Source organism: Mus caroli, unplaced genomic scaffold, assembly GCF_978045245.1.
Source record: "Mus caroli unplaced genomic scaffold, Mus_caroli_1 scaffold_9, whole genome shotgun sequence".
In the NCBI taxonomy this organism is placed as follows: domain Eukaryota; kingdom Metazoa; phylum Chordata; class Mammalia; order Rodentia; family Muridae; genus Mus; species Mus caroli.
The window spans coordinates 66,988,752-67,060,840 of record NW_028227264.1 but is presented as its reverse complement, the minus strand read 5'-3'; the positions used below and the strand labels follow the sequence as shown (position 1 = coordinate 67,060,840).

The following is a 72,089-nucleotide window of genomic DNA, read 5'->3' as shown; positions in this document are numbered from 1 at the left end:
TGCTCACGCGTGCACGCTCATAATGTACATTAGTGTGCATTTGTGCATATGTGTATGGGTATATGGAGCAGTGTGTGTGTGTGTGCGCGCATGCATGTGGTTGCTGGAGGTCAAAATCAGGTGCCTTTCTTGTTCTCTACCTTATATTTTGAGACTCGGTTTTTCACAGAACTTGGAGTTACCCTACCCAGCTAGGCTAACTAACCAATGAGCTCCCAGAATCCACCTGTCTCCACCCCTGGTCCAAGCCTGGGGTTACAGGTGTGTAGGTTTGTTTCCTGCTTTTCTGTGAGGCTGGTAACACAGACTCAGGTCTGTGCTTTCAGGGTACACTTTACTGACTGAGAGTCGCCTTGCTCCTGGGGTTGTCTCTTTTATGGGGTACACTTGGACGCAGTTATGAAAACAGCAGATGAACTTTGCTGGTCAGACCAAAGCCTAGAAAACCTCAAATCAATAGAGAAGAAAATATTTAAAGTTGACTTCACAAAGCTGAAGATTCAGACTCAGTCAGAAGGTTCCATCTCATATAAAACTGTTGTCCAATGTTCAATACATACATACATACATCTCTCTCTCTCTCTCTCTCTCTCTCTCTATATATATATATATATATATATATACACACACACATATATATATACACACACACATATATATACATATATATGTATATATATAACTTGCTTTCAAAAAGATTGTAGAAATAAAGTTAAAAATATGAAATTGTTGTCTAAATCTCACATTGCAGTAGGTAAGACTATTTCAAGGACACAGGATGTGACAGTAAAAACTAAAGGTGCTTAATTTTGTTCTATTCTTCTAAATTGCCTTTGTATAGAGGGCATTTTGATCTTGAATTTGCTCTTCACTGGGTTGTGACTGGGGTGGCTGTCTTTCTGCTACCCTTTTCTCGATTTTCCCAAAAGCTAAGGAAATTCAGTACTGTAGTCTAAGTTCAATACTTTGAGAGACCATGGCTCAATTTTTACCTGGAAAATAGAGTCTGTGATGGTAAATCATTAGCGAGCTGCCCCTGATAGGAAGTCAAAGCAGGATGCTCCAACAAAGAGCCCCTTTGAGGGATCTGAAGAAGAAGAAGAAGAAGAAGAAGAAGAAGAAGAAGAAGAAGAAGAAGAAGAAGAAGAAGAAGAAGAAGAAGAAGAAGAAGAAGAAGAAGTTGTTATCACAGTTGTTTGCGTTGGCTTCTCCAAGAAGTTGGAGACACAAAATTTGTATTCTTTGGAAGACTGGTAGAAAGGAGCTTTTTTAAAATTAACTTTGGGAAGAGCCATGGGGCAAGAGCGATAGCTGCTCAAATATTTCCTGAACATTATCCCTTCGCAGGGACTGGAGCTTTGATGAATGTGGCTGTCACCCAGGAGATGGCACATGCCGTATAATAATAAATGGATCTGCTCCTGAATCCTGCAGTCTTCTATGGAAGTGCAGTGAACACAGAGCCTGCCACCATGTTGCTTTGATGGGTGCTGCTTTATAAGCAGGAATAGGATTTTAAAATCCAGATTACAACTAGGGAATGGGTTGCACATGTTTAGGCTCAGGGTCAGGAGCGCATAAGAACCAGTGATGTATGGGTGCTCCGCCCAGTCCATGTTGAAAACTTGTCAAGATTCGGGGGTGGGGGGTCTGAGAAACACCAACTGTTGCTTTTTCTGCAGTTGACTGCCAGGCAAAACTAACAGCATCCAGTGACTTGTTTCCTCATATCCAAGTGAGCATCATGCAGTTGAAAGTGCTTGCCTAAAGTGTGTGGATGGACAACCTGCTCTTACAATCTCCCTAAAGCTGTGCTTTCCTTTAAGGCTTTCAATCCCACATGTTTCCTTAATATCATTGTAAGTAGTGGGCAAAGTGATTAGAGAGCATTCTGAGAGAAATTGGCATTTTCAAATAAAAGAGTTTTGCTATGATTGAGATTGTTGGAGGGAGGCAGAGGCAGGAGGATTTCTGAGTTCGAGGGCAGCCTGGTCTACAGAGTAAGTTCCAGGACAGCCAGGAATACACAGAGAAACCCTGTTTCAAAAAACCAAAAATAAAATAAAATAAAATAAAAAATAAATCTAGGAATAAACCTAACCAAGGAAGCGAAGGACTTCTACAATATATATATATATGTGTGTGTATGTGTGTGTGTGTGTATACATTTATATCTCTACACATATATAAATTATATATACAATTCATATATATATATGTATATACACACACACGCAATTCAGAGAGAGGTAGAGACTATAAAGTGGAAAAAATATACTATGATCATTGGTAAAAAATATCATGACAATGATCACTTCACTAAAAGTTATTTACAGATTCAATGCCAAACTCCCTCTCATCATCTGCAGAAACAGGATAAACCTACCTTTAAATTTATACGGAACAACAAATACACTGTGAAGGAAATCATGGACATGTTCACTTTTACAATAATCTCAAAGAAATTAAAATATCTAGGAGCCGGTGGTGGTGGTGCACACCTTTAATCCCAGCACTCAGGAGGCAGAGGCAGGTAGATTTCTGAGTTTGAGGCCCGCCTGGTCTAGAGAGTGAGTTCTAGGACAGCCAGGGCTACACAGAGAAACCATGTTTCAACAAACAAACAAACAAACAAACAAACAAACGAAAGCCGAGATTGTTGAATTTGGATGGCTGTGACGTTCTTCCCATAAATGTTCTTACCCCTCTTCTGTGAAAATAGACTTCGCTGCTCGCTCACCTGTAACCCAGTAGTATCTCCTGGCCCGGCAAGCTCCCAGGAGCTCACTGTGGGGTCTTCTGAAAATGTGCATGATGCTTTTAAGTATTGTGCCGTGTTTGCACATGAATGGTCATTTGAGTTTGAGTGTGGAAACATGTCTGAGTTCAGACAGAAGCCTTTGCCAGAGGAGCATACATACCTGTGAAAATCAGACAGTAGATTATTGCCAAAATCATATAAGACTCAAGATGAGATGTCGTAATGTTTGGGGATCTGACCTGGGCCATAGCATAGAAATCAACTGCCATCAACCTACAAAGATATGTTCTCAAAACACAAACAACTCTCATCTCTTTCAAACCAGCTTCCTCAGATCTCCTTTCCTGTGTGCCCGCCCTCTCATGTTTCAAAGGGCACAACAGAAGCAGGGCCTGGAACTTCAGATTCCATACAAAACCTGCTGAGGACCAAAGGAAGTGCTTTCCGGGAATGAGGGTGGGCAGCTCCAAGCAAAGCTTATGGGGTTAGAGTGGCTGTTTTTAAATAGCCATGGCAATGTGTGACTTACTTATGCATTCCTTGCATGATGGTCAATGGTTCAAACAATCTATCTTCAAAGATTTCTGTTGATGTCATTGATCATTCATAAATGTACACACACACACACACACACACAATATGTATATGTGTATACGGATATTCTCTCTCTCTCTCTCTCTCTCTCTCTGTGTGTGTGTGTGTGTGTGTGTGTGTGTGTGTAACATGACAGTGTGCACAGGGCATAGATCATGAATAAAAGAAAGCTTCAATTCTTCCATTTACCATTTAGGCCCAGCTTCAAAATCACAAAGTTCCAAGGTATTTTCTTTTCTTCCCAATGAGTCTAGGTTGGTCTTCAGAGAAGTAGTAGTAAGGACATAGAGAAGTGAAGTTTTTCAGAATACAAATGTAAGCCATATCCTTCTCCAATGCTTGCACTGTGATGAGATTTTTGTCTTTAACAATAGCAGTATATTATCTCATTTTCATCTTCCCAGCTGTCATTTATCTTTAATAGTTTAATAGTTTAAAGCTGATTACTGACAAACTGCTGATAAATGAACACTACTATAAGGTGGGATCTGAGATCATCTTACCCTCTCCTATACACTTGTACGCATGCCTGACATCATGGCTGTGAGCATGTGACCTACAGAATCTGAGAAAGTAATGCAGCTGTGGTAACTGTAAAACAAAACTTGTTCTTAGAATTCAACAAGTACAGGAAGAAAGTTAACCAAAGAGCAGCTCCCACACTGAGCTGGAGTGACCAGAAGGAGGGAATTGCTGTTGACAAACATTCAGGGAAGGCAAGAAAAGAAATGGATTCAAAAGAGGATTTGAAATCTGTGTGCACGATGAGCTGAGGTAGGTGTGTGTGTGTATGTGTGTGTGTGTGTGTGTGTGTGTGTGTGTGTGTGTAGAAATACAGAAGAGAAGTCTGGGAGAAAGCTGGTGGTGAACATCTTCTCAATGAGCCAGTAAGAGGAGAGACAGGAAAGGAGGGCGTCACCCAGGTCAGTAAAATGGGACCTGTGTATTCTGAGAATGAAGAGGCAACCAGACCTATCAGGGCAGAGCGGATGACAGTGATGCTGAGAAAATAATGTGAGGAGTGGTGGGTGGTGCTTCTCACTGTGGGAAATGTGAGGAATGGTGGGTAGTGCTCCCATCTCACCATGGAAAATGTGGATAGTGCTCCCATTTCACCGTGGGAAATGCAAGGAGGCCACAAAGAAACAGCAGAGACCTGGGGAGGACTTGGGTGGGAAAGCCTGTGCTTTCTCTGATTGCATCTTGTCTAAGTTCATACATGGGAGTAGAGTAGATAGGAATGGAAACCCTTAAGGGGAAAAAACCCAGTTCACAACAGAAAATGCACAAGCAATAATAACACACTAATATATTCACGTGTATAACTGTAAAGTTAAAATTTCATACTATAAAAGAATTATTGTGCACATGAGCACATAAAACATGATGTACTAAAAATGAGTGTGCAGGCCACTACTAATATATCTGTCAATAGACAGAGATGAACACGTCAGATAGTCTTGAATCCCACATTTTTATTGCAGGTAAGCGAGACACTATGAACATATTCAATAAGAAACTTTGACTTGTCAAAATGCTAGGAAGGAAATAAGATAAATGTAGTTATTAAATGAAACCCATGGAAATCCCAGTGGGTGGTAAGGGGTTGCTAATCAGGAGCCTTTAAAATGCCCCCAAGCCAAACAAGGCACTGCCATTGCTTTTGGCTCCCCCCTAGAACTATATGGTACGTAAGTCTCCTTTGCTGAAGTTGCCCCATGTTGCAAAACCTAAAGAAACCAAACTAGAACTTAGTTGGAAACTTTCTCCCTGCTGACTAGACTTCATGGTGTTTGAAGGGGCTAGGTAGGCTGCTGAGAGGGAGCAGTTAACAATGAACTTACCCACATGCAACAATAATAGTAACATGCCAGGGGATATGTGCCCACAGATGCATTAGGGGCACAACTGTTAGGGGTGTAACCAACTACTTTCTGATTAAATTTGAAGCCTGTTTTACAGCAAGGAGATTTTGTCTAGTAGTGTATATGTATATGATGTATATGTAGTATATGTATATGTACATGTACATGTATGTATTATGTCAAAACCCTATGGCTGACGAGGTCATAGGCAGTTTTGTTTAATGGACACAGTGTCAAATTGCCTTCTAAATATTTATGCTTGTACACAAATCAATGCTGCTCTCAGGCTTGGTGAGAGAAGCCTCTGTTTGGAGTGGACAGAGGTTAATGCTGAGGCATTAATGGGTTAATATGATGAGAATAAGTAACTGTTCAGTGCTTAGTCCTAAACAAGATGTCTGTGTCACGCCCCTCCTTGAGGATCAGGAAACACCAAGGGAAAGGGCATGGGAAGAAAGGAAGGGCAGAGCGGGATAGGGAGCAGGGTTGGGGAAGCTGTTTGGGCCATGGAGGCTGCAGCCACGGACTCCCTTCAGCTGTGACTGTCTTCATAAAACTGGGCCTGTCAAGTGTCTCTCATAGGAGGATCCTGAGGCCTCTTCCGTGCCCAAGGGGGGTTGTAGACAGTTAATGATTTCTGGGAAATGGAGGTGAGATTACATTCCTCCGTGGTGTAACCACTAGCCAGTTGTTCTTAACTTTAGTAAATAAATTTCATCCATGGTCATACCATCGGCCTTACTAAACACACAAGTATATATATACACACAGGCATACACATACATATATACGGGTGTGTAAATGCACACACGAAATGGAGGGTTGTTGGGAAGAAGAAAGAGGTCATACAGAGTGAAAGGTCAAATGGTAAGAGAGTAATGGCGAGCTAATGGGATCTATCAATCATCTATCTATCTATCTATCTATCTGTCTGTCTGTCTGTCTGTCTGCCTGTCTGTCAATCTATCTATCTATCATCTATGTATGTATCATCTGTCATCTATCATCTATCTCTAGCAATTTAACATTTATCATCTATCTATCCATCTATGTATCATATATAGATCATCTATTATCTCACTACACACACACACACAAAATTATGGGAGGATAAGGATAAATGTATAAAACAAATGTAAGAGACTACTGGGGAAAGAGAAATGTGTTAGTCTCCCCCAAGGATCATGCATGTAAACTGTAATCAAATGAGAAGCACCTGACTCAGGGTGGGAGAGACTAGGGCAGGAGTGTGCCAAGAAATACAAGAAAGTTAAAAAAAAATTCCCAGTGTATTCTGGGAACAGAACTCTCTGGTTATTATAAGGGAGTATAAAACACAACCTGTGGTCTCAAGAAGCTGCAACCCTGACAGCAGAGACAGAATTGTAATTAACTGTCACAGTACAGATGATGGAGCAGGATAGAGACAAGTCCAGGGAACTGTAAACCTTGGTGAAAGAAGAGAGCCACTCAGCCTGGGAACCAGGACCACGCAGCCTGTGATCTAAGCCTTCTGAAGCTGTTGTGGAGGAGGGTGGTGCCAACTAGCTGGTGAACTGTACGTGGGAAACATCACTGGGAGAGCCAATCAAAATCTTTGTGGGGATCAGGAATCAGTGGGAAGGCAATACCGAGGCAGTCTACATAGAACTCATGGGATTAGTGAACATTGGGTGACATGTCCAGCTTATTCAGACTCAAAAAGAGCAAACTTCCAGAGACCCTGGGCTTGTTGCTTCTAAAACTGTAGCTGAGGTCTATGATAAGTAAGCAGCCACAGTCCTGTGACCACCTGATCTTCCCTGGCATTATTGATCCATTGGAAACTCTAGAAATGAATAGTCAGGAAAGGGTTCTCTGTGCCCAGTCTGGAGGGATGTCTGTCAAGGTCTTTCTTCCCTTGTGTACTTAGGCTACTCACAAAGGACATGATCAGGCCAACCACAATTGAGTTGGCTAGTGAGATTGGAGTTGTAGGAAGTTTTCAACAAAGAAACAAAGCTTTGTGTCCAAACACACAGTGTCGAAGTCAATGACAGATACAGGAAAGTTCTTTATGGTGACTGCACTGTAGGGAATGGAGCTGAATCACTGGATCAAGACTAGCATGTCTTTGGGAATATCTTAGGATGTTAGGTTTGATTTTATTGGTAGTGGGCCTTCTGAGAGTATTTTAAACAAAAGAGATGCATGAATATGAAAACACCTTAGGAAATTATTCTGTGGATTTGAAACCAGGTAGAGAGAAAACTGATTAGAGAAGGAGAGGAATTTTGGAGAGAAGAAAGGTGGAAATGGTAAATTAAACCAAAGTACTTAGTTTAGAGTGCTTAGGTTATAGATGTGTGACTGGATCGACTAAGAAGGATCCCTCTGTGAAGTTACTTCCTGAAAAGATGTGTGCAGAGGGAAGACCTCCCCTTGAGTAAGCAATACCTTTAGGTAGTAGGAGCCCAGATATAAATATATCTGAGCAAAAGGCAGGGCTGTTTTTGCCTGCTAGCCTGCATTCTTTGCTGGTAAGTGCATCTGCTGTGTTGCTGTTAATGCTGGCACCATCCCTGCCACCATACCTCACCAACACTGGAATCCAGCTTTTTCATCCTTCCAACCTAGACTGATGACTATGGATTTTAGCAACACCTTCTGACTGCTCGGACATCCAACTTCATGTTATCCTCCCTGGTGTGCAGATGAGCATGGCTGGACTGTCCAGCCTCCAGCCTGTATTATGTAAACCCATCTAATAAGTACCCTTTGCAATCTATGTTCATCCTCTCTGTTTTGTTCTTCTCTGGAACTCTGGCTTTATCCATGGCAGGATAAAGATGGGAGAGAAACTCAGAAAACAGCAACCAGAACATCTTGCAGAGCCAAGGGTTCTTTAGGAAGAAGCTGCAAGAAAAAAGAATGGGCTTAAAGGATACATCTGAATCTGCCATGGGTGCCTGAACAGGAAAGCCGGTGTGTTATTCTTATAGAGTGTACATGCTGTGTCTGTGATGTGTATAGAAACAACAGGAGAGAGAGAGCAAACCCAGCATCTATAAAAACCTTTGATCTCGATAGACCAGTAGAATGCACAAGTCACCTCAATCAGTTGAAACCAAGAGATCCGATGACATCATTCCAGCTGTTGACCCACCTGTTAACTGTCATGCAGGTCACTTGGAAACCTTTAAATATTAGAGAGCACCAATCTTTGCCAGAAAGAAGGAACCACCCCCCAAGATACCAGGACCACAGCCATCAGTATTTTTCCAGCCACATTATTGGCAGGAGCCAATGTTCTCCACAGAGAAAACATATCTACTTTACAGATCCAGTTTTTCTTGGCCCAGGTTCTTCATTGGACATAAATGATATCTGACATATGGTTGGCTTACAAATTTTTGTTTTGCTCCATGATTTGGTCAGATTTGCATATAACCCATTAGAACGTACACCACAGCCCACTGTACACTTGGTAAATATTTGACTAAATCTAAAACGGCTACATCCTCAAGTTAGATGAGCTGTGGAAATAGACTTGGGAACAAACACATTGATTCTTTCAGACATGTACCACCCCACCCCCAGCCCCTGCCGCCCAAGGCTCCATTCAGTACCTAGTCTCTCTCCAGAAAATAAGCTTGGCTATGTGATTCAAAGCTAAGTTTCTGTATGGTTAGTTTTGTTAGCTCCATAAATCTCCTAGAGTAAGGATTTGTCAGACTGGCGATCATAATGTAATCTTGGTGATGCTTATCAATCAGGACACAGTGAGCCCTTTAGTCAGCTTGGTCTTCTAGGCTATTATAGCTCCACTGACTATTGCCTTTTCCATGTGTTCAGTTCTTCATGAGGCAAACAGAATTTGGCATGGTCTAAGCCTTAGATGTATCAAGTGTTTTGTGGAATTTTTCTTGGTTACAATGGTAAAATCTTTATTTTCTTGGGTTGAAAAGAAATGGTTGCTACCTGCTACGTTTTTGATAAAATGATATCAGAGTTTCTATACAAGAGAACAGATTCGTGGAAAGTTTGCAAGAAAACAAGAGTTCCTTTTAAGTACTGAAAGTAATCTGCCAATTTGTAACTGAACTCTGTGACTGTGTGTGTGTCTCTGTGTGTGTGTGTGTGTGTGTACAAACTCATAAACCCAGGGCTGAAGAGACGGCTGATCTATTAAGAGTCTTACTCTTCTTGCAGAGGACCAGGTTTGGGTCCCAGAGCCCATCTGGAATTTTAATTCCATAGGATCTGACACCCTCTTCTGTCTTCCATAGGTACTACATGCACATTATGCTCATACATACATGCAGGTTAAAAAAATGAAAATCATACACTTAATGAAGATAAACTTTAACAAAGAAATAAAAAGCATTAAAAATGAATTAGAGTCAGAAATAGCCATAAACTTTAAATATAAGCATTGTTTATATTTATTAGCCACTAATAATGGTGCCAATAACACAAAGAGAGGCTAGGTTGTATTCATCCTTAATTTTAACAAATTCCAGAGAGCCAGTGGTTCTCAGCCTTCCTAATGCTGTGGCCCTTTAATACAGTTCCTCATATTGTGCTGACCCATAATCATAAAACTATTTTCAATGCTACTTCCTAACTGTAAATCTGCAACAGAATCATAATGTAAATATCTGATATTTCTGATGGTCTTAGGCAACCCCTCCGAATGGGTTGTTTGACCTCCAAAGGGGTCATGACCACAGTTAGAAGTGCTGCTCTAAGGAATTGTTCCTATCAATGATCTTAGATCAACCAACCTTTCTAAAATTGATAGGCAACCTTGATCCCAGCATTTATTTATTACTCCAGGTACTGTCATACATTCATGCAAAAAAGATGATAATTAAAATTCTTTATATATTAGTTAAAACTGCAAATTAATACGATGCCAATTATTCCTTAACCAATTAGTTCCCCTAAATAATCACACAGGGACCTTTTCATATTTCAAAGCTTGGGCCTTAGCTGGTCAGACTCTCAACTAGCTCATCTAAGTGAACCCTACCACCTAGCCCCATCCAGGTTACCTTTCAGGTCCATAGTCATGTCCATTTCCTCTGATATCTACAGCTGAAAGCCTCTGCCTCTTTCTTTTCCCCAGAGTTCCTTTCTCCTTCCCAGGAAGTCCCGCCTTCCACTTCCTGCCCAGCTAATTGACCATCAGATTTTTATGAAAGCCAATCAGAGAATGCTTTAGGTAGGTAAGGAGGGAAATGAGGGACAGAAAAACAAATTCACAGCATACTCCAACACCTACACTCAGGATGGTTTCTTCCGAGTTGAATTGCTAGGCCAGATGGCAAACGTTCATTTTCATCTCTGAGTTCTATTGCAAAACTCTCTATCAGTGTGTGCCCTCATTACCCATAGACAGTGGTGCCTAACTTCTCTTAGCTTCCTTTTACTGTAACACCTTAAAAAAAATAAGTGGGCTGTTTTCCACACAACGTGTGAGAAGTGATTACTCATAGTTTGACTTATTTTTTTCCTTGTTCATTTATTTTATTACTCGTTGTGATCTATTTTATTATTCTATTCACTCTGTATTGACTCATATGCATACGACTTTTGCTTATGTTTTGAGTTTTCAATGACATTTTGCTTTTTTTTTACAAAAAAACTTAAAATTTTTTTTTTCTTATTTATGGGAGTTGTTGGTTCCTTAGGAAACCTCTTGCTTAGGGATACTTGTTGCAAGCTCATCCACCCGGCTTATTGTTTTATTATTCTATGACCTACTTCACTGTCAGCTCTCTTTGCCTGTGATGTTCTTATGATGTGTAATTTTCCATGAGCTGCTGTGTGAATCCCTTCTGCATCCTTGTTTTATGTCTTATTAAAAAGTCATTCTTGCCATTTCAAGTACAAAAGCAACATTTTCTTTCTTTTTTTTTAAATTTTAATCTTTAATCGCTTGATCCCATCTGGAAACATTTTCAACATATGGATTGAAGTAGAGATCCAATTTAATATTTTACAAAACCTAAGCTATTCATAATATTCTGCTCCTGGCCTGTGATTTATCATGTAGCCAAATCCCTTGGGTAGTTCAGCATATTTATTGACTTTATTCCATTCAAATTTTTGGCTTGCCTATTCAGATGACAGAATCAAATTCTCTTGTCTATTGTAACTGTGTAATGTAGTTAAATATACGAAACGCACTCTCTCATTTGTCTTTTTAAAAAAACATATTCCAGCTATTCTTCTGTGCTTATTTCATTATAAGATATCTTAGAATTAAAAGTAGTCACTAAAACATAAAACTTGTTGTTAAAAATCAGTCCTTGTCACTGGAAGTTAAAGACTTGTGACTGGGACATTGTCCAGTGGGTAAGGCACTGGCCCAATAAGCACAAAGAGCAGAGTTTGAATCTCCAGGATTCCTTTACTTGCTTACCTGCCTGGTGGATCACAGGCAACCCAGGTCCTGTGAAGCAGAGACAGGCAAGCTGGCTGACTAGGCTGGGTGAGCTAATGAGTGCTCGGTTCTCAAAGAGACCCTGGCTTAGCCAGTGATAAGTGGGAAGAAACTGAGAAAGACATAGAACATCTGGGAAGGCTTTCACGTGTGCTCACACAATAGAACACATACATGCATAGCACACACCTATACACATGCAAAACAGTCTTTTTAATAATATATAAGAGATGATGTTATATCTATAGAAGAACACACACACACACACACATACACACACACACACCCCTATGGTAACTTACTCATTTATGACTCTGAGCATCATTTGAAACTTCTCTTATACTTCTGAAGTTTAAATTTACACATTTTGAGGCCTTAATTCATGTTGTAAGGAAATTTTTTTCAAAAATGTGTTGCATGCTATTAAGCTTGTTTACTTTGAAGGTAGATGTTAAATTGTTATATAAGTTTTACTATTTTTAGATGTCCAAACTTTTATGAATAAATATACCTTTGGCTCTTCCTCCCTAATATCTCCCTTTTTTCTGTTTCTTGACTACACTAGCTCTTATATTTTCCTAATGGGTATGTTTCTGACACCTTTTATCATGAATGATAGGCATTCCCATAGAAAAGGCTGCCAGTCAACTGCTTCTGGGTTCCAAGTCTTGTTTCAGAGAGCATTGCCCATCCCCCACGTACTCAAGACACATTCCGTATTTCCATCCAGTATTTATAGTTTTCATTTTACGATGAGATTTAATCCATCTGGAATTTATTTCTATAGATTTCATGAGATAAAAATCCCCACTTTATGTTTTCCAGATGGGTAGCAACATTTTCCCAACATCAGTTATAAAATTGGTCATTCCTTGCTCGCTGGTTGGAAACGTCGCTTTAATCATCTTCTGAATAGATCAGTTTTGCTTATTAAGGCAGAGCTTAAAAACCATGGAGGAAATGAGTTGCAGTAGAGAAGAGAAACGCAAAAAGGAGGCAAAGGGGGAATAAAATAGGCACGGGGAGAAAGCCATATACAAATATTTAATGTCAGCAATAAAACAAAAAGGCCAGTCCCATCAAAATCTAGAAATATTCACAGAAAACACACTCACAAGTTATTTCATTAAGGAAGACCTCAAAGACAAAAAACTGATAAAGTCCAAGTGCTTGGTGGCTCATTCTTCAGTCATTGTTTAGCTGCTCTTATTGTCTTGAAAGTTCAGGTATGTCCAAGGATGGATCAAAAATCCCTTTAAGTAAAAGGCAAAGCTGAGGATGAGAAAACAGGGAAAGAACCCACGGTGTCTTCTCATCTTGATCTGTGAGCCTTTGCCTTCTATTTAAACAAGTCATGGAATGGAGGTCAACAGGCTGAGTCACAACAGTTCTTCCTTTTAACTGGAGAATCTGTGTAACAGTTCCTCGTGGGAAAGGACCAAGATGGTTTAGAGTCCACACTGAACATTGGAACCATGGCAATCCTAACAAATTGACGTCTCTACGGTGTTCTTTCCCACAGCTCTGAAAGGCTCCTGTTGAACCAAGACACAGGGTGGTAGTAGTGGATCCCATCAACACATGGACATAGCTTTATGGCTTCAAGGCCTTGTGGGACACCAGAGCCAGTGGCAGAATTGTCTCACACTTCTCCATGGAAGCTCCCAATGTGGTTGACAAGTTGAGGCCTCCGGATTCTAACACCTCCATTCACAACAGCAACCAAACTTGGTGGAAAAATCGGACAGAGTGGTATGCTCATCTTACGCACAGTACTGTGGCAGTTAAGACTCACTCAGTTTATATAAAGCCTAAGAGGGTCCTGAGGTTGTGTCTGCATAGCATCATGTAAACATGGTCACCGGGCTTTCTCACTAGTGGATGAATATGCTTGCAGAAAGAATAGCTGGTTGAACTTAATCAATCAGCAACAGCTTCAGCAATTGTAAGTGAAGTCCCCTCCTCGGGGGTAGGGGGTGGGGCTTCACATGTACTGTGGCTAGAATGGAGTCTCCGTGATTAAGCTGTCTCACTACAAATAAAATGTAAACAAGTCTCAAGACTCCGACGTAAAGGAGATGACTGATATTCTGTTCCGTTTATGACAAACACTTGGATATCTAAAATGTGCACGAGCCTACAGTAAAAACATACAGTTTTAAGGGGTAAAATAATATTAATAATTATAAACATACAACTGAGTATATTTTTAGCGTTTCATCAGAGATAAAACCTAGACTAAGCAAACAGACATTTTTCCTATGATCAAAGCAGCCAGCGTAAGGAAATGGAAACACTGGCAGTTAAGTTAAATGCTGTCTTTAGCAGATTTTCCTGGAAAAGCCTTGAAGACTGTGTGTCTATTTTTGACCATCCATTAATTACCAAGCTGGTCTTGGGTGCTCTCTGACTTCCTGGCATTCCAAATTAAGCCAGATTTTGGACAGGCCTGAGGAGGAGGGCTGTCCAAATACTTTATTGAAACACAAGAAAGTCTTTCATGAAACCACGCCAAGCCTCAGATTTAAAAGCACTTAAAATTATCCCTCCAACAGTCATACTATGCGATAGTTTATTTTTGGAGGTTCAGTGTTTGTTATTGAGGAAAAATAATCACAAAAAATATACTGTGAGCAATTAGGCAGTAAGGAGTGGCTCAAATATGTCATGAGGACACATGTTTGTTATGGGGCACATACATGTCATTGGGACACATATATGTCATGTATTCAGCACAAAGCATCCAGCACACTTAGTGGAGACTGGGGCAGTTTGAGAAATAGTTTTTTTTTTCTGTTTTTCTTCCCATTGCTGACTTTTTTATTATAAAATATTTTATTATTTTTAATAAATCTGTATATGTGTGTGCATACACACGAATGCAGTCAGTTCTTACAGAGGCTAGACGTAGACCCCTCAAAAGCTGGAGTTACAAGTGGATGTAAGACCTACTGAGTAGATTTTGGGATAAATCCTGATCCTCTGCAAGAGCAATACATGCTCTTAACCATGTTCCCAAGTCTCATTGATAAGAACTTTGAATAACACACCTTTAAAATTTGACCTTAACTTGCATACACTTATTATGAAAAATTACCAATGCATTCCATTCATTTCCTGAACCGTTTACAACCATGACATTGTTAAAAACAAAAAGCTCAATGGATAAAAGAAGGAGAAATTACTAGAAAAACAGTTGTGGCTTTGTATAAAATAGAATTTGTTTATAAACTTGTTATCAAGCATGGTGGATAAATACCATACCAGAAATTCATAGATTTTAAAAAAAATTGTCCCAACTGATTGTCTAATGGTTGCCTCCAATTTAGGAAGTTTCCTGAATAAACATCTTTGGGTTCCTGGGGATTCTAGCATAGCTTGGCTGGTGCTTTGAACTCTAATACTACAGTTTTAGAGCGCTTCCGAAAATTGCCAAGTCACAATTATATTTAAAAGCAAGAGCTACTTTCAAGAGTTTGGAGTCATTTCCACCCAGAATGTACAGAGCTGTGGAAGAGACAGACTATTTCATTCATGGGAAATGAAGCCACCATGATTCCCAGGAGGCATGAGACAGGCATCAACTGCCACCAACTTGTTCCTGAAACCAGGCTGGGGCTGCTGGTGGTATTTCTCAGGATCCAGGCTGATCTCTGTTACAGTTGCTGCTCCTGCAGAGGCTGCTGGCCCCTACCAGAAACCATGGTAACACTAAGGGGCCTCAAATTCCTTCATCACTGCATGCTAGTGCTCTTTGAAACTGATCCCATGATGCACCTTGACAAAGTAGAAAAAGGTAACCAGATATTCAAATGTCAACGGTCCCGTAAATTGCATTAGGTAGAAAGTGTGCCTTGCAGCTGATATCTCCTATATATCTCCTATATCTCACTGATATCTCCTAGCTATGAAGTTGCTAGAACCCAAGTGGCTTGCTGTAAACTTTTTGCTACCCAAGCCCAAAGCCATCACGATGCTCTAAGAACACATGGACTGTCACCTTGGTCTAGGAAAATGGTATTCCTGTAAAGGCCTGTGCAGCTACCTCAGCTATTTTTCTGCACCAAGGAAGCAGGGCAGTACTAGCTCCCAACTTCCAGCAAGTTGATTTTAAAATCATTTCCCTCTCCTTTGTTCAGCGTTCACTGAATATACATTGGTTTTTGTTTTTTGGTTTTTGGTTTTTGGTTTTTGGTTTTTCGAGACAGGGTTTCTCTGTGTAATCCTGGCTGTCCTGGAACTCACTTTGTAGACCAGGCTGGCCTTGAACTCAGAAATCCACCTGCCTCTGCCTCCCGAGTGCTGGGATTAAAGGTGTGCGCCAATGGCGGAGGGACATTGCAGAAAACCTCAGATGTGAGAGTGACGTAGTCCAGCCAGTCAAAAGCTGTAGCACTAGGCACACGGGAGAGCATTGATAGGAAGGGGGTGGTAAATGTCAGCCTTAAATCTTTGGAGGGTGTGTTATGCCATTCTGTCTACAGCCTTTCAAGCAGTTCCATAAAAACCAATCACTTAGAATGGTTCTCGGAGCGGTGTAATGTCCGCTACCAGAGCAGGACGTTGTAGAGACAGCCACTCGACGTCAAAGTTCCTTCCACTCAGATGAAAAAAATAGAGCAGTACCTTGGCTTTGATACAAGATCATCTTTTCGTATTGTTTTCTTTTAAAAAAAATGGTGTATGCAAACATGGGGGCGTAAGAAGAAACGAGTTAAGCCTCGCAGCTTCATGTTGGAAACAATAACTAAGGTGTGGTTGGGTAAGACTCCTCAGAGGTGACAGGTGAGGTTCGCAAAGGCAGAGCCTCCGGGGAAGCATCCTCCCATTCACTGGGACCACTCTCAGAGGGTTGGTCTGGGCCACTGTGCTCCAGTTTGGGGCTTTCTGGATGATCTCGCATGAAGTCCCGCGTGGCCATAATCAAAGCCACAAGTCGGTAGAAGTGTAGAACCATCACTAGGGAATTCTTCACGGCAAAGAACACCAACATGTGGTTGATCACTTTAAAGTAGATCATCAGGACGAGGCGCACAACTAGGAAGGGACCGTCTTGGATGAAGAAGCTGAGACCAATGGCCCATAGATCCGCACTGTACTGGCACAGGAAAACCCTAAGGAAGCCCCTGGCTTTCACTGAGGCGGGGCATACCAGTTTCAACTGGACTGGAGGAAAAATGAAAGAAACAATGGTTAACATTCTGAAATGCAAAATGGAGAGAGGCATGGGACAGCCATTAGGGTGGTCTTGTTGTGAAAGAGGGAGAATGGCCCTCCAGGTTAATGTGGAGGAATAGGGGGCATTTCTTCACCTCAACCCCACCCTGATTCTGGCCACGTGGTTCCATCCACTTTAAAGGCTCAGTATCCATCTTCCAGCCTCTCTGTAGGAGATGATCTATTAAATAGACTATAGAAAAGGAGGTGTAAAGGAAATTGTGTGCACATGCGTGCATCGCTCTCTAGCGCTGAGATCTTGGCCATGTCACATGACCTCCAGGCGCTTTAGTTTCTTCCTTGAAACCTGTGAGACCATGAATCCTAAAACAGGGGTCTCTAGTCATTGGCTTGTTTTCTGGTTAGAATAACACCCTGTCTCCCTTTCTGCTCAGCTTCTTCCTTCATTCTTTCTCTTGGGAGAGGCAGGTGAGGGATTTTCTTGACCCTTAACTGCAGCATATGAACAGCAGAGTTCCCAGCGCAGACCATTCCAGATGTTTTTTCTCAACATTGTCCCTAAGTGCTACTTCTCCCAACCACTGGGCAAACTCTGCTTCGCAAACTCAAGTGCTTAGAATTCAAATTCAAATTTAACTCACGTTTAAACATATTTTTCTAATGTTGGTGATGGTGTGTGTATGTGTGGGAGCCTGAATAAAAGCCATTATTTTATTTGGTCCTAATTCCATCTGCTTTTGTCTCCCAGTTTATGAGAGAACGAGTATAATTGCATAGTTTTTTTTTTTTTTCCCAGTTGAACAAAAGGCGAGTCCATCAACAGATGAAACTTTTGTTTTAATTTCTAAGATGTAAATTTAATTCAGGGTCAAGGGTAGAAAATAATCCTTTTTTTGTAAGAATAAAGCCTCCCATTTGGAGTTTTCCAACAAAGGATGTCTCAATCCAGCAATAGGGTGCGCATATCATGAAGCAGCTTTGGTATGGGTGACTGTAATGCACCGCTTGTTAGAGAATACAATAGCGGTTTAGTCAGAAGCGACATTTGGTCTCTGTTTTTCCAACAGCTGCAGAGAATTGTCACCTCTGTACGTGTACCAAATTTCCTCTTTGAATACAAACTTTCTTAGCAAGTCTGTAAACCACAAAATAGGAGAAGGCGAATGAATGGCCATGAAAGACAAACAGAAGGTCAGTAAGTGCCATTCGTAAGAAGCCATGCCCAAGAAATTCCTCCTGGCAGACCCGCTAAGGGTAGTATTACTCAATATATTTAAAGGATGGAGCCCAGGAGTCTATTAGGATGACAGCTGGCTGGCTTCTGGCTAGGTTACAAGTAGCATATACCCCCTAAAGCACACTTCAGCAAGTTGTTTGCATATATTCATTTTTGATTATTAATCTCTAATTGGATTGTATGGATTGTATTTTCCTTCTTTCCTTTTTTTTTTTTTTTTTTTTTTTTTTTTTTTTTTTTGGCTAGCCTGGAACTCACAAGTAGATGCCTCAATCTCAGAGATCTGCTTGAGACTATTTTCAGAGCTCTGGGATTAAAAGAGGTCATTGCTATGCCCAAATTGTGTTGTGATCATTTGTTTAGTTTTGTTCTTTGTTTTCCTAATTTGAAAAAAACCAGGCAACCCTCCCTATCTCTCCAGGAAACAACTGTATCCAAGAAAGTATATGTTTTAAGACCCCTGAATGTGGCTCAGAAGTTAAGAGCAGTGTCTGCCCTTCCAGAGTTTCCTGAGTTCAATTCCCAGCAACTACATGGTGGCTCACAGCCATCTGTAGTGGGATCCAATGCCCTCTTCTGATGTGTCTGAAGATAGTTACAGTGCACTTACATCAATAAAATAAATCTCTTTTTAAGAAGACCCTGAATAAAAGACCCCTGCATCTATTAACGTGGATCCCAAAATGTACTCATTCTGACTTAGCTTCACCCTGAAGCCATCAGGAAGAGTGTCACAAAGAATAAAATAGACTAAGAAAAAGAATTACAAAAGTCTGGGGTTTCTCCAGAGTAAAGCACCAGGAGGGGAATTCCTGCAACACACGTCTAATGTGTCAAAGAGTTATGGTGGGATTCCAGGCTGACACCGGCCAATAAAACGTTCCATGCTCATAGAATGGTTTTGAATCTTTGCTGTCCACCATGGGAGCCACATGGGGCAAAGGACCAGGTAAAGCAGGGCCAGTGTCACGGAGAGTGTAGGGATGTGATTGGCTGAAAATATGGAGACTACATATTACTAAATCACTTAGCACTTATTGCCTTACTGAGTCATCACTTGAATTGTTGGGTCATCCCATTTCACAGATGGAAAACTTGAGTCACATATATCTCACCTAATTTTGGCAGGATTAGAGATGCTAAGTAATAGAAGGATTAACTGAGTTGAATATAAAGCAGTGTAGTTAACTGTTCAAGTATTTATTATTATTAATTTGGGGGGTCTTTCTGCAAATAGAATTTTACATAGACCAGGCTGGCTTACAACTTTCTATGTCGCCAAGGATGAGTGTGAAGCCCTGCTCCTCCTGTTTCCACCATCAGAGTGCTGGGATTAAAGATACACTTCACCATAACTGGCTACATTCAGGTATCTTAAGTTCACCACACACTGAAGTGAGTCTACACTTGGTTTTCCTGAGTATCAACTTTCTTCCTAAGTTGGAGTAGAGCTAACGCTAGGATATTAAACACAACCTCACTCAACTTCCTCCCTTGTGCTAGTATGATTTATCTTTAGGAGACATAGTTTTCTATTTATTTACACAAATACGCAAAACATTTACCTGCCAGATCAAGGGGGAACTGCAGCATACTCCACGTCCACACCACAAGAATGCCAGAGACCAGAGTAGGGTTGGTTCTAGAAGATAAGAGCATGTTAAATGAGCAGTTTACCATATACCCACACTCAGAGAAGAGACATAATAAATCACAGCTTGTTAGGGACTAAATAAGTATTTTATGAGTTGGCAAAATACATTGTGTCCTAATAAATTGATTTAAAAAACATGCATGGCAGTAGAACCACATGAAAGATTGGGTCTTTGGCTGAGTAGCAAGTTTGAGACCAGCATGGTCTATGTGTGATATATTCTTTTAAAATAATAATAATAACAATCGTAAGCATCAAGTGGAATAGAGCCTATTGATGTCATATTTTTCTCTAATTTGATGACACCTTAGAAAGATTACAGGATAGAAATGCTATCAGAAACAGTTAAATACAGACATAAATGTTCAACCCCTCCCCCCCCCCAGTTTCAATAATGATTTTCCAGAAAAAGCTGATGATAGCCCCATGACTCCAAGACTGTTGAAAACAGACAATTAAAAAGGCAGGAGGGATGACCTAGTGGTTAAGATCACTTGCTGCTTTGCTACTGCAGAGGACCTGGGTTTGGTTTGTAGCATCCAAAGGGCAGCTTAAAACCCTCTATAACCCCAGTCCACAGGGTTCTGACCACTAGTACCAGGCACACGTACTAACCCAGGGGAACACATATACACACAAATTTAAAAATAAATAAAGCAAAGAGACAACTGAAAAGGGCATGCTGGTGCTTATGAACCCAAAATTCAACATAGTGAAGTTAAGCCGTCCTTAGGAGGAAAACTCCAGTGGTAATTTCAGTAACCAACAGCTTGCCACCAGAGTATAGACTAAAAGGCTAAGTGTTTGTTTGTGGTGTGTGTGTATGTGTGTGGTGTGTGTGTGTGTGTGGTGTTTGTGTATGTGTGTATGTGTCTCTGTGTGTGATACATGGATGTGTCGTATGTGTGTGTGTGTGTCTGTGTGTGTAGTATATGTATGTGTGGTATGTGTGTGTGGGTGTGTTCCTCTTTCACTATTGTATCCTCAGTCCCTAGAAATGTACCTGGAAATGATAGGTATTCAATATATTTCCATAGAAAAGTTTAATTGGACGTACAAATCAAAAAGTTTGATTTGGTCTTCAGCCAAAGACCCAATCTTTCATGTGGTTTGTGTTTACAGAAATTCCCAGAAAGGTAGCTCCAGAAAACACATGTTGTCTGGATGCAAAGATGAAGACAAACAAGCAAACAACCCAAGACCATGTGATGTAACAACAGATCCTTTGTTTCCAACTTTTCCCAAGTGGGAGTTTTGCATGGGGAGGGCTAGAGAGGCATCAGGATGTGTGCCGGAGAGAAGACTCAATGAGGTGATTTCAGGGGTGTCCATAAATGCTTCAAGTGTGGAGATCTTGAGAAGTAAGAGCTGAATTTGTGAAGGAAACTTCAAAGCCGTCACCATCTGCCTCAGTAGTTAATTTGGAGAAGAGGTTGGTGACAGAAATTAAAGAGTCTTCACCTTCAAAGTGAAGCAGGATTCTGAAGGGCAGAAGGCACGTTACCATTATCACCTACTTAGGTTATATAAGGGAGTCATCAGAAGGTGCCTGCGAGAGCTCAGAAAAGACAATAATTACCAGAGTCCTGTGGGTTATCCAAGAATAGCTGCTCTCAAATGAGCTTATCTTGTCTTTATTTCAAAACAACAAAAAAAAAATTGACCTGGGTTTGCCAGACTGATAATGCTATAACTTGATAATAGACACTCGGATCTAGATAAGCCTCCCTCAAATATCTCCCATGGTATCTTATTAACAAAATTAAGAGATATTGTGAGCGAGTATGGCTAGGTGGATTTCAGACTGAGCAAATGAGTCCCCAAATGAAATGTTCTAACTGATGGCCACAGGCTCTGTGTTGGACTCTGCTCCCCTGTGTGTTTGATCAATGACCTTGTTGATGATGTCAATGGGAGGCTTCTTGTGTCCATGCAATACATGGAAACAGAGAGCGATTCTCTAGACAAACCCGGTCATGAGCCCAAAACGATGTGACTGAATGACCTAAATTAGGGTAGAGCAGAATAGAAAAGATCCCATTCCCCAGGAGCAGTGAGTGGTTTTTCCCTTGATAACTAATTATGTGCCTGTGGCTCGACATGATTTATGGTTTCTCAGAGTCAAATGCAAGCACAGGTCAGTTCCCATGAAATGTAAAATCGAATTTTAAGTGGAAGTCCCTTGAGAAGGTAGACTAAACAGCTTCTTTACCTGTCAGTGTCTATACAGAGCAAACCTTCCATTTTTAACTAATATTATACATGGTTTCTAGGATTATACTTAGTCCTCTAGCAACTCAACAAAGAAGGCATCTGTGCTTTCATGTCCGATCAAGGAAGAAACTAAGACATAGTAAGGCAGGGAAGTATGTCCAAATAGATTTTCTTGAAAGAAAGAATAAAGTTAGCTGATTTTAGCATCTATCCTCTTAAAGGAGTGGCTGTTCCCTTTTTAATGTGTGTGTGTGTGTGTGTGTGTGTGTGTGTGTGTGTGTGCATATGTATATGTGTATCCATATGTGTATGTGTGTATGTAGATTCCCATGGAAGCCATAGGGAGGCAGCAGAGCCACTGGAGCTCGAGTCCCAGGCAGCTTTGGGCTGCCCAACTTAGGAGCTAGAAACAGACTTTGAGTGCTCACATCTTAAGTGCTGAGCCATCACTCCAGCCCACATCTAGTCTTTCAGCTAATTTTGATAAGTTATTTTTTTTCCTGGTTGTGATGAAACAGATGGCCAAAGCAAATTTGGCAAGAAGGATTTACCTTGCCTCAAGGTTTGAGTGATGCCACCCTAAATGGCAGGACAGGCATTTTGCAGGTAGGAGGCAGATAGAGGTTAACATAGGCACTCTGCTTACCCCACCCCCCATCTTTTCATTCAGCCTGGCCCTCTGGAACCCTGTGTACAAACTAAATAACTCACTAAAGGCTGTACTGTGCCACTCACATTCAGAGTGAGTCTTTCTCAGTCCAATTTGTTCAGAAGTTCCCTTAGAGATATTCCCAGAAGTGTCTCATAGATGATGCTAATGCCCATTATGTTGACAATGCAAAACAGCCATCACACTAGAATCCTGGTACCATTACCAAGAATTGAATGGTAAGTTTTAGTCCTCCTGTATTTTAGAATGTTCAGCACACATCAGAAGCATGAATCATGCTTCATGTTTGAGGAGAGAAATTTATAACTTGCATAAAAGGACAGAGACTATCACTGCCAAGAAAATCAGAGCAGGGTTAGGTAGGGAACAGATCGAGACGCTGATGCTTATTCCCCTTTGTGCTTGAAGGGATCCAGTGAGGGAAATAAAGTAAAACCCTGTCTTGTAAGTTCAGAGTGAAAGCTGAGCCTCAAAGGAGTTTAGATGCATCTATCATTTCTAAAAAAAATTGCCCAAAGATAGACTACATCACTTCCGGGGCAGATAGCCTCTGTTAGGATTAATCCCAAAGAGCTTGCAAGAAAATGGTTGATATTTTAGAGAGGATTTCTGAAATAAATGCCAAAAGTGTTTTTCTAAAATGGTCACTTTTGAAATTTCTTGCAATACCAAACTTTAATAACTCAGCCCCAAACATTTGTCTGTAATACCATGGAGTACAGTGGCAGTACACAGTCTAGTTCCTGGGGATGCAAACACCAACCATACTACCCCCAGAAGAGCAGAATAAAGGCCTTTAATGCTAGACTGTTTATAGGTTACATCATATCCACTTCTCACTTAACATCTGCATAGACTGATACTCATAGGCTACATTGTGTCCACTTCTCACTTAACATCTGCATAGACTGATACTCATAGGCTACATTGTGTCCACTTCTCACTTAACATCTGCATAGACTGATACTCATAGGCTACATTGTGTCCACTTCTAACTCAACAATTGCATGCTTTTGTTTAGTCCTCTGTACCTTGAGGCTAACAATCACAGTAGCTACTGGATCTCATCGGACAGTTTAAGTGTATTATTTTACTGTGAATATATATTTTGATACAGCATCTGATGCAGACTGTGGGGGGGGGGAAGGGAGGCAATGAACATTAGTCACTTTTATTTTATTACACATAGTCCTGAGACTATATTTCTTATGTTTATATTTATATGATGATCATGACAGTGCCTGCCTCAGAATGAATATAGAAAATTAAATAACTTATTAACCTAGAGACCTGAGAACAATTCCAGGTTTGGAATTCTAATATAAATTTTGACAACTAAGCAATAATTAGGTCTGTTATTTATGTTATTTTTATGCTACTTTATGTCTAAAATTCTTCACATTTCAATTTCATGTTCAAATTATATAGAGATAAACTTTAGACTACCCTTAGACCTAAACACGTCCAAGTGTAACCATATGATTTTCTCTATTAGTTACTTGTTCCAGGACTCTGACAAAGGTGACCTGAGGAAGAAAATGAGAGATTCGGGTTCACCATTTAAGGGTGTGGTTCACCGTCTTGGAGAGTCAGAGTCTGGAGCAGGAGATGACTGGTCACTTTGTATCCACAGTCAGGAGGCAGCCTGAGATGAATTCTAGTGCTCCTCTCAATTGTTCAGCCTTTCTTTGTAATTCAGTCCCAGAACCCGACTAGAAAAAGGTGCCATCGCCACTCAGTGAGAGCATTCCCCCCTCTGTTCAACCTCTCTGGAAGGACCCTCGGAGACACACCCAGAGGTGCACCTCTTCCGTGATTTCAAATCCCATCCTGTGGATAGTCAAGATTAAAAACCATCAACAGGGATGGCAAAGTTTTCCATAGACATTGTTATCTGTCCACATGCCAAGTATAGAAGAACTTGAATGCTGATAAATAAATTATCAAAAAAATGACTTTGAAAAGATACATCAGAAAAAAATCTAAAGAAGAATAATGAATTATTAGCTAAGAGAGTGAACCCTAGAAGGGAAATGTTGGAAAGTTAAGATTACTGAAGTTGCAGGCAAGAATCTCCAAGGACTGTAGGGTGGATTTATTCACCACCGTTGTAAACCAGTCAACCTTTAGAAATATTATCAAGGAAGCATGATTTACAATAGGTGCCATATTCACAGTGTCCAGAGTTTATATAATAATATAATATACATTTATATTGTAATATATAATAATTATATATTCCATAACATATAGAACTATAATTATAGATTATATATGAAAATATAATTATATAATATAATCATATAATAATATAATAATCCAGATGATTGAACATGACTCTATCTACAGTCAGGAAGCAGAGACAGATGAATACTCAGCTTGTCATCTCATATTTTCCCCTTTTCTGTACAGTGTCAGATCTCAGCCCAGGGAGTGATACCATCTACATTGAGGATGAGTCTTCTCATCAAAAATGAAAAGATTCAGAAGTAAAATTACTGAACTGAGTTTATGTGGGTTTTTGATTTTGTTTTTGTTTTTGTTTTTTAGTTATTGGGAAGAAAAATTACTACCTTATGATGGATCATCACAACCAACTTAGTAGGTAAAAATTAAAAAAATATGAAGTATCAGGGGCTATTCTGCCATCAAATCCAGAGGACCCAGATTTGATTCCTGGCATCCACATGGAGACTCACAACCATCTGTATTGCTAGTCCCAGGGGATCTGACATTGCCTTCTGGCCAAGTGGATAATACATACACACAAGTGGTGCACAAATATGCATGGAAGCAAAACATCCACGCACATAAAAATAAATTCCAAAAAATATAAAATAAGTCACTCTTTGATTATCTTCTTAACTAATTTTTTTTTAACATGGAGAGTTTTTTACTATAAAAGAGACAGTCCACAAATAGGATTCATGCACATTTAAAAATGTAACAAACACATTGAGAGACAATAAAGAAGAGAAAGAGAAGACAAAGCACAAAGGTTTCAGGGGGAAAAAAAAGAGTTCACTGAGAAAATTGAAAAGAGATTGAGCCCAGGAGAAACTTAGGAAGGGCCTTTTCTGCATTGTCAAATATTCTGAAATATAGTAATGGTGCTGAAACAGACTTTTTCTTTTTAATAAACAATCTGTGTTCAGAAATCATACAGAGGGTGTTCCCAGAGGTGATGAACTATTTCTCCCGAATATGCTCAATTTAGACTCATGAACATTTTGAAAGAGAAGCCACGGCCAATAGAAAGGTCAGCAGATCCCTCTCCCCCTTCACAAATATGGGTTATATTAGACACGCTGTCAAAGATCACCATCCATGCTGTGGAAATTAACCAGCGACAAGCAACAAATCCAGCAACATTGACTCTCCTTAATGTAGCACAGTTTCAGGTAAGAGCAATGTCTAGGGTGTGCGTGCTCCCGGCTCAGCTGCCGCCGGGAGAGGGAGAGAGACATTATGTAGGATAAAGTTAAAGGGGCAAGAAGAATTTCTTCCAGATGATTGCAGTTGGTGGGAAGAATCACTGCAATATGCTGCAACAAAAGATGGGAGAGGTTTTAAACCCTAGGAAAGAAAGCACTGGAGGATCCCCGGGGAGGAGGGGGAGCAGCTGATTGATGAGGGGGTGGGGCAGCTGATTAAAATGGATGGGGATTTCTGTTTATTAATTGAGTCTTAAAGTGAGGCCCGGATGTTCCCACAAACACTGCAAGATGGAGCCTTCATCCTCTATGACGTTGTCCGCTCATTAGGTTCTTTAATACATCTGGAAGACATGGATCTTATGTCTGTAAGAGCTGAGAGGAGAGTACAACTCAACAGGAGCGAGAAATAAAGAACCATTTCAGATTTCCTGTAAGAAATGCTCTGAGAGAGAAAGCTGAGGCTGACTGTAATTTGAATATGAACTGTCCACCTTCCTCTACTTCCCACCCCTGACTCCTGCTGTAGGACCCTGTGTTTGAACACTTGGTCTCTAGTTTGGTCCCCAGCTGGTGGCGCTGTTGGAGAACTTATGGAAAATTTAGGAGGTGGAGCCTAGCTAGAGGAAGTATATCACTGGGAATGGGGTTTGGGGTTTTTTATAGCCCAACTTCTCTTCTATCTCTGTTTCCTGTTTGCCAGGCCAGCTTCCTGCCCCTGCAGCCATGCCTTCCCCAGCATGACGGGCAGAACCTGTAAGCCAAAGAAAACCTTTTGCCCCCAAGTCGTTTTCTGTACCCCAACAAAACACGTTAAGGCCATCTTGATCAATCAGAGATTGGGTTTTGAAAGTGAGAGGTTCCTGGAGGCTGGAAGGAGCTGAATGAGCTTAGAATGCAATTTGAAAATCCCCACCCAGGCTTGGCATGTTGGTACATACTTTTAACCTCAACATTAAAGATGCAGAGGCAGGTGGGTCTCCATGAGTTCAACACCAGCCTAATCTATATAGTGAGTTACAGAATCTCCAAAGCTACACAGAGACCCTGTCTCCAAGAAATAAGAAAGGAAGGGAGGGAGGGAGGGAGGGAGGGAGGAAAGGAGAGAACGTAAAAAAGAAGGAAGGAAGGAAGGAAGGAAGGAAGGAAGGAAGGGAGGGAGGGAGGGAGGGAGGGAGGGAGGGAGGGAGGGAGGGAGGGAGGGAGGGAGGGAGGGAGGGAAAACAAACAAGCTCACATTTAGAATGTAGTCATCCAAGGGGCCTCTCTTCAGTATTGCAAACTTTATATGCCCCAATACAGGGGAATGCCAGGGCCAAGAAGCGGGAGTGGGTGGGTAGGGGAGCAGGGCAGAGGGAGGGTATAGGGAACATTCAGGATAGCATTTGAAATGTATATGAAGAAAATATCTAATAAAAAATAAATTTAAAAAAATGTAGTGGTCCAGAGTCATGATGGATTTGTTTAGAAATGAAAGTGAAAATTTAAAACTAATTTTAAAACTTTTAAACCAATTCATGTGAGTGATAAATAGACTTCCAATCTATTACAGACCTTCTAAAAAGACATGGAAAATTCTCCTGTGCACTCAGCTGACTAAGAAAGTAGAGGCATGAGCAGAGAGGGCCCAACTGGGTCTTGTTTAAATGAGGGTTCTCTGAGCACAGATGTGGATCTGAATGCATTCCATATCTTCAGTGGGTGTGGCTGTAAATGTTTAAAGTTCCATATCCATTTCTGCTCTAGTGACAAAGTGCAAACTACATCACTGTACTGGAACTGTGCAAAATTCAAGGTAAAAGTGACACTGAAAATCAAATAACTAGATACATTTATAAAATAAATAAGACAAGTAATATAAAAATGAGCAACAATAATGCTATTTACAAAGCATTAGTATAAGACAATTGAGTAATAAGATAAATGAATAAATAAAGTCAAACAAATAAATAAATAAGCCAAGGCATCAGCCAGTGCCATCCTGACGTTGATAGATTGCTCCGATTAAGGAAACAAAGGGAGAGGTCTGCCTGGAGAACCGTTTCAGTGGTCAAGAGTGCCAGCTAGTCTTTTAGAGGACCCAGGTTCAGTTCTCAGTGCCTACCTGTAACTCCAGCTCTATAAACCACCTTCTGGTCTCTGCAGGCACTGAACACATGTGGAGCACATAATATGTGCAGGCATACTCATACACATATAAGATAAAAGCATTTTTTAAGGTAATAGATGAAGAAGCTTGTGATGGTGGCAGAGATGTAGGGAGAGTGGCCAATTATCAACAAAGTATGTGATACATCAAAAAGAGAAACAAGGAGCCAGTAACTAAAGATGACACGATTTAGCACAAAGCAAGGGCACCAAAGCAACTAATCTTTTCAAAACTGGAAAACAGTTCTATGCTCACGCTAAAGAAAAATGGGATGTAAAAGACTCAAGGAATCCACAGATGAAGTGAAGACACAGCAACCACGTGGTATGAGTACAGAGACCCTCAGAGTCAACAGGACAGGGACCGATGTGAAAAATCAACTTGGAAGACTCCATGGTCTGACTTCATGTCTAGATTTGAGATAGTATTAGACAGGTGAGTGACCTGGCAGATAGACCCACAGCAAAATGTCTGATCTGAATCTCAGAGAATTCAAATACATTCAAAAGGAATAAACCAAGAACCCCAAACACACAGACACACACGTGCAACAGCAGCCTCAGAAGGGGGATGGGAAAAGGAAGCAGGGACAGCATTTAGAGATGATGGCTGACATGTGTGTCTAGATGTAGCACAGCCACACCGCTGGTAGACAGAGAAAAGGAAACCTTGTGGGCAGCATGCCGACTCCTCATGTGCACGGCAGCTGTGAATAAGCAAGGAGTAAACCTGAAAGGAGATAGTGGTGTTCCGAAAATGCTTGGTTGAGTGAGCAGCCTATACACAATATAGATATTTGTATTGCATTTATGTGTATCATAAATGAAAACTTGTCAACCATGTAGCCTTTGTGAAAACAAAGCTGTATTCTTCAAGCAAAAGGCAAAAAAAATACATTTTTTTGTCTATTTTAGTCCAGTTAAAGAAAGACTTTACTTGAAAGGTGTCTTGCTAGCAGGTTTTTCAAAAACAAAACAAAAACAAACGCCACCATTGCCACCACCACCAACACCAAATGATTTTGCCAAATGGGATGGAGAGGGATCTCACCCTTTTGTTAAATGAAAATATCGTAACGGAGAAAATCCATAGTGCGTAAATATTGTCAAGGACAAAACCATAGTGTGTGCTGTAACATCCCAACACATAATATATGTATTGGCATAATAGCCCTCGGGAGACTGAGATGAAGTTATGGTCCATGAGGCAGATGGAGTCATGATGAAATGGACTACTGCTGTTGTATTTTACCATAGCTGCATCAGGATTAACCTATGATAGAATATAAACAAGAACACATCCTTCTTACACAAGCAAAACACCTTCTAGAGAAAGCTAGATGCTTCATCAAGCAAGCCTCGGGACATTTAAACATATTGAACCAATTTAATTCATAACAAGAGTACAATAGAATTAAAATAAAAATGAAGGAGAAAATTTGAGGAATCTTCATTTACTTGGAAACTAATTTTGAATTATATTAAATCAAGGACCAAGACATCAGAGTCTATAGGAACTTAAGACAGCCATGCTGAGAAATAAATGTGGGACTCTGGATGCTGGAGAAGAAAGACTGGTGATCTAAAGTCTGAGAAAGAAATGAAAATGGAATGATTATCATCAAGTCAATAAAACCCATATGTTTGTCCTTATAAATAAATAAATTAAATAATTAATTAATAGGCTGATAATCCTCCCCAACAAGTAAGCAAGCCCATCCTCTCTGGGGAAAAGGAATGAGAGTGAGTCAACATTTAAACCCAGGGAACAAAACAGAGGGCTCACCTCTGAGTCCACAGAACTTATTAACACATGTATGCTAACAGCAGGAGCACTTCATGGCAAAAGACCACTTATTTACAAGAAAGAGAAAAAGATATCCTTGAGAGAAAAGCACAACCCCAAATAAGAAAAATATAAAATATCTAACTAGTCCTAGAGGAGGAAATGATATTGAATTAGTTATTAGATACGATGAAGAAGGGAGGAGAAAGATGAGGGGGAAGAGGCAGAGGAAGCAAAGAGGAAAAGGAAACCACTTCCCATAAAGGAAAGGCCTGGCCTAGATTGCTTCCTCGGGGAATTCTATAAATTCTTGAAAGAAATAATATCAATTATGCAAAAAATATTTTCAGAAAATAGAAATAAAAAGGATGCTTCCTGGTACGTTTATAAAAGCCAGTGTTGTCTGGATTCAAAAGCTTGAACAAGACACCCTTAGAGATAATACTGGGGAACAATATGCCCCATGGACAAGATGGAAGAAAGGAGAAATGTTGGCAAATCAGACCAAAAACCACATCACAAAGAACTATGGTGCACAACTAAGTTCAATTTATCCTGGCATCAAAGGTGATTTAACATCTGAAGATCAGTTAATATACTACAGTCATTTTTTTTATAATAAAGAACAACCACCAAAATAAAAATCATATCAAAAAAGGCAGACCTCATGCTATTCAATACACATAAGAAAAATTTCTCACTGATGTAGAAATAAAAATACATTTCCTCAGGTTTATAATGATAGCCTGGGCCAGCAGAATGGCAACAGCATCCTTAACAGAGAAAACCAAAATATTTCTCTTGAGACTGAAATGTTCAATTCTACTGTATCTGTCTGATGCAGAGGAGGGCTACAAGATGGTAGAATAAGACAAGAAAAATAAATTCATGGAGCATACTTTGCAACAACCAGAAGTGCCTTCTTTTATAAGGAGGATGATCTAACATACAGTAAAACCTGGAGATAGAAACAAAATAGGCAAGTTTTGTGTGTCATTGCTGGTTACCAAATCATTATGTATATAAATAATGTCTCCACTAAAGCAACTAAAAATGAGAAAAAGAAAGGAAAGGAAAAAAAACCTCCATCAGAAAGAATATAAGACATAGTAATAAAAATAATAAAAGAAATAATAAAAGACTCAAGAGAATCATGTAGAAAGCAGAGAAAGGATGTGAAATGCAAAGGTGAGTTGAAGAGTATCTATCATATATAACATCCCAAGGGCAATTTCTCTTTCCTCCCTGTCTCCACCCCTCACCTCCTTCACCCCTGCCTCCTCCCTCCCCATCCATCCCTCCTCAGTTTCCTTTCATAAACTGCAGGTCTCCTGGGGATATCAAGAAGCAAGGCATATCAAGTTGCAGTAAGATTAGTCACCTCCCCTCATAGTAAGGCTGAACAAGGCAAGCCAGTAAGAGGACAGGGGGTTCCAAAAGGAGGCAAACATGTCAGAAACAAGCTCAGATTTTTCATGTTCACAGATGAGAGGGCTTTATAATTCTGAAGCTTCCCAAATAATCTTTCAGGTTAGTTCACTTCCTACAAGACCACAAGGTTTTCTGTTTGTATGTTTGCTTGTTGTTTGCTTTGGTTTGGTTTGGTTTGGTTTGGTTTGGTTTGGTTTGGTTTGGTTTGGTTTGGTGATTTTACCAGAAGCAATGGTTTTTAGAAATTAGTGCTACAGTGTCTACCAAAACTACCATGTGAGGTTGGTATAAAGGCAAGCACACACATGCCTCATTGGAGCTCCTATACCTGCCATCAACTGATTTTAAATAAACACACCAGTTGAACTCAGAAAGAGTATTTTCAACAGATATTTTTGAGTCAATTAGTCCAAGTTGGTACAACAAATAATTCTGGGTCATTGCCCAAAATACTGAACTTGAAGGTTTATCTCACAGTGCACAAAGTTAAATCAAATGGAAACACACACACAAACACACGGAAACATACATACACGCATACACACACACACACAGAGAGAGAGAGAGAGAGAGAGAGAGAGAGAGAGAGAGAGAGCTAAATAGTCCCATAGGTAGAAAAAGGAAGATGCTTTTGATTTTGGATTTGTTCTTATTTCCTATGTATGGCAGCAAGAAACATGACCCAAAAGAGACAAACCAGTACATTGTATTACAGAGAACTCTGTTATTCATAAGACATCCTTATGAGGTGGAAGATGGCTCAGCAGTTAAGGACCTGTGTTCAATTGCTAGCATCACATTGTGGCTAACAACCAGCTGTTACTACAGTTCCATTGGATCCAGTCTCCTTTTCTGAACAGACAGACAGGCAGGCAGACAGACAGGCACGCGCTCGCGCACACAAACACACACACACACACACACACACACACACACACACACACACACAGAAGACATTTTTGGTGTCGTTTCTTACAGTATATGTGAGACCTGAGACAGGAACTTAGAACTTGGAAGCAAGCTTTGTGAAGAGGAAGTCTAGATGCATTTTGGGAGCTGACCACAGGTTGAGGTGATTTGAGTTACAGAGGTGCAAGGGGACAGGTGGGAAATCAGAAAAGGCCACTGACACAATCCGGAAATACTGAAACAAAATAATTTCAATTTGAGGAAATACAATCGAAAACAACATGTAAAGATATTTAGAAATAGAATCTGTAACAAAAATCCTTTATTATCTATAGGAGGGTGCTTGTAGGACACTCAAGTTCTTAGAAAACATTGTATAAGATTGTCATGTAATCCATGCTGTAGTGCTATAATGAACTTGGAGTCATTTCTAGAACACTTTCTACCCACGAATGAGAAGCCTGCAGATACAGGCCTACTTTAATTTATTCAGCCTCATTAAGCTTTAACTGGCATGAAACACAAGTTCAAAATTTCCAAAATATATACTCAGAAAGTATTCGGATTGAATTGTAAGTAGAAAAAAAAATTGGAGAAATTGATGATGCTTTGAAACATCCAGTCCTCCCTAAATTCTCACTGGACCGAAACTGTCCTGTTCTGGCTGAACTGCGTGATCTTTGGTTCCCCAGGCTCTGCCTAACACGGTACCTGGCACATGTTAAATAACAAATCAGTTCTTAGTCAATTAAGCAGTGCCGAGTGACTTCCAAGGGCGCTTTTTTTATGGGTCAAACAATTAAATCAACTTATTTAATAATCAACGTTTATTGGTAAACACGGGATCCATTACTCTTTGATGATACTTCTGGATGGGACTCGCAGAGCCCATTAAGATAACTGGGTTTGGCATTTCTCTCGTTTTACGACTAGCTCCGTAAAACAAAGCCCTTGACTGTCTTGTGCTGTCTCTGTACTCTGAAGATATTTAGCATGTATGCATTCATTTTATAGATAGATGTCAGGTTTGTAACTATCCATGTTCATAATTTCAGGGGCTCCATCATGGTCCATTGATGTTCCTCTAGTAATGACATTGTACTGCAATGATCTTAAATGTATCTGAAATTACTATACAATGTAAAATGCTGATCAAGCATAAGGCATTGGAACCACTACATGAAAATAAACACAGTGACTACAGCCATCCAACTCATATTTGATACCTCAAAAAATGATGTTGACTTAATAAACTGAAAAAAAATTTAGTATGTACAAAACAATGACTGTTCTTATAAAAAAAATCTCTCACTTATAAATAGTGATTCACGCTGTGATTGAGAAATTAGGCTTATTTAATAAGTCGGTATGTTTGGCTCAGGCTTTATGTTTTGTTGTTTGAGGAGAGTGGGATAAAGTAAACTGTAGCATTAAAAGCCAGCCTCATTCCAATTTATTTTTATAGCATCATACAAAACAACCCAAGCTTAAAGTACATTCAGGCACGGAGACTCAAATCCCTAATGGGAAGAAAGCAGTTCCATAAACAGATGTGATCACGGATTCCGAGTTTGCTTGCTGGTGGCAAAAATAAAAGTACCAACTCAATAAGTTTTAATTTATAGGCATCTCTACCAGAAAGCCTTTGGGCGCTTTGAACACAACTGACTAAAAATAAAATTCTGTACAATAAAACTTCATCGGCTCCATTCTCCTTCTCACCGGGAAATGTAAATTCTATAGCTGGAGAAAGGGACGGTGTCTCTACGGCTCTTGGAGCTAGGTGATCTCGGAGAAAATAATGGCGTGGGCTGTACTGCTGACACTTGGCTGAAGAGGATAGAGATGGTCTCCAGATAACCGTAGTCGCGGTGGTTCCACCATGACCCTCCTGGATTTATGGTGTAACTATGTGGCAGTTTTCTATCCAGGGTGGGTATATCCTTTCTCAGACTGAACCTCCTTCCTGCATTTTCCTTTTTACTATAAAGATTGGTCTATGCGTGTGTGTGTGTGTGTGTGTGTGTGTATAGATATATAGATATAGTACATGTGGTGTATATGTGAATACATGTTCATGCATGTTCTTATGTGTACCTGATGTGTCTGCACATGTGTTTAAGTGCATATGGAGTTCAGAGGTTTGATGTGAGGTGCTTTTATCTATCAGCCCCACCTTACCCTCACTAAACACAGAGTTTAAGAGTTTACCAATTTGGCTTGAACAGCCTTCCAGTGAGCCCTAGAGATTCTCCTGTCTTCACATCTCCAGTGTTGTGATCCTAGACACACATGACACACACACACACCCCACCATGCCTGGTGCTTACATGGCAATTGTGGATCCAAACTCAGTTCCTGAGGCTTGCATAGAAAACAATTCACTAAATAAGTCCTCCCTCAAGCCCTGACATCAAGCTGCCTTTAAATGCCTTACATATGCCACATACAGACAATGGGACAACGAGCCAGGGGCAGGATAAATAACAGAACAGCAAGCCAAGCATGTGGTGCTGACGTTGGATCAGGAACTTACCTGACGTTATTTTCCTTCAGAGTCTCAGTAGTGAACTCCAGTATGTCGGCCGCCGTCCCCACAAACATCAGAAGAAGTTCTGAGAGTTGGTCTCTAGTGATGGTGCCTCCAATGGGGAGAAGCCATCGTCCAATGATTAATATTAGCAGGAGTGTTTGGTGGAGTCCTAAGGTCCAGACCGGTTCACATACCATGGATAAGTTGTCGACAAAGCCTCTGGCCTGTTGAACAGAGACATCAGGTTCAGGAACTGTCAGTGTGTAAATGATTATGAACTTCAACATGGCTTTCAGCTCCTGGTCAACAGTGTGTTTTTGTCAGCATTTTCCAAGAGTCATTCTTTAATAACTAAGGAAAATGAACACGCTACAAAATAAATACAATGGGGCTTTTAAAGCAGGATTTACTCAACATGTGGTTAATTTAAACCTTACACGGCTAATAAGATGCTGCCTTGTGATATTTAAAGAATCAATTTAATAATGTTTTAAAGATCATTGGGTGTTTTACTACAGTCCATAATAAAGTATGGTGCCTAACAAAGTTTGATAAGTTCCATATTAAAATTATAAAAACAATCCAATATTTTCCTTTTATTGATTTAAAAATCGGAATTTATTAACATTGGAATTTTTACAATCTTCCTTTTGTCCACTGCTGCTGTAAAACTTTAATTAGGAAAAATAGTGTCCATCTGTTTACTCAGTGGAAGAGAATAATAATTGTAATAGTCCTATCTTTACTCTGAATAATTAACAATTTACTCAATAATCCATAATAGAGCAAGAAAAAAAATGAGCCTGTCTTTACTCTTAGGTTTGACAAGCTGTTAGATCCCATAGTATATCCCAGAGGGAGGAAATATCCTTCCCTTTTAACTTCTATGTAAATTTTAAAATGTTACTATTGGCTTAGACTGAAATATTTAAAGACTACAAGATCCATGAAGCAAGTAGACAGGATAAGGGCTCCAGGTGATCTATCCAAGCCGCCTAGTTACGATGGGCAAAGCTGACATTTGGGTCAGTTCTCATACCAAATACACAATGACAAAGCAAAAGAAGTGACCTACAACTGGTCAATCCACACAGGAGGATGAAGAATTGTTAATTTTTTGTCACTTTCTTCTTGACATTTCTCCCGTGTGGCTTCACACGCTTTGTTTCACATGTGTGACTTCACATACGACACATTTAACTCCCGGGGACAACACATTATCATGACAAATATGATTGTTTCAGTTAAGATAAAAATCCGAGTGACTCCTCCACAGTGACAAAGGTAAGATCTAACTGAACCTCGGATGATAATGTGTGGATCACTCTATTCTACTCTAGAACTCATTTTAGAAAACACCCTTCGATGGTGGAGAGTTCTCTTAGTCTTGAGTCCCTTCTGTAAACTGTTTTCAAAATGATCATTATCAATTATAAATATAAGACAAGTGAAGAAAAGGAGCCACCCTATCACTCTATTTTGGAAAATATCCTTTTCTATTATATTAATATCATATATCTAGACAATATATATTTTATAGAAAAGGAAAGTTGTACTCATCGGAATAAAAGAAATAAAGCTGCCTTTATTTCTTTCAGACATATTTTTATATGTAGAAAGTCTTGAATTCTTGGTAGGAGGGAAGAAGAAAATTTTTTTCAAACCTAATAAACAAATTGTAGAGTAAAATTTGATATTCAAGGGTCAATCTTCTTCCTATATACTGGTAAAGAAATAGATATTGGGGTTGAAATTCAGTATCACTTACATTGTCACTGTGGAAAATAAAGTACTTGTTTATGAGTCTAACAAAATGTGCACACATGTTACATGTGCACATCTGTTAAAATGCATATATTAGTACATATGTATACACAGACATGCACATATATGTTTACACATATACATATATAAACATATATATATATATATATATATATATATATATATCAAACACACACACATATATGGTAAAAATACTAAATGCTGAGGACTTAAGTCAGTCTCTGCTTTATGGGAATCAAACACAGGGCCTTGCATCTATAAGGCATGTGCTCTAGCTCTTAGCTATGTGCACATTCCTTGAAGACTAAAATCAAAGGGACTAACTGGAGAGAGGTCTCTTGTTCATGGATATAGAGACTCAACATTGTCAACATGCCAGTGGTCCATGACTTGACATGTATTTGATCTCAGTCCAACCATGATGTCATCAAGTTCTTTGGTAGGTGAAGAACTGAGTCTCGTGTTTATAGGGAGAGGTAAAGTATCCAAACTAGCTCACACAGCATTAAAGCAGAACAAAGCTGGAGCCCTGATACTGTGTGCCTTTTAGGACTTACTGCTGCTGTTCCATAGACAGTGCACATTGGGTAAAAGGAGACAAATAGAACCATAGGCCAGAACAGAGAACCCAGAAACAGACCCCACAAACCCACAGGTAATTGTCAATGTATTAGCAAATGTATTTCAGTGGAGATAAGATAATTGTTTTTTTTAAAGGTGCTGGGATAATTAGGCATCCACATGCAGGCAAGTAAATAAATAAATAAATAAATAAATAAATAAATAAATCACATAGCACTATAAAGTTTGCACTCTTCCCAAAATCCAAAGAACTAGACATCAAATGCAAAGCTGTAAAGCTGTCAAGTGCTCAGGTCAGGGAACGTCAGCATGATGGGTGTGGTGGTGGTGGTTTTAGATATGATATCTAAGCAAGGATCTGAGAAAGAATTAGTTAGCTGAGCTTCACTAAAATTAAAATATCCTACTCTGTAAAAGGCAAGAGACCCGAAGAGGAGCCTTTAAGGCAGTTCTTCATGTTGTAGTCAGCCCAAACTGTAAAATTATTGTTGTTGCTATTTTATACTTGTAATTTTGCTACTGTTACTAACCATATTGTAAATATCTGTTCTTTCCAATGGTCTTAGAATCCCCCTGTGAAACAAGTTGAGAACCTCTGAAATAGTGGGAGATGGAGAGAAAGAAGGAGGGAGAGAAGGAAGGAGAATGGGGTTCCCTTATTAAAAATGATTGGGGAGGGTAGAAAACAGAGGTTCATTAACAGGCAAGCACACACTTTGGATACATACTATAGACGATAGATAGATAGATAGATAGATAGATAGATAGATAGATAGATAGATAGATAGATGACAAATAAATGCTAGATAGATGATAGGTAGATAGATGATAGAGAGGTGATAAATAGATGTTCGACAGATAGATGATAGATAGATGGATAGATAGATAGATAGATAGATAGATAGATAGATAGATAGATAGACTACAGTACATGTTCTAAACCCATAGAACACAGAATACCCAAAGTGAACCCTAATGTTAACTATGACATTTAGTGACAATGACATATCCATGTAGGTTCATCAATTTTTGGTTAGAAACATTGGACTGTGGATCTAGCTCAGTTGGTATGGTGCCTAGTATGCATGAGGCCCTGGGTCCGCTCCTCAGCACCCCATACACCTGATGTGGAAGTAGGAAGATGAGAAGTTCAAGGTCATTATCAGCAATATAGTGATATCTTAGCCAACTTGTGTGATACCCGGCTTCAAAATCTATACAGATGTTCGACGAACATATCACCAAGGCACCATATGTGACAAGAGGAGAGGTTTTGTATGAATGAAAGAGTTATGTGTGCTATTATACATAACAATATTTAAAAATATAGACATATAATTGGAGCGTATAAATTTGTATACAGATAGAAGGCTATAATACCTTTTCAGTTTATGTTTCTATGCACATGTTGAGAGCGTGTTCCTTGTGCATAAGTTTATTAATGTAAAGGACATCACCTGATGAGGGTGATATGGGTTTAATCAACATAATAATACATCCTTATTTTGCAATTCTTGTCCCCCAAACTTGGACAACTTTAGGAAGCTTTCTATAAATGGTGGAGAAAGTTCTCACCAGCTCAAGGATATTCCCCATTCCGTTGGTGGCTCTGTGGGATGACAGGGTCTGATTGGCATCTCCTCTTCCGCTGAAGTTCTGTGCCATTCTCTCAGATTGGGTGCTGCAATACTAAGAATCGAGAGCTGGTATGCAAAAACCATCGCAACAAAGTAATAGCAAAGCAGTTTCACTCCATGCAAGAGATTATAAGGGTGGGAGACATCTACAGAGACGCATGCGCAATCATCGCTTGGGACCAGAATCTGAGGTGGAAGACACCCGAGGTGAATGCTCATTGCCTGTCTCTCTATCCTGTTGCATAGGAGGATACAGATTCTGAGCCATCTTAAAAAGCTGTAAAATCTGTTGGTTAGTAACTGGGGTCCCTTTCTTGAACCTTTGTTGGATCAATTGTGCTACAAACTCTTGAGAATACATTCAAGTCTGTCGAAGCATTTATTCTAGGAGTTTGTTTCTTAATAATCTATATCTAAATCTAAATCTATATCTAAAAATAACATTCCAGTTAAATAAATAATCCAATCACTTTTCACCCTTCAGGCCAGACACTGGCACAAACAAAAGGTCAGCATGTCTCGTATCCCAGACACCAGTGTTGCTATAGAAGCCAACTTAAGGTTGTGGGAAATTTGAGAATTGACCTAGAAGATAATTTCTTCCTTTCCTTTCTTCATTTTTGTACGTGAGTGTCTGTGAACAAACCTTTTATAATTTGATCTGGACAGATACCGGGAAACAGATAAGATATAGAAAAATTTATAAGAAAACAAAGAGACAACACTTGACAAAATAACTATTGTGGGAGCATATTTTAGGGAGTGTATGATTTTTTTCTAAGCATCTGGAGTGCTGAAATGTTTTACACACACACACACACAGGAAGAGAAAGAGACAGAGGCAGAGACACATAGAGAAACAGAGAGATAGTAATAAAGACAGACAGAGAGACAGAGAAAGATCACACAGAGAGACAGACAGACAAACAGACAGAGGAAGAGAGCTACTACCACCAATTATCACCACCACCTCCACCACCACCACCACTATTACCATAGCTGTCACCATCACTACCACACTCCATGACTACATATTACTTAAGAGAATCTATTGAGGAACAAAAAGAGCTCAAACCATAAGAAATGATTTTTTCTTGACTATTCTTGATACCATGCCATTTAATATTCTGTAAACCATTTGATAAATAGACAAAAAAAGTCTGCCAAGAGGCCATGATTTTCTGCTCTGAGCCCAAGTGAATCGTGTTTGCACACATCCCAAGTAATTAGGAGCATGCGTACTATATATGTACGTTCCTGTGGGATGGGCGTGAACATACGGATGTGAGTATATGCAAGTGAAAGTGCAAGTCAGTATGTGTATGGATGCACATGTGTGTATGTTCATATGTGTGTGCACAATTGCATGTACATGTACGTTCATGTGTGTAGCATATGTGAGTGCCTATATGTGTGTGTATGTTTATGTGCACATATGTTCATGTGTGTGGATCTGTGTGACTATGCTTATGTGTGTTTGTTGTTTATGCACACATATGTGTACACACATGTATACATTCATGTCACTAAGGTTTCAAGAGGAGGTAATGGTGACAAAACACTTAATCTTTTGTCGAGACCCCAAATCACCATTTACAGTTTACCTTTGTGAGCTTAAGTACGTAATTGTCACTAGAAACAAAATGTGACCACCTTTTTATAGGCATGAAAATATACTGTACATTAAAACTGGAGAGATGATAGGATCTGATCCCTTTATCTCTAAAACTCCACAGACACCTTGCTATTTATGGGAAATGTCACCCCTGAGTGCAGTGCTTTCTAATTTGGCAGCAAAGGACTTTTCATGAACATCGTGGTAACTGAGCTCCTCTGCTCTCCTGCTATTCCATTTTAGACTAACAGAACCTTCCTTTTCAGGCCATTAAGGCCACCACGCATACAGGTTTCAATCCTTAACCCTAACTTGACTTCTGCTTTTGGGCCTGTCGTTTCAGTGATCATCATACAAGGGACTTTATGAAGGTCATTGTAGTACCAGAATGTTACATATTTATGGCTGTGTCATTAAAGCCTAATGTATCCTTTCAGCTCAAACATAACAAGGACATCACAGGCCCTTTCCATCATTTTCAGTGTGCTCTGTCAGAAAAAGTGCTCACATGGGGTTAGAATTGTGATCCTCAGGACGGTTTAGTTAACATTTGTGTAGATTATATCATGTTGGGAATGAAGGTATGAAACTGGTCATCTAGAACAACTGGGATGTAGATGAATGGGGAGTAGTGGAAATTAAGATTTACACTTTATTTTAACTATGCATATGTGTATGTCTCTCTGCATTTTTATGTCACAGGCCTGCCGGTGACTGAAGAGGTCAGAAAAAGTATCAGATTTCCTGGAGCTGGAGTTACAGGAAGGTGTGGGTCCAGTGGGTAGCAGGATTCGAACTCAGGTTTTCTGCAAGGGCAGAGTGTGTTCTTAGTCATGGCTCCATCTTTCTGGTTCCATCAATGGAAAGCAAATGACTCTTTCCATCGTGGAAACATTCAGATGATTCTTATGAAAGCTCCTCAGAAACTTTAGAGAGTGTGTTCTTTCTGGACCAAGTGTTGGTTCTGAATTTAAACCTTCTAAGCCCTAGGGTTTTTCTTCTATAAATCAGAAATGGCTGACCCTGACTTAATGGATGGGGTCCTTAAATCTAGTAAGAAAATCTAATTGAAAACTCTCTGAAATATCAGGTCCTATGGAACAAAAGTGATTATCATGAAAGGACAAAGTGGATTTCTGCATCACCTTCAGTTCTGCAATGCCACTTCTTTCTTTAAAGATAATCCGAATATTCTCATCTCTCTCTTTTTTGACTTCTGTCTCTGCTTGTCCTTCCTGCTTCAATCTCTAGACATTCATTTTAATGTTCAGTGTCAAGTTCCAGCAATAAAGGTTTGACTTCTTTTGTAGTATGAAAATCACAGACATTATGCCTGAGGCTCAAAACTATTATTACTATTACTACTACCATCATCATCATCATCATTATTAAAAAGTGAGGTTTTCATTGCATGCTATTGGTTGTAATGGGATTTGACCTGTGTAGCAATTAGTTGTGCAATACATTTACACTATGAAAACATTTAAGAGAAATGAATTGTTATTGTGGATGATAGCCATGTTGTATGATTGTATCTGTTAGAAAGGAAATTGATTCAAATTGCCATGGCTTATTGTCATAGTCCTTAAAGAAGACTCAAGTGGTCCTCTGTCTCTTTGTGGTCGTTTTATCAAACACATGGTGACTTGAATCAACCAATCTATGGCTACAAACATTCTTTAATGCAGACATGGAGGGTGCCTCAGACTTTAATGAGTTTCAGCAAGAGATCTGAGGAGGAGGAGAAATGTTTCCTTCGTGGCTTTAGGATTGATATTTGCGACCGGGGCAGCTGGGGCGCAGGGTCCGCTGACACTCGCCAGCTACCCACAACACCCGCCACAGGATCTTAAGACTTCTGGTGAGTGGAGCACAGCTTCTGCTCCAATCCAAGTGCTCGGGACCTGAGACTGCATTAGTTAGGGAAGCAGAAACCGGCCTGAGTAGGGCCACAGGCCTCATCCGGCTGGATCAGCGCCAGGGTAGCGGGAGCGCAGGGTTGCCTGACACCCGCCAGCTACCCACGACCCCCGCCGCAGGATTTTGGGACTGCTGGTGAGTGGAACACAGCTTCTGCTCCAGTCCAATCACGCGGGACCTGAGACTGCTCTGGTTGGGGAGAGAGAAATCCGGCCTACATAGGGCCACAACCCTCTTCCGGTCAGAAAAGCATCGGGGCAGCTGGGGCGCAGGGTCCCCTGACACTCGCCAGCTACCCACAACACCCGCCACAGGATCTTAAGACTTCTGGTGAGTGGAGCACAGCTTCTGCTCCAATCCAAGTGCTCGGGACCTGAGACTGCATTAGTTAGGGAAGCAGAAACCGGCCTGAGTAGGGCCACAGGCCTCATCCGGCCGGATCAGCGCCGGGGTAGCGGGAGAGCAGGGTTGCCTGACACCCGCCAGCTACCCACGACCCCCGCCGCAGGATTTTGGGACTGCTGGTGTGTGGAACACAGCTTCTGCTCCAATCTTTAAACAGTGACAACGATAACAACTAACCCCAGAGATTACCAGATGGCGAAAGGTAAACGTAATAATCTTACTAACAGAAACCAAGACCACTCACCATCATCAGAACCCAGCACCCCCACTTTGCCCAGTCCAGGGCACCCCAACACACCGGAAAAGCTAGACACGGATTTAAAAGCATATCTCCTGATGATGATAGAGGACTTCAAGAAGGACTTTAATAACACACTTAAAGAAATGCAGGAGAACACTGCTAAACAGGCAGAAGACAATAAAGAGGAAGCACAAAAATCCCTTAAAGAATTGCAGGAGAACACTGCTAAAGAGTTACAAATCCTTAAAGAAAAACAGGATAACATAATCAAACAGGTAGAAGTCCTTACAGAAAAACAGGAAAACACATCCAAACAGATGATGGAAATGAACAAAACCATACTAGACCTAAAAAGGGAAGTAGACACAATAAAGAAAACCCAAAATGAGGCAACACTGGAGATAGAAACCCTAGGAAAGAAATCTGGAACCATAGATACCAGCATCAGCAACAGAATACAAGAGATGGAAGAGAGAATCTCAGGTGCAGAAGATTCCATAGAGAACATCGGCACAACAATCAAGGAAAATGTAAAATGCAAAAAGATCCTAACTCAAAACATCCAAGAAATACAGGACGCAATGAGAAGACCAAACCTACAGATAATAGGAGTGGATGAGAATGAAGATTTTCAACTCAAAGGACCAGCAAACATCTTCAACAAAATTATAGAAGAAAACTTCCCAAATCTAAAGAAAGAGATGCCCATGAACATACAAGAAGCCTACAGAACTCCAAATAGACTGGACCAGAAAAGAAATATCTCCCGACACATTATAATCAGAACAACAAATGCTCTAAATAAAGATAGAATACTAAAAGCAGTAAGAGAAAAAGGCCAAGTAACATATAAAGGCAAGCCTATCAGAATTACACCAGATTTTTCACCAGAGACTATGAAAGCCAGAAGATCCTGGACGGATGTTATACAGACACTAAAAGAACACAAATTCCAGCCCAGGCTACTATACCCAGCCAAACTCTCAATTAACATAGATGGAGAAACCAAAGTATTCCACGACAAAACCAAATTCACACATTATCTCTCCACGAATCCAGCCCTTCAAAGGATAATAACAGGAAAAATCCAATACAAGGACAGGAACCACGCCCTAGAAACAACAAGAAGGTAATCCCTCAACAAACCTAAAAGAAGACAGCCGCAAGAACAAAATGCCAACTTTAACAACATAATAACAGGAAACAATAAATACTTTTCCTTAATATCTCTTAATATCAATGGACTCAACTCCCCGATAAAAAGACATAGACTAACAAACTGGCTACACAAACAAGACCCAACATTTTGCTGCTTACAGGAAACTCATCTCAGAGAAAAGGATAGACACTACCTCAGAATGAAAGGATGGAAAACAATTTTCCAAGCAAATGGCATGAAGAAACAAGCTGGAGTAGCCATTCTAATATCTGATAAGATTGACTTCCAACCCAAAGTCATTAAAAAAGACAGGGAGGGAAACTTCATATTCATTAAAGGTAAAATCCTCCAAGAGGAACTATCAATCCTGAATATCTATGCTCCAAATACAAAGGCAGCCACATTCATTAAAGAAACTTTAGTAAAACTCAAAGCACACATTGCACCTCATACAATAATAGTGGGAGACTTCAACACACCACTTTCACCAATGGACAGATCATGGAAACAGAAACTAAACAGGGACACAATGAAACTAACAGAAATTATGAATCAAATGGATCTGGCAGATATCTACAGAACATTCTATCCTAAAACAAAAGGATATACCTTCTTCTCAGCACCTCATGGTACCTTCTCCAAAATTGACCACATAATTGGTCACAAAGCAGGCCTCAACAGATACAAAAATATTGAAATTGTCCCATGCATCCTATCAGATCACCATGGACTAAGGCTGATCTTCAATAACAAAATAAATAATAGAAAGCCAACCTTCACGTGGAAACTGAACAACACTCTTCTCAATGATACCTTGGTCAAGGAAGGAATAAAGAAAGAAATTAAGGACTTTTTAGAGTTCAATGAAAATGAAGCCACAACATACCCAAACTTATGGGACGCAATGAAAGCATTTCTAAGAGGAAAACTCATAGCTCTGAGTGCCTCCAAAAGGAAACTAGAGAGAGCACACATTAGCAGCTTGACAACACACCTAAAAGCACTAGAACAAAAGGAAGCAAATTCACCCAAGAGGAGTAGACGGCAGGAAATAATCAAACTCAGGGGTGAAATCAACCAAGTGGAAACAAGAAAAACTATTCAAAGAATCAACCAATCAAGGAGCTGGTTCTTTGAGAAAATCAACAAGATAGATAAACCCTTAGCCAGACTCACTAGAGGGCACAGGGAAAGCATCCTAATTAACAAAATCAGAAATGAAAAAGGAGACATAACAACAGATCCTGAAGACATCCAAAACACCATCAGATCCTTCTACCAAAGGCTATACTCAACAAAACTGGAGAACCTGGATGAAATGGAGAAGTTCCTAGACAGATACCAGGTACCAAAGTTGAATCAAGATCAGGTTAATGATCTAAACAGCCCTATATCCCCCAAAGAAATAGAAGCAGTCTTTAATAGTCTCCCAACCAAAAAAAGCCCAGGACCAGATGGGTTTAGTGCAGAGTTCTATCAGACCTTCAAAGAATATCTAATCCCAGTTCTTCACAAACTATTCCACAAAATAGAAACAGAAGGTACTCTACCCAACTCATTCTATGAAGCCACAATTACTCTGATACCTAAACCACAAAAAGACCCAACAAAGATAGAAAACTTCAGACCAATATCCCTTATGAATATTGATGCAAAAATCCTCAATAAAGTTCTTGCTAACCGAATCCAAGAACACATCAAAACAATCATCCATCCTGACCAAGTAGGTTTCATCCCAGGGATGCAGGGATGGTTCAATATACGGAAATCCATCAACGTAATCCAGTATATAAACAAACTCAAAGACAAAAACCACATGGTCATCTCCTTAGATGCGGAAAAAGCATTTGACAAGATCCAACACCCATTCATGATAAAAGTCTTGGAAAGATCAGGAATTCAAGGCCCATACCTAAACATGATAAAAGCAATCTACAGCAAACCAGTAGCCAACATCAAAGTAAATGGTGAGAAGCTTGAAGCAATCCCTCTAAAATCAGGGACTAGACAAGGCTGTCCACTTTCTCCATACCTATTCAACATTGTACTTGAAGTCCTAGCCAGAGCAATTCGACAACAAAAGGAGATCAAAGGGATACAAATTGGAAAAGATGAAGTCAAAATATCACTCTTTGCAGATGATATGATAGTATATATAAGTGACCCTAAAAATTCCACCAGAGAACTCCTAAGCCTGATAAACAGCTTCGGTGAAGTAGCTGGATATAAAATTAACTCAAACAAATCAATGGCCTTTCTCTACACAAAGAATAAACAGGCTGAGAAAGAAATTAGGGAAACAACACCCTTCTCAATAGTCACAAATAATATAAAATATCTTGGCGTGACTCTAACTAAGGAAGTGAAAGATCTGTATAATAAAAACTTCAAGTCTCTGAAGAAAGAAATTATAGAAGATCTCAGAAGATGGAAAGATCTCCCATGCTCATGGATTGGCAGGATCAACATTGTAAAAATGGCTATCTTGCCAAAAGCAATCTACAGATTCAATGCAATCCCCATCAAAATTCCAAATCAATTCTTCAACGAATTAGAAAGTGCAATCTGCAAATTCATCTGGAATAACAAAAAACCTAGGATAGCAAAAACTCTTCTCAAGGATAAAAGAACCTCTGGTGGAATCACCATGCCGGACCTAAAGCTCTACTACAGAGCAATTGTGATAAAAACTGCATGGTACTGGTATAGTGACAGACAAATAGACCAATGGAATAGAATTGAAGACCCAGAAATGAACCCACACACCTACGGTCACTTGATCTTTGACAAGGGAGCTAAAAACATCCAGTGGAAGAAAGACAGCATTTTCAACAAATGGTGCTGGCACAACTGGTTGTTAACATGTAAAAGAATGCGAAATCGATCCATTCCTATCTCCTTGTACTAAGGTCAAGTCTAAGTGGATCAAGGAACTTCTCATAAAACCAGAGACACTGAAACTTATAGAGGAGAAAGTGGGGAAAAGCCTTGAAGATATGGGCACAGGGGAAAAATTCCTGAATAGAACAGTAATGGCTTGTGCTGTAAGATCGAGAATTGACAAGTGGGACCTCATGAAACTACAAAGCTTCTGCAAGGCTAAAGACACCATCAATAAGACAAAAAAACCACCAACAGATTGGGAAAGGATCTTCACCTATCCTAAATCAGATAAGGGACTAATATCCAATATATATAAAGAACTCAAGAAGGTGGACTCCAGAAAGTCAAATAACCCCATTAAAAAATGGGGCTCAGAACTGAACAAAGAATTCTCACCTGAGGAATACCGAATGGCAGAGAAACACCTGAAAAAATGTTCCACATCCTTAATCATCAGGGAAATGCCAATCAAAACAACCCTGAGATTCCACCTCACACCAGTCAGAATGGCTAAGATCAAAAATTCAGGTGACAGTAGATGCTGGCGAGGATGTGGAGAAAGAGGAACACTCCTCCATTGTTGGTGGGATTGCAAGCTTGTACAACCACTCTGGAAATCAGTCTGGCGGTTCCTCAGAAAATTGGACATAGTACTACTGGAGGATCCAGCAATACCTCTCCTGGGCATATATCCAGAAGATGTCCCAACCGGTAAAAAGGACACATGCTCCACTATGTTCATAGCAGCCCTATTTATAATAGCCAGAAGCTGGAAAGAACCCAGATGTCCCTCAACAGAGGAATGGATACAGAAATTATGGTACATTTACACAATGGAGTACTACTCAGCTATTAAAAAGAATGAATTTATGAAATTCCTAGCCAAATGGATGGACCTGGAGGGCATCATCTTGAGTGAAGTAACACAATCACAAAAGAACTCACACAATATGTATTCACTGATAAGTGGATATTAGCCCAAAACTTAGGATACCCAAGATATAAGATACAATTTGATAAACGCATGAAACTCAAGAAGAATGAAGACCAAAGTGTGGACACTGTGCACCTTCTTAGAATTGGGAACAAAACACCCAGGGAAGGAGTTACAGAGACAAAGTTCGTAGCTGTGATGAAAGGATGGACCATTTAGAGACTGCCGTATCCAGGGATCCATCCCATAATCAGCTTCTAAACGCTGACACCATTGCATACACTAGCAAGATTTTGCTGAAAGGACCCAAATATAGCTGTCTCTTGTGAGACGATGCCGGGGCCTAGCAAACACAGGAGTGGATGTTCACAGTCAGCTATTGGATGTATCACAGGGCTCCCAATGGAGAAGCTAGAGAAAGTACCCAAGGAGCTAAAGGGATCTGCAACCCTATTGTTGGAACAACATGATGTACTAACCAGAACCCCGGAGCTCTTGTCTCTAGCTGCATATGTATCGAAAGATGGCCTAGTCGGCCATCAATGGAAAGAGAGGCCCATTGGACTTGCAAACTTTATATGCCCCAATATAGGGGAATGCCAGGGCCAAAAGAAGGGAATGGGTGGGTAGGGAAGTGGGGGGCGCTATGGGGGACTTTTGGGATAGCATTGGAAATGTAATTGAGGAAAATATGTAATAAAAATATTAAAAATCAAAAAAAAAATGAAAAAAAAAAAAAAGGATTGATATTTGCTTGGGAGTTTCTCCGAAAGGGATCCACAAAGGTAAATTGCTCTCCGTGTGCCTCAAGTTTAAAGGAAGAAGCCTTTTTAGATGAAGTTACATAGAAACCGGAGACTTGAGTCTGATGTAAAACATTTGTAATGAAGAAATCCATGCAAGGCCAATTTGGAGCAGATCTTGCCTAAAGCATTTTATCAATGAAGCCCGCTAGGCTTGTGCAGGAGATTTAACAAAGCAAAGGACAGGCTTAGTCTTGAGCCCATGAGCCAGACAGGTCCATGGAGGATGCAGGTCAATGTCTAAAATGTGACATAAGCCATGTATGCTGGGGAATGTCTGAACTCAGGAAGGTGAAGCAGGAGGGTTACTACAAGTCCAGGGCCAGCCTGGGGTATATAGCAAATACCAGGCTACACAGTGACTCAAGAAAACAAACAAACCTGAATGATGGGAGCTGCATTCCAAATGGGATTGGATTGGAAGCCATGGTCCTATGTGGTTGGATATATGTGATCCCTATCCTTGTGATGGGCTTCATAATATAACTTCCTTATGTTTAATATCAGGGCTCTAAAAGTAGGTTCGACTTTAGTTTTGTTTGTGTGTGTGTGTGTGTGTGTGTGTGTGCGCGAGTGCGCGCGCACCTGCGCGCGCACTTGCATGCTGGTGCTTGTTGAGGTCCAAAGAGGCCATTAGAGATCCAGGATTTGTTACACCCGGATGTTCAGATGTTCCCAGATGCTGGCATCTGAACTCTAGTCCTCTGCAAGAGCAGCAGGAACTCCTAACAGCTGATGAGCTTTCTCTCCAACCCAGAGATTTCTGTTTTACTGTGTCTCAACAAGTGCCAAAAGCTGGTCTCCTGGAATCCCCTCTCCCTGTGTTTTCAATGGTCCCTAGAAGTTTGAATGCATTCATGTGGGCATAGCTAAAAGTGTTCTGTTTAAACTAGTTTCGGTTTTGCTTTTAGAACTATCTTTTCAAATGATGCCAGAACAAGGCGTTAGCATAGCGAGACTCATAGCATAACTTCTTGGAATTCACTAAAGATACAGGAGTTAAATCACATTCACAGCGATAGGGAAATGGCTCAATGACTAGAAGTGTTTGCTGTCCAAGCATGAGGAGCAGAGTGCAAATCCCAACAACCATATGAAAGGTAAGCTCTGATGCATGATCCCATATCCCCAGAGCAGGCAGGAAGAGAGACAGACACAGGAGAATCACTGGGGTTTACTGACAGAGTTCAGGGACAGGGTCTTGCCTTGAGGAGACTCAGAAGAGAGTGACAGAGAGCATCCCGTGTCTTCCATTCGCTTCTGCAGGAAGAACACATTTATAGATGTGCATGTGCACGAATACCAGACCAACACACACACTACACACACACATGTACATACAAGTGTCAATGGGTAAATATATCATGTTCACATTCCCCTATGAAGCATAGCTAGTGTGTTGTAGGGACAGGAGTGTGGTTCATAGACAAAGATTACTGTGCTTGCTCCAGTTTGGTCAACTTGACACAAGCGAGGGTCACCTGAGAAGAGAGAAAATCAGTGGAGAAAATGATCCCATCAGACTGGCCTATTGGAAAGCTTGGGAGGTGTTTTGTTAATGAATTATTCATGTAGAAGGTCCTGGATCAGGATGGACAAGCCATGGTATGCAAGCCAGTAAGCAGCACCCCTCCATGGCCTCTGCTTTAGTGCCTGCCCCAGGTTCTTGCCTTGTTTGAATTTCTGCCTTGGCTCCCCTCAATGGACTGTCATCAGGCCTATATGCCAAATAAGCCCTTTCTTCCCCAGGTTGCTTTTGGTCATGGTTTTAATCATGGCAAACTAAGCAAACTAAGAAATCACTGACAAGAAGTGTTAGTCAAGTAATCATAACCCAGAAGCAATCACTATTATTTCATTACCGAATTATGAAATAATAATAATAATGAGATTATAGAGTCACCGTCTCTTGCCTCTGGCCTCTTACTTCTTGAATTCTAGATAATTCCAACCCCCATGGAAAAGCTCATAACCGAAACAAATCACAACCTATTCTGCAAGTGGATGGCTGCTCAAAGCCACCATCTTTTTAGGAACAAATACCTGGTTTCCGTGGTGCATTTCAAGAAGCCACAGGGACGGCATGATGTTGACCAGGTACACAAAGATGGCCGGAGAAAGCCTGAGGACAGAGAAAGAGGCTTTAGCTTTTGTTTTTTAAAATTTCAAGGAAGACAATTAAGGAAGAGGTGGAGGAGATGGCTCAGCAGGTAGAGTGTTTGCTGTACAGCCTGAGAACCTAATGTCAGATCCCAAGAACCCCTGTAAATGCTAGGTGGTCTTGAATAATCCCAGGATGCAGAAGGAGGGGACAGGGGACCCCATGGGCACCTAGACTGCCTAGGATGGCTGAATGGTTAAATTCTAGTTGCAAGTGTGTGACTCTGTCTCACCTGAGAAGTGGAGGAGTGCTTGCTGAGGGTATCCAATGTCTGCCCTTTGCCTCCATGTGTACATATACCCCCTACACAATGAGCTGCCACAATGTGAACTCATTTGTACAACACACACACACACACATGCACACACACACACACACACACACACACACACACACACACGCACACCTACCTAAAAGAAGCCAAGAAAACGCCTGAGCCCAGTCACAGTCACCCTCAGTTATTGTTACATGGTTTCTGCCACAGGGATTACAGAGGCACACAGTAACTGCAAGGCTGCTACCAGCTGCCATTCTCACCAACTCCCTAATCCAATTAATAAAAGCTGACTGTAATATGGCATCCTGGGACACCACCAATTAGATTCAGGCACGACACTGCTTATTTGGTATTTAAGATGTTTTACAGAAAGCAAATTTTGCAGCCAGAGCAAATCCTGGATTTATTTCAACTTTGTAATTTCAAGGAAATTGATAGTAATTTTTTCCCCTGATCTTCGACCTGCACTTCTGAGCTCTCAGATGATAACCTCTTAGTAAACACAAAATCCAAATGGTGGGGACAAGGATGGAGAATGGTTTGTTGATCTCCTGGGCATGTGCTAAACCTGAAAAATTAAAAGAAAGAAATGAATAAAAAAAAAAATCTAAACATTTGGGAGCTTTCGAGAGGTTAGTTCTATTGTCTTAGGGTTTTACTGCTCTGAACAGACACCATGACCAAGGCAACCCTAGTAAGAACATTTAATTGGGGCTGGCTTACAGGTTCAGAGGTTCAGTCTATTATCATCATGATGGGACACACGGCAGCATCCAGGCAGGCATAGTGTAGGAGGAGCTGAGAGTTCTACATCTTCATCTGAAGGTTGCTAGGAGAAGACTGTCTCCCAGAAAGTTAAGATGAGTGTCTTATAACCCACACCCACAGTGACATACCTACTCCAACAGAGGCCACACCTCATAATAGCGCCACTTCCTGGGCTGAGCATATACAAACCATCACATCAATATTTGTTATTTCCTGATTCAAAATTCAGAAGGAGCTCTGAAGAGAGGACCAATGGAGACACACTCAGGTTCAAATGACTTGAGCTGACGATCTCCTAATTCATTTTCCAATGCACACGGCAGCAACAAGCATGGTGACCACCAACTCTTCATGCCAAGGGTCAAGTTGCATGGCTTTGCCAACGGAGTTGACTTTGTCAGAGTTCTATAGTGATAGAGGATCAGTGTGGTGGGGGTTCAGTGAGTCTCTCATTCCAGATCCTACATTAGAAGTTTTGTGTGATGTCTTTGCATAGCCTTGTCTCAGCATGCATGTTTAAAAGAGCCCTCTCAACTCCCTTCCCTTGTTAAAAGCAGTTTCGTTGGACTAGGAGTCACTTATATCATTTAATTTACAAATCCTACCCCATTTATGAATATGAATCTGCAACAAAACCACGGTAGCACACAATAGCAGCATTGGCCTGGTGAGGATCAGTATGCCTCAGCATCAGGTGGATCAGCTTATCCTGGTGCTTATTGAGAAATTCTACCTCTGCTCTTTAGTTTCACAATCCTGAATCACAGGGAAATAGACTCTTGGAGAGGAATTGTCTAATTGGGTTGCCTGTGGGCATGGGTGAGAGAGATTTTCTTGACTGAGATTGAGTTGGGCAGATTCAGTGTGTAGGTGGGCAGCACCATCCCCTATGCCTGTCCTCTGAACTGTGTAAGCAAGAAGACAGCTACGAATGAAGCATGCAAAATCCCAAGCATTTGTCCTCTCTGTGCTCTGGCTGTGCCTATGAAACATCAAATTCCTGCCTTGACTTCCACGTAATAACGGACTGTAACCTGGAATCAGAAACCAAATGAAGCCTTTCCTAAGTTGCCTTTGCGCCAGGATGTTTTCTATCACAGGAAAGGAAATAAAACTAGTACAGTGGGCAATGGAAATGTATCTAGATAATTTGAGATAATAAGTTGGGCACAGCGATACACACCTGTAATCTCAGGACCCTGGAGGTTGAGAAGCAGGAGGATTGCAATCGTGAGGCCAATTCGTGATGCGTATCAAGACTTTTCTTTTCAAAACCAAATAAAGATGATGATGATAAATAATAATAAGAGATGAGTAAGGTTCCTTTCCAAGCTTATTTCTTCAAATTGTGCTTGGTTTTGGATTAAATTCTGTCTTGATAGAGTATCTCAAAGTCAAATTATTAAGTTAATTCATTTTTAGTAAAAATGTTTTTAGTACTTATTTGTAGTTGCGAGATTAAACTTTACCCAAATGGCATTATTATAAGCTAGAGAGATAAATAAATAAATAAATAAATAAGGTAGCAGGGGGAAAAGGAAAAATGGGTAAAGTTTTAAAAGGCTATTTAACCTTCATTATTGTCTTTAATCTTCTGAGAAAAAGAAAGAAATAGAAAGGGCAAGAAAAAAAAGTCTTTAAAAATCAATATTTAATATAGACACTCTTCTACTTTTGATTTCTTGCCAAAACCAATTTTGAAGCAAAAGGTTATGGGTCAAGATATTATTAAACTCTAACTTGGAAGATGTCTAAGCTGCAGAGAAATGTCAAAAACTCATGTCGGGCACGCTCTTAAAAGAAAGAAACCATCAACTCTTTGACCTTATGTATCACAGGAAACATGAGGAAGATTTCCTGAGAGACACGAGTAAGGACGTCAGTTCTGGTCAGAGAGCAAGCTGCATATGTCAATTGCTTGTGTTTGGACATAGCAAATGTTGGAAAAACAAAAGTTTGTTAACCTCAAGTTAATCTCGAGCCTAACATCCCCAGTAATACTGTTAAAATAATAATCTGGGGGAGGTGCTAGGCACAGAACACAGTAGAACTCAAAGGAAGTTGAAAATAAACCAATGACCTTAATATCTCTGATGCGTTAGATCCATTTCTATAATTAGAAAAAGTATCATTATCCCTTTTCAGTGTATTTCCCTTAATTAGGAGATTAGCTCAGCAAACACACACACACATACACTCTCAACTCAATATTCAAGAATTTCTGTGTTAGGAAATATAGAAAGTCTAACCTCATTCATCCCATAGAGTCAGGGCTCCGTGACCTGTTTTTTTGTGCCTTACCCCTAGCACATCCTTTCAAGACCAGCAACTTCAGCCCCAACTTACTGTTTACCTAAAAACAAAGCAAAATAAAACCAAAGAAAATGTGGAATAGATTAGTGGTATAGCTTTCTTCTGGAGCCTTGGCTTCCATCCCCAGTGCTGCTAAAGCAAAAACAGTTTGGGGGAATATTCCTTTCTTCAACCCTTCCTTCTTAGGACTCTGTGACACACAAGAAGGTGAGAAGAGAGACTCAAGTTGAGGAATAACTCACATTCTACTCTATGCACTGCCTCCTCTAACAAACCGTGTCCCTTGTTCAGATCAGCATGCCTAATGTGGCTGAGCTTTGAAGAGAGGATGGGAAATGTCGTTAAACATGAACATCTCCTCGCCCCCTCACAACCAAAGCCTTTTGGGGACACTCTTCTGTGTATGTCTGCCTATTTATATCCGACTTGTACATTCAGGGCACAGCAGGCAGTGTTTGGAATCTGCATTGTTCACGAGACCCAAAGAATGTGGTTCTATTTTGTAATCACGTGGATGTTAGGTTAGCTTTCATAATATCAGCTTTCTGAAGGCAGACCACCTGCCTCCTGATTCCTGCCTTCCCCAGATTTTTCACATCATCTTCTCCAAGTCAGCACATTGTTATCTTGTTTAGTACTCAGTTAATGTCTGTTTAGCAAATGCTCAACTGCTTAAATGCTTGTATTTGGGAATAAGAAATTACTGACTGAATAAAAATGATGAATCTACAAACATGCACATGGACCTTTTACTTATGGAAGTCTAGTTAGTTCCCAAAATACTTTTTGAGCCCTGACCTTTGAATGATTATTATTCAACATTTATTCTCTTTCAAAAAGGTTAATATATTTTTTGTGCATGTGTGTATGTGTGTGTTTGTGTATGCACACCACATGTAAGCAGGTGTCCACAGAGGCTAGAAGATGGCATCAGACCCCCTGGATCTGGAGTTAAAGGTGTTGTGAACTGCCTAAAGTAGAAGAAGTTAGGGACCAGAGCTGGATTCCCTGGAAGAGCAGCAAGTGATCTTGACTCCCGAGCCCCCCCCCCCCACTTCTCCAGTCCAATGACTCATTACGTCTAAGGCAGAATGGTCAGTAGCAGCGGTCACACTCGGGAGAGCTCAATTGCAATACTGCCTCTTCCTTTCCTAAAAGGCTGTATATTACTTGCCTTTTGAGACATAAGACCAGTTCAGAGTGTTAGTAGAGCAATGTGACCCATGTGACCAACATTTCAGAGTCTCAATTACAGAACTTCTGCCTTCCTCATCAGTTCTGTATGCAAATAAAACAGAAACCGCTGGTTTGCTTGCATCGGAGGGTGCTGTTACCACTGCTGAGAGCACCACAACCCACAAATGCTAGATTCTCACTTGACCTCTGCAAGGTGGAGAGCTGTGGGGGGTCACTTGCCTGCTGTCGGCTTTATGAGACAGCCTGCTCCTGACTCTGTGTACCTCTGGGCTGAGTTACATTTCTTCCTCACTAAGCTTTTACCGTATTCTTCAAGGGCCATGAAGACACTGGGAGATTCAGGCCTTCAGAAACATGTCTGTCTGTCTGGGATGTCCTCTGCCTCAATGGAGTCTGATTAAGTCCTTCCCCTGGCTCTTGTCAGCAAGATAAAGACTCCTCTACAAAACTTTCCCAGGTCACTTGAGTGGCAAGCCTTCCCATTATGCATTTTTTTCTTCATATGCTTCAAAATTTATAATTTCAAATTTTATAATGTGCATGTTAGTGTGTATTATGTGTTGGGTATCATTGGGTTATGTACCTTCCTCCAAGTAATTCTCTATTTTAGTGCACACACAATTTTGACTCTCTGCCCCTAATTTAAGGGTGCCCTTTCCCCCTTAAGAGGGCGTGACTCATATGGGCTCCCTACAAACAGTGATTTGGTACAGACCCTGGTTTGATTAGAAATAGCTTATTGAAATAAAACCATAAGTTAATAATTTTTATCAGAAATTTTATTTAGTGAACCTAATGTGTCTTTTTTCTGTTTTTTGGTTTTTTGTTTTGTTTTGCTTTGCTTTTTGCTCTTCAGTGTCTCACTCTGAGAAGATAATCACAATATATTAATTTGGGAGACCAGAATATCTTTTAAAATGCTATTATAATGTGTTTATTTGGTGTTTGTTGCATGCATGCATGACACAATATATTCATGCAGGCCAGATAATCACTCTTGGGAGTTGATACTCTCCCTTCATCATGTGGGTTCTGAGGATTGAACTCAGGTCCTCTGGCTTGGCAGCAAGCACCTTTACGCATTGAGCTACCTTGTCGTCCCAAATCTACAGTATTATGGATTTTATGTCATCAATACTATTTAGTTTGGAAACCAAGGAGAGTTTGGATCAGTTCACATCAGTTTTCCTAAGAGCTACCAGATAATTTTATGGGGTGTGTGTGTATGTGTGTGTGTGAGTGTGTGTGTGTGTTTATATGTGTTTGCCTTGATGGCTTTGGGAATAATTAGGCTCCAAGCAACTAGCATGCTGAATAATGCCGCAAGAAGACATAACCAGCTCAGAAATCAAATGAGTTGGGTTTCTGCACAGTTATTTATAAAAATACCACACACCATACTGCCAGACACTGACACATATCACTTAAGGACTATGAAACATCCAAGTGGAAAATCTTTGCAGAACTGACAGTAGCCCACCATCAATGAACTAGCTGTTTGGAGAAACTCAAATGTATTATAATCTCAATTAATGCAATCTGGTCAGAAAATTAAAGTTGCCAGACACAGCTTTTTTGTATAACACCAAATTATCTTGCTCAGCTGTGTTTTCTTAAAACTTCCTTTGAACTTTTCTAATAACAAAGAAACACCTCGTAGGTTTTTCCTTTTGCACACTGATGTAATTGTTAACCTATTAACAAATGTGTTTACCTGGTCTTATTTCTTGACCATGTGAGCATCTATGTATGTATTGCTCAACATGACTCTGAGCCCTCTCCCTATTTTATTTTATTTTTCTTTTAAAGCAGGGCCTTGGACGGCTCAGACTGGCCTTGAACCCCTGATCCTTGGGGTTGTAAGCACACACTGCCGCATCCAGCTTTGCACCAAGTTCTTCAAAAGACATACTCACTGCATTCTTTCTTTCCATTTCATACTAAAACTAAAATGCTATTTATCATACAAAGTAGTCATTTCCACAAATTATAACACTTTTCATAAAATGATTATGTCGTGACATTTAGCACATTAAGGCTGGAGTGGATTTTATTTATTTCAATTCAGCATTAGCCTAGAATTAGGATTCCATTTTGCTCTTTCTGAAAATGACAACTATTGTTCTTTTCTTATTGAAAATGTAACACCTATTCAATTTTAGTCATAGATCATTATATACACACATATAGAGGGAAATTAACCAAATATCACTTGTTACATTTGTTTTCTTTTCTTTTTGTAATTTTTCTGGCTTCTAATCATACATACAAATGTGGATATGGGTAATATTTAAATGAAGCAAAAATTACTTCTCCATGAATACTGATTTAATTTCCATTTCACTATGTGGTATTTTCCACTCTACTGAACAGAATAGAGATACAAGGAACACACTCTCAAGTTTCAAAATCTGATGGTAAAGCCCCTTAAATATGCCAATATAATTTCTGGAAACATTGTTTTCTTGGAAATTAAGAAACTATGCCAAGTTATCCTTCTGGGAGGGCCTGAGTTATGATTTAGAGATTCTTGGCCCTTTTGTAAATGGGCTGGTTTCTCTGGGTGACTTCCATCTTGGCTCCTCAGCAAGGCCCTGCCATGAGTGCCTGTATATACCTGGGCCTTATTTACCTGCCCATCTATAACATGTAAAATGGTCCCAAGTCTGTAAAGCCACAGCTTCTGAACTCCTAAGAACTTACTATCTTGACCCCAGGCAGCATCCATTTATTTTTAAAGTAACATACCCCTCTCCTCTACCCCCATCCCCAGATCCCTTGTGTGTGCCTTCAACAGGGCAAGGGAGGCCATTACTGTGTAGCTGTAAGCACATGGGAATCCTCCTCCCTCAAGAAAATATACTGGGCATATTTGAATGACTGTCAATTAGATGATAGTTTCTTTTTTTTAAAGTTGTTTCATTGAAGTCTACAAAGCAGGCTCTAGCAAGAGAGGAATTATGAAAAATTGGGAATGAACTACACATTGCAATAGAATCATTGACTACTTGAGGCTCCCCAGGGACTGCTCACACAAAGGTTTTGTTCAAAGAGATAATTCTGAAGGTGAATGTTAAAATTCCAAATTACAAAATTTCAGTTGTTAATATTTCTTAAATAAAAAACATACTTGCAAATTATGATGGAAGTGGAAATGGAAACTTGTTCTCTACACGCTGTATTCAACCTCAAAATTCCTTACTCAATCTCAAAGCACGTTTGAAGCAATGCCATCTTTATTACAATCAGATAAAGGTATTTGAACTTTGGGACCTTGCCTCACAACTAAACTAGTGACAGGGGAAAGGTAGGATTGACTTGAGGACCCATGTATAATTCTTAACATAAAATATTTCTGAGCAGAGGAAAACTGTGACATCTTTCTACATGAACGGGTTCTAAGCATAACCTTGAGAATCCCTGTCACCATAGTTTCTTCAGCCTGTGTCAGTAACTCTATCCTCTTCTCTCAGACGTCAGCACAAACATGAGAGTTCCTCAATCTGTGTCCTTCTGCCTCTTCCTCTCCATTGGACAATAGCTGGCTTTGCTGCTGTATTTTGACCATCTAGTTCTCCAGCACCCAGGACATAATTTGTTGGAGAGCCTTTGCCACTTTGCAAGCACACACATGCAGCTGGACAAACCCCATATTCCTTCAGGGACATGGCAACATCTTGTATGAGAAAGGCTTGTTGATTGAGAATAAATGTTTGTTTACTAAGTCATAAGTGAAATGAAATTAGGTCACGATTATAGGAATTTTGTGGTTCGTGATAAAATACATCATGAATTTTTTGTATGTAATATTATAATTTATTTCCTTATACATAAAAATAATATATATTTACTTTTTTCTATAGAAAAGGTTGAATCCGAACTTTCAGCTAAACTGAAGCTCTCTAGAATTTCTGTCTCTCTTTTCTTCATAACCTATTTGGTCTTTACAAAGACATCTGCTTTCACATGAATGGATGAGCTGTGAACTGTCATGCCCTATGGAAAGTGTCCTATCCCTCATAGCAAGAAGAGACAATGAAATGGAAATCCTGGTTTACTGTCCTTTAGAGAAGTCACTTTGCCATGCATTGGTAAAAATCACACTAAGATGGAACTTCAAAGGTAAATGAGTTCATAAGGTCATTTGAGGATTCCAGAAGGTAATAGATATGTATAAAGTTTAGTACATCCCCAGTGTTCCACGGCTGCTGACTGTTATCATCTCCATTGGAACCCTGGAACGATCACCTTCATCCTCCTCCTCAGGGTCACCAGCGACGACTCAAGAATAACCCAACCAAGCTGTCAGGTGGCTAATCTAAGTGAACCATAATATTTTATACAACAGTAAGGATACCCAGGGAAATAGAAAGCAGAGAAATGACAAGTAACTCAATCAGGGATGGTCATGCAAGTTAGAGGAGAAATTCTATCCACTTAAGAATTATTAATCTTTAATACACACAATCATCTAACTTTTTGAGGCTGAACACATAAACCACAATTAAAATATAACACCCTTCTAAGTTGTGTGTGTGTGTATATATATAGAGAGAGTGTGTGTGTATATATGTATATACATATATATGTGAAGACATATATATATATGTATATATATATATATATAACATATAACAAATTACATTTAGAGAAAAGGAATCAAGTCACCACCTACTCTGCCACTTTGTCACTTTGTATGAGTAATTTCCTGTGTCCTAAATATCCCTTCTATGTAACCTTCAAACAAGTACCTCTTATGGTACACGCATTATGATTTTTAGAAGAAAAGTAACACTGGTTTCCCATAACAAATGCAGCGGATACATTTGTTACATTGTCGATACATTGAGAGATTGTGGATACATTGGGAGAGTGAGGCTTCAGTCTCCCAATACTAACACTCCAGAAGACTTTACAAAGTAGTGTAGGGTACCCACACAAGAAGATTCCTCTCCATGTGAATTCTCTAGTGATTGAGAAAATTAAACAGTTCACATTTGTCCCAATGTCACTGCTGGGAGGAGAAGCACCGGGAATTTTAAAGTAAGAATATTTTAGTACTGATGTATTTGAGCTATCCGTGTTGATTTTTCTCCCCCCACCCCCAAGACAAAAGAAAAAAGAAAGAAAATCTCTAAAGATGGTCATCACCTTGATTTCCGTTCTATACGTTATCAGTTGTGTATTCTCAGGGACGACGTTTGGTCCGTTAGTCAGCACCTCAATTTCCTTGATACCCAACTCTCATTCAAGTGTGACAATTACATCTATCCCCAGTCTATCAAGAAACGGTGACTTTACCTTGAAAGCCCATCAAAGAAGCAATATAAGGGAAAAACTGGGATTGGGTCTCCACAAGAATAACCATGTCATAGGATGGGAGCCATTCAGTGTGTGCTTCCAAAGTCACTGTAACCTTAACTCAACTTTCTACACCGAGACTGAGGCTCAGGACACAGAACATGCATTGCCTGGAGCACGTTTCCACAAATACTGAGAATACAGAAGATCGTGCCTTGAGTCTCAGGATATATACTGACTCCCTGAAGATGGGGCTGGAAAATCTGATTAGCCATACAAACTAGGAATCTGGAGAACTTTCAGGAAACATGAGCAGCAAATGAATTCAGGCCAAGCGTCATCTATCTCCTGAGAGAAATTTTATGGTCCACATTGGCCACCTGGAGGCCTCTAGGCTCTCCTTTCAAATGCCCCACTATTTCAGCCCATCTGGGTTTCCAAAGATCGATGGGATTGAAGACAAATAACACTATCTGGTTGGATTTAAGGCCCACTTCATGAGATGAAACCCATGCTCAGGTGGACAAGAACCCGAGACTTGATAGTCTATAGACCAAGGGGGAAACCCAATACTACTGTTTTGCTAAAGTAACACAGCAAAAAGATGACACAGTCATTTGACAACGCTTTGCTGGTATCTCAAAGCACATAGGATTATCCCCGTTATAATGTATAATTGGATGATTCTAATATGCCTGCCCTTGTAGTGGCCTCCCATGGTCTGAGGTGTTTGAATACTTGGTCTCCAGTTGCTGACAATGTTTGGGGTGGTCTTAAGAAGTGTGGACCTGCTGTAGGAAGTATATCACTGTGGGAGGCGGTGAGATTAAAAGCCTGGACACCGTTTCCAGCTCGCTCTCTCTGATCTGTGTCTCTGGTCCAGGATGTAAGCTCTCAGCTTCCGGCCACTGCCGTCATACCTGTGGCCTCTTGCCATGCTGTCCCTACTGTTATGGACTCTACCCTCTGGGATCAGAAGCCAAACTCTTCTGTAAGTTGCCTTGGCCCTGGTATTTCTTCACAGCAAGAGAAACATAAGGAACACAGACCTCTTCACTCCTATAACCTCTGCTCAGATATCACAATCTCTACAGAGCCCCTCGAGCTACCAATCAGAGCAGAGTGTTTCTCATTCCATAGTCCACACCACACAGGCCTCTGTTGTTTATACCAAGTGTCTGGTCACTGATAAGTTAGCTCATTGGTTTATCAGTTACAGCCTTCCTTAGTCATTTTCTGACTCCCTTGATTAAAAAACGTGACAGGTTGGAGGGCAGAAACTTACTTTGTCTATTATTTCCCTGTCTTCCCCATTTACACACCTGTTACATACAAGGAGTGTTGATGTTCATTGTGCTTGAATGGAGGCTGAGGCTCAGAGCATCCACCTGAGGTATCTGCTCAGGTTTCTGTGCTCTGTAAGCAGAGAGCATCCTCTATTTAGCTGGGCTTTGCACCCTCCCTTCTGATGTGGCTCTCAGCCCTTTTGATCCCCTTGCTGCTCAAAGGCCCTGCCTGATCTTCCTTCCCCTCTCCACTGTTGCTCACCAGCCTCTGACTCCTCTGGGATATAGAACACTGCAGCAGACAAGGAAGAGAGTTCAAAACCTTCCTGACTCGCATACTCTTAGGTCCCAGTTCTGGGAGCCTAGGTGAAAAGATTAGCAACTCCGAGCCTTGGTTTCCCTCATGAAAATGGTAAAAAGGGCAAACTAAAGCAATCACTGTGTTTGTTGGATTATAGGGGCTCACCGATGTTTCCAGAATCTGACAGACCCTGAAACTTGGCAAATGCTAAAGAGTCATAATGATAATCATTCCATACATTTGTGCCCTTAATCAAAATACTACCTTTTATTTAAAAATCCTGGCATGCAGTTATTGCTAACTAGGTGTATTTTATTATCATGAATTATAGAGTTAGTTGGTGACTACTGAGTATGAATTCAATTGTAGTTGTGCAGAAACATATAAAATGTTAAATATACTATTTTCATATTGTTAATAATATTGAAATTCCTTCAGAAAAACACTCACACGATTTTCTTACTTTCCTTTTTGTTGACTTCAATACTCACTTATTTTTTTAGATGAAGACATATAAACATGAATTGTAAAATCATGTATTTCCCTCAACAAAACAACAACAACAACAACAAATTTCAGGCACAATATTGCTGTTAGTTGCCACACAAATAATTGTCAAGCCTGGTTTGGTGGCATATGCCAATAATCACAACACTCAGGAGAAGAAAAAACAGCACAGGTTAAAGGTCACCAGGATGGCATTGAACTGTCTAGAAAACAAAACAAGCACACACACACAAAAAATAGTTCTTGCTTTATCACACATAAAGGAAACAAAAGGGAAAGACAAGAAGGATGACTACCTACTAACTCAAAAGCTAAAAAAAAAAAAAAAACAACCCAAAAGACCAAAACCCTTTGTATTATTGATGTTTGGATGAAGAAAGACCTGTGTTTAGAATGCTGTACTTCTGACAGTAAACTCAACATAAACTTTTTTTTTTAATTCCCAGATACCTTCCAAAAGAACAGGCTTCAAACTTGTCACAATCTTGGGTAATTTTTCTATCCCTTCAGGAGTCTTTTATCACTATTGGCTGGGAAAGCAAGTGAAATATTGCCTTGTGCTTGACTTTACCTAAATGATAATTCTCAGATCCACTGGATCATTGCCCAGACAACTGAGAATAGAAATCAAGAAAAAAATGAAACTAAGTGATGCTGATTTCTATCCTGCAGAAACACAAGTGAATATCCAAGTAACACTGGGTGGCGGGGGTGGGGGGGGGGGTAGGGAGGGGATGAAGAACAAGCCCCCCTGGGGTTTCTTACAGGTTTCACAAGGGTGTGTCACGGATCCACCTTCCAGATTCTATAGGATTCCAGCATCAACTGCTCCAGCTGGCAAGTTATCCGGGATGCCGTAATGTTCCTCGTCCCTGAGCAGCTGGCTCAGCATCTAATTCCACGTTTCCCTTCCAAAGGGTTGAGAAGATGTCCTTAGAGACATGTGCGCGCTTGCTCCATTAGGAACTTGAATCCCCGCTGTCCTTTACAGCACTGGGACTTGTGCCAAATCCCTCTTTTTAGTTTTTTAGGGTCCAGGTTTAAATATTAAGAAAATGAATATTATTCTAATTAGCCTTGAATAGACCAAAGGAAGTCCCTGAATGTAATAGTCATTGTAATGGGGTTTCTACTCCCTGTGTGTGCATCCTAACCTCAGCCTACAGGGTCTAGCTGTTCTCTTTGCTCTACTCTGTCCTAGCCAACGATTGGATTCTCTTGGATTCGATGGATGTTTTAATATGGGACAGCAACAGTTTCTGAGATGGACGCTTCCGCTCTAGCTCTGTTATCTGCAAAGCAACCCTGTCTTGTGTGCTTTGACTTTACCCAAATGACAATTCATAGGATTGTTTCCCAGATAATGGAGAAAAAAAAATCAAGAAAACAGTTAAGTAATAATTTCTCACCTCTTCCTCTTCTTCTTCCTCTTTCTCCTTTTCTGGAATTGTTCTCAGTCAGCTACTTTCTTTCTTATTCTTGGATGGAAATAACAAATGTCTTCAATTGGGAAAACATATAATTCTCCTCCAAGTCCATCCTTATAGCAAATGAGCCATGGTACAGAAGTCTGTACCTGCAGCGTCCGGGTGACACACTGTGGCTAGCCCTCTTGTATAGTGGCTAAAATCTACCACACTGTTTTCAATAGCATCAGTATAAATAAACCATAATTTTCCAATTAGTCCTTTAATGTGAATCGTGGTGTTTTCACCTTTATTTTTCCCCAGTACAATGGGCTGTTAATGGTTTTGCTCATTCCTTTACATACAGACACTTTGGGTTCTAAGGGCAAGTTCTAAAATCTAAGGCCCATGGTTCAAAAGTTTACCTAGTTAACTATCTCAGTTCATGTGACTCTACACACACAACTAAATAAAATTACCGTTTTGCCATATAGATAATATGTGTTGTGTTTTACTCTACATAGTAAGCAGATATATTACTGTAGTGTTGGTTTTTCTTCTCTTTGGTTCTGTCAGCTGGAACATTTGGACAGAAAACTGTTCTTAACGCTGTCAAACAGCGAATGATTATGCTGCGTTTTTCTCAGAAAACTCCAACCTAGCTAGAATGTAAAAGATCCCAAATCAAAACCCATCTCATTGTCCTGATAGTTCAAGGATAATTCATATATATTTTTAGCAGACCATTATTTTATTTTTTTCTCATAGTTGTCTGTGGTTTTTATCGACAGTGCAAATGGCCATCTTTGCAGAGTGGCTTTACGGCTTATGTATGGTAACATCAAAGTGTACCGTGGGTGTTGGGAGGAACTCTGAGTGGGTCATTTGTACCACTTAGCAAATATTCATTTGTCCCTGAATTTTTATAATAAGCTAGACATATCAGCTTTTCCCCTCAGCTTCCTTTCAAATATTCTTTGGGATGGATATTAAGCCTGCAAACGTTCTCTGAGCCAGTGCTCAAATGTACCACACACCGCACAGGTCTCTAGTTTGAAATCGAAGATCGTTTCTGCATTTTTTGTACTCTGAATAAATGGTTTATTGACTTATCCCTCTGTTAAAGTTCCTTGCACAAGAACAAAATGTTCTCTTAATAGCTGATATTTTAATATAGAATCTTTTAATATGAACAAAAGGGAATGAAATAGGATATAAGGAAAACCTCTTATGATTCATTAACCATCAACACATATATGTCCACGTTGTTCTTCAACAACCTGGGACATACATATTTGCAGATCTGGAGCTGAAGCTTACAGACATCAAGTAACTTCCTTGGGGCCACATGGCGAGTAAGAAGCAAGGAATGCCCATCACCTATTCCATTTTAAGTCCAGTTCTGCAGCCCACATCTTAAATCCAGCCCAGCTCCAGTTACCCAGAAATCTGACTCACTGACACACGCTTTGTCCAGATGACTGTTCCCTTCTTGGGTAGAAACACCACAACAGCCTGAATCAGCAGTCAGTCAAAATGCACACAAGAGGCTAATAGCCTACCAGCCCAGAATGGCTCTGGCCTACACTTGGGGGCTAATGGGTTACTTCAGGTTTTGCTGAGCTGGCTCCTTTCTGAGTCTGAGGTTGACATTTGTCCCAGAAGCACTCGTGGTTGGTGTCAGGACTACTTTACACGGACAGTTTTTGGTCTCAGACCTCCTCCTGCGATAGAAGATAAGTCTACTCTAGTGTATTTCAACCACGCAACAACAACAACAACAAACAAACAAATCTCAGGTTTATCTGTTTTAAGAGTGTGGGATAATTTATACTTTCTCCTCTTTTGTTTCCCCCCTATATGAATCAGACTTCTTTGGGGAAGTGAATAGGATTTTTCTTTGTGATATCAAGAAGTCTGATTAGAAATTGCCACAAATGTCTCGTGCTTAATAAACTGTCTGTGGAAGGGATTTTAGGAAGTACCAAGCCTGTCCTTGCTCTGCTACCATTCCCGGTCCTTCCACGAACTTCAGCATTGACAATCCTAGACATTTTTCAAAAGCAGAGATTTTAAGGTTCATATCAGCTTCAAAGCCCATTTTTTTCCCACAGTGACAATGAAATATATAGCCTTTTGGCACTGTTGTTGAAAGGGGCTTCTCTCTCCCTGAACATAACAGCTAATGCAACAGCAAAGGGGGGGGGGAGCGCGAGGCATAACTTTGCCCTGGATGGTAAGAGTGGGCATCAGTGGGTACTCTTTGAAAATGGCCAGGCAACCTTTGTGTTAGCCTTTCCACTTGCATTGGGTCTATAGAGGGAATTGCAGCCGCCAGAGGAACCCCGAGAGTTTCCATGCTGAGGTTAAGACAAAACCCGCTACCTGCTGGTCCCTCCCCCAGTGTCTGTAGCAGAAACCATGCCTGGCCAGCGAAGTAGGCTGCCAAGCTCCCAAGCCACCAAACCCAGACACCTGAAACTGGCTCCACACTGGAAGAGCTAGGGACATTTGGGGTTGGAAGAAATTGGAAGTGGCTAAAACCTCAGGCGCAGCAAGGGGTATGGAGAGCGGAAGAGACTAAAAACCAAAGGTGCTGATGGTGGGGGGAGGGGCGGCACTGTGCGGCAGAGGCTTCAGGAGCGCTCAGCTCTTCATGGATCTCTGTTGCCCCACAAGGCATCCCGGTTCTTGTACAGACATCCATGACAGGCCCCTGGCTCACACTCTAACTTAAGAAAGCAGGGCACCCAGCAATCAGCTCCACTCCTCTAACGTAGACGGTTTTAACTGATTAGCCAATAAAGTCCATCCGTCCGGGATCCATCCTTCCCAGTGCTGCGCTGGGACCCAAGGTACCACTGGCGTGCCTAAAAGATGCACCGGTATCCCATGTGCCGACCAAACTCCACGGAGAACCAAAGGGTGCCCAAATACCAGCAAAGAAACCACAAACACCCGAGACATGGTTTTGGTGCCGCCTGCTAAGACCGTGATGAACAATGCCCGGGACCCTGTGCGCCCTCCCTTCCCAGGGCACTCTCACCATTTGTAGCCTCGTCCGCGCTTGAACTTGAGGGTGAGCACTGTCTCCAGGACCAGCAAGAGGTTGAGCAGGGCCAGCAGCCAGTAACGGTGCTCTTCCTTCACCCAGGTCACTCTCCAGACGGCGACCAGGGAATGCAACAGGAACAGCAGCCGGGTGACCAGGGCCTTGAGCAAGACCAGCCCCTCCATTCTGCCCTTGCGCTCTGCCAGACCGGCGCCTGCGCCCTACCGACCCCGTGGGCAGCACCCTGTGTCCACCTCAGCCCAGGAGTGGGACACCCCTGGGACTGTGATTGCCGGCCCGAGTTCTTGCTCACACTCCCGCGCAAGTCTCCAGTAGGACAGGAGAGCGCCGCTTGCCCCGCCCCTCCAACTTCCAGAGAACTCTTCAAAGACAGAATCCAAAGCCAGCTTCTCCTGGCTGCTGGGCTCTGCAGGCAACTGGGACTGCACCGCCCAGGCTCTCTCGGGGTTATTCTGCAGCACAGCCCATCCTCCTGCGGATGCTAGGGCCCAGCCTCCGTTCCTGCCTTCTTTCCCACCCCCAGAACCCCAGGGAGTCCATAAGAATGCCCTCCACCTCACTCCAAGAAGGTAGAGGTGAGCTGATGGCCAAGGTGCAAAAGAGCTTTTTCTATCAGCCCTCACTGTTCTATTTTTTCTTTTCTCCCCAAGTGTTCTCTAGATCATTCCCGCATTCAGAGGAGCACAACAGGCCCTCGCGATGATTCGAAGCTGGGACTCAGGAGAACCAAAAGAATCTGCTGTCCAAGCAGTTTTAAAACTGACGTGGTGTTTTTTTTTCTTTTTTTTTTTTGGGTTTTCTAACCACCCCACCCCCCCCCACCCCCCAGTTTGAAGAATTGAAACTTCCCCAGAACCACGGGTCAACTGACAGCCTGGCCTTCTCAACATCTCATTCAGAGCATGGGTAACTCTGGTGTACTTATTCTTAGCTGGTGACTCCTGGTCCCCCCACCCCCACACTGGGAGGTGGAGGCAGGGGGATTGCTGTGAATTCAATGCCAGTCTGGGCTACTGTGCAAAACCATAACTCTATAAAAAAAAAAAAATTAAAGGAGGTTTGCAGCTTTAGTTTAGTCTTAGAGCTCTTATCCAGCATGGGGGAGGGGCGGGGCGAGAGAGCTTGTGGGGAGGGGGAGGAGAAGGGGAGGTGATCCATTTGAGTAGGTGAGGTACAGCTTTGGAGTTGAGAACTCTTTAGATGAAGATTTGTGACTTAGTTTTTCATCATCAGAGCCAAAGAAAGAACTAAAGTCAGGACTTCAAAGCCCCATGTGTTATTTTTGTTTCTTTGTTTTCTGTCCTCCAGGCCTCTTGTTTTTATATTATTATTATTATTATTATTATTATTATTATTGCAGATTTTAAAAAATGGATTCAATATATCAGTGAAATATATGTAGAAAAGCTATGTTTGTAAATTGAGAGGTTATATAGCTAGGAGAGACGATTATAAAAATCGTGAAGTGAACTAAGTTATTGAAATCTTGCCAGGTTTACCTAGGGTCTTCAAAGCTCTGTGCTGCTAATTCACTCTTTGTTTGGTTACAAAGAGCGTTTAGAAAGCTATAGCCCTAGCACTGTGAAGCAGGAGTACTCTCTTGTCCATACAAGTAACTGAAAGAAAAGTCTACAGGGAATGTTATCAGAGAACCATAGAAAGCATCCATAGGGTCATAGGTAGAGAACATAGAGATTACAGCCAGGTATATGGAAGGCACTGCTCTTTAGTGTTCAAGACAAGGAAAATCAGCAAGGGAAGAGAGAGCCACAACACTCCTAAGACCTATCAAAGCCTTCAGCAAAAACCAAGCTAATCCCCCTAGAGCCAAATAAATTGGATTTACTACGGTTTCCCAGAGAAAAACACTCCGTGGAAACTAGACTGGATTGGTAAGAGTGTTAGAAAAGTTTTTAAATGTCAGGAATGACTGATTAGAGTGTATCTGGGCTTGAGTTAGGTGGTCTTAGTAGTCTTAGGGCTCAAAGATCATGGGGCATCAGATTGGGTGCACTTGAAAGGGGATTGGCTGTCTCACTGAGCCTAGCTTCGATAGGGCAGTGCTTGGTCATTTGTAGCTTGAATAATAATGTTTTAACTGTGCTCACACCTGAGGGTAAAGTGACACTCCTTGTATCCTGATCTACAGGGACACAGAATTTGTCTTCCCTGGTGTGAGGTTTTCTTTGTTCAAGAGGGGGATGTCAAGGAGTGGCTGAAAGAGATACATCAGTCTCTCACTGACAGGAACTTCTCTGTCCTCCATGCATGGCAAGGACTCTCCAGAAAGGGCATAAAACAAGGGACACTCAGTATCTTCTAAACATTTTTCTTGGTTCAACTTGGTTGGATCTGAAAGACAAAAATTGTCATTAAAGACACTTTAAAAATTCTCTTTCCTTTCTTCTACCTCAGTTTAAATAGGGAAGAGGCTTTGAGAAATATCTGGGGATCTTCAATAACTGTTTTTAAATGTATAAAAACACTAAGCAATTTAGAATGTTATACAGCTTGACAAAGAGTCTCAGTGTCAATAAGCAGTCCTTTTGGTCTCAGCTGGGGTTATCCACAAAATGCAACAGCCACCTCCCATTGGCTTCCCTGTAGCCTTCAGCAGAACCCTCTTCCTTTCTGAATGCAAAGTGAATGCCTTTCTTTCTCAAACTTCTTTTTAAAATACTGTGATTTGGGTTTCAAGGTAGAGCCTTTCCCCTTCTCAAGTAAGAAGGGTAACTGCTGGGAGGGAATGCCTGTTCTAAAGTAGTGGTAGACTCCCTGGGAACCTAGAACAGCAGCATCCATCCTCTCAGAGTTGCAAGGTCTTGAATCACTGCCCAGCAACTCTGACCTTGTTGGCCTCCAGCCAAATGTTTCAAGTTGGGAAGGGATTCTATTCACTTCCTTTAATGCTAGGCTAGATACAGGGACCATGGCTTGTGCTGGACCATTCCCTAGAGGCACGTATGTTGAAGGCTCAACCCTTAGTTGATGGTGTTGCTGAGTGGATACAAGTGGCTCTGACATAAATGGTAGGTTGATGTTGTGTTTGGACACTTGACTGAGTCGACCTCTGGAAGACAGCAGCAATGGCAGAAACTTGGGCCTGATTTGAAGATGTGTTGCGGGATATGAGATTAAAGGAATATCAAGTCTCCACTCCCCGTTTCCTGTCACCTACGGATGAGTGACATAAACCTGCTTTACTCTGCTTTCTTTATAATATTCTTGCCATGGACTTGAAGTCAGTCAAGCAATAATAAAAGTTCTGAAACCATGAGCCAATTACATCATTCTTCCCTTACTTAGCTCAAGTTGAATATTTTGTTACAGTGAAGAGATAGTCACTCACCAGGCCATGTCACCAGCCACTGCGTAGACTACCAGTTGACTGCCATTCAGCCACTTTCCACAATCCTTATACAATGAGTACTTTAATGTAGCATTCCAGTTTCTCCAACATGGGATTCTGGGTAGAGCTGTTTGAGCAGACACGGAGTGGAGGGCAGAAGGTATGTTGACTGACACATGTAGAACCGTTCATATCTTTGTTTACCTGCTAACATAAAATACTTGTCATGGTGCAGGTATCCCTGCCTCTTGCTTCATTCACTCTGGTATATGAAGACATCTGGGTGTTTATGTTAGGGATATAGTCCAATGTTACATCTCCAGCCAGAGGTTACCAAAGGGAGAGGTTGGTCTCAGAAGTCCCATTCCTCTGGAGTGGCAATCTCCGTCCTCCCTTACCTTCACGTGCATACTATTTAGATATCGTTTGATACATAAATGTGTGTCAGCATGTGCTAGACAATGATTGAAAAAGTCAATTACTTTCTGATGGTGCACGTCTATTCCCCAGAGGAATTAGTCTCAATCAACACCCTTTATTGACACTTTTTCTGGTGGCTACAGTTACACCTTTGAAATATATTTTATGTTCTTACAGTTCAGCTGAGTCTAAATTCTGACTTTCTTTGGTCATTTCTCATGACATTTACTACCTTTTAGAATGTGGTCACGGTTATATTTAGTCCACCTGACGTACCTAAGAAGAGAGAATCGAGGGATTTCTTCGTGGGAGTAGCCTGTAGTATGCTTTCATGATTACTGATTGATATAACCCAGTCCAGTCCACTGACGGCATCCCTAGGCAGGTGGACTTTGGCTGTCTAAGAAAGACAACTGAGTAATCCAGGGAAGCAAACCAATAAGCAGGGTTCATCCCTGGTCTTGGTGTCTCTCCATGGAATATATATATATATATATATATATATATATATATATATATACCCTGGAAGCCAAATAAAGCCTTTTATCCACAGGAGACACTGGTTCTGCTCAGTGTCTAATCATGGCAACAAAACCAAACTGGACAAGTGCCTTATTTCATTTGTTTTCTTATCTATACTCTGATGGCACTTCTGAACTTCACCTCCCACATGTCTACCTCTGTCTTTTGACTTTTATTAAAGCTTCAGCAGTCTCGGGAGGCAGAGGCAGGCGGATTTCTGAGTTCGAGGCCAGCCTGGTCTACAAAGTGAGTGCCAGGACAGCCAGGGCTACACAGAAAAACCCTGTCTCGAAAAACCAAAAAAAAAAAAGCTTCAGCAGTGAAACTTGTCAATTTATTTCAATTTGTGAAAAGCTATTTAATCGTGAATTGATATTTTTCACACTGGCTTATTTTTGCT

At 40.7% G+C, this 72,089-nt stretch overlaps 1 protein-coding gene across 1 annotated transcript; it reads right to left on the bottom strand.

The window, feature by feature from the left end:
- Window positions 1-14,000: 14,000 nt before the first annotated feature.
- Window positions 14,001-67,732, bottom strand: Tmem26 (transmembrane protein 26). The gene is made up of 6 exons (XM_021175292.3): window positions 67,372-67,732; window positions 50,852-50,930; window positions 38,787-38,900; window positions 34,848-35,068; window positions 19,631-19,707; window positions 14,001-16,816 (listed from the first exon to the last, which is right to left on the bottom strand). The coding sequence occupies exons 1-6, from the start codon at window positions 67,560-67,562 to the stop codon at window positions 16,398-16,400; spliced, it is 1,101 nt and encodes a 366-aa protein (XP_021030951.1). The 5' UTR covers window positions 67,563-67,732; the 3' UTR covers window positions 14,001-16,397.
- Window positions 67,733-72,089: the final 4,357 nt, after the last annotated feature.

What these genes read in the sequence shown, in the direction of transcription:
- Tmem26 (XM_021175292.3), bottom strand. Translation starts at nt 67,562, where the DNA reads ATGGAGGGGCTGGTCTTGCTCAAGGCCCTGGTCACCCGGCTGCTGTTC. An exon ending in TGGGGAATATCCTTGAGCTG is followed by an intron (nt 35,069 to 38,786) that starts GTGAGAACTTTC and finishes TCTGTTCAACAG; the next exon opens with GCCAGAGGCTTTGTCGACAA. An exon ending in GTTCCCCCTTGATCTGGCAG is followed by an intron (nt 16,817 to 19,630) that starts GTAAATGTTTTG and finishes TTTTTCCTCCAG; the next exon opens with TCCAGTTGAAACTGGTATGC.